Raw genomic sequence first — 72,089 nt, forward strand, 5'->3', positions numbered from 1 at the left:
TTAATATATATATATATATCGAAACCGTTTTTGAAAACAAAAATTGTAAAAACAAGTTTAAAAAAATGTATGAATGCATATGTTCATGAAAACTAAAAAAACATATATGTATTAAATAGGCATGTAGATTAAAATAGGCGTATGTATGAATGAAATAATAATAATAACATTAATAATAACAATAAGTAAGATAAAAAATAAAAAAAAATGATATAGCATAGTCATGATAAAAACACAAAAAAAAATGGATCAAATTGAGTTAAAAACGAGCAAATGGGGCGAATTTAGAATAAAATTTAAAAAGAAGGGGCCCACTTGAACGCGCGCGTAACAGCGGAGGACCAAAAGGGAAATTATCCTATCCTTCCAAAACGTTGCGCAGCGAGGGACCCATTTGAAACAGAAATCAAATATGCGGCCCAATTTTGAAAAAAAACAAGACTGGTTTAATTGAAGCGCGTTGCAAAAGGGAGGGGTCAAATGCGCAATTTCCCCTTTAGTCCAAACGCGCGGATCCTCCCCTCCGGGTCGGGTCACCGCGCGGGTCGCACCTGGCTAAAACGGTGCCGCTTTGATCTGCTATTTAAAGTAGTTTTTTTTCTAAAACCTCATTTTTGCAGTAGGAAAAAGAAAAAAATAAATAAAATAAAAAACAAGAAAACACCCTCTGTTAGGGTTTCGTCACAGCTCATTGCGCCGCCGTTCGTCTGCCGTGTTTCGCCGCAACCAGTGGCCGGAGGCTCGCCAAACTGGGTTTTTAACCCTTTTTGGAGCGGATTCAAAGGCAAGGTAAGCCTTTCCTTTCTATTTTTTCTGTCTATTTTAACACTAAATCGAAAAAAAGAAAATAACTAAAAAAAGACTAACAATCACCTTAAAAAACAAATAAGCAATTTGCTCTTCTATTGATCTTTTCTCTGTATTTTCAGTTTTTCTTTTGATTTCTCTCTTGTCTCTTTCCTCCTTTCCCCCTTTACAAAGTAAAAATATGGCTTTATATAGCCCAAAACTAACTTCTTTTCCACTATATTTTTGTTGGTGGACTCTCTGAGTCCGTGTTTGCAGGCGTTCGTGGAGAGCACGTGGAGGATCGGCCCCGAGACGTGCGGCGGTTGGAGGCCTTGCTGGAGGCGGGGGCTGCGGCGCTACCTGCTGCTAGGGTTTCTTTTTGTTTAGGCTTTTGTTTTATTGTGTTGGGCTATATGGGCCTGTATTTTAACCAATTTGGGCTGTGTGTTTTGTTTTGGGCCAGTTGAGCCTATTACAGTATATATAAATTAAAGACAAAATAAACTTGATTTTATCTCGTTTTAGTGTATTAATCTATTAAATGTAAAAACGAAGTTATTACTTCATTTCAACTACTAACTCTTGTTGGAACATTTTCAAATATTTATAGTATCCCAATAACTATAAATGAATGAGTGTAATTAATCAAAAGATAAATCTTTTGGTCATTGGTCAAAAGTTATATCATTTTATTTAAAAAAAAAGAATTATAACTATTCAAAGAATATTATTTGAATAGTTACAAAATTAAATGAATAATTATTATTATTTATTTATTCATAAAGACACCTATTGAAAGATGTCTCTATGAAGAGACATGAAATTTCCTATAAATAAAAATGAGATTTTATTTGGAAATCATCAACAAATTCTAATAATCTTTCTTTCCTTCCTTCATTTTCTAATATTATTAGATTATTCTATAAAGTATTACTGCAGAAATCCTTTGTAGAAATTGAGTTTTTTGTTATGCATTGCTCAGTGCATAGTGGACTATTCTTGTCAGTGCAAAACGCAAATAGTCATTGGCTTCATTGTATCCTCGAGGTTAATTTGCTTGGAACTCGTTTGCACACCGAAGGTAGGTGGGGGCAAATATAACCTTAAAGATAGTGGCTTGATACACGCCTTGGAGCCTGTCCTATTTCTTCTTTTTCTGTTCGAGTTTCGATCGTGTGTTCGAGATTTTCCTTACCGGAGTTTTGAACTAACAACTCTCTTGTTATTTCAACTGATTCTTCGAAAATAATTTTTTCTTTAATTTTATTTTCAATATGCATATTTAATCACCTGTATTACTTACGTATTATATTTATTTTCTAATTTTTTTTTCTCTCTTTCCTTTATGATATATTGATTGAAATTTGATCTGTAATATAGTATTATTCATTTTAAAATAATTTTTATATATGCAAGATTTTATATGCACATTGTTATATTTAAAAATACATGTAAGATAAATTGAAAATAATTTTTTAATTAAAATTATAAATTAAAATAATAATTCTAAAAATTATCAATTAAAATGTTATTAAGCATCTAAACCAAAGATTTATTATCAATATTTTTTTTCTTCATGTCCGTTTTACGATCCATGTTCGGGGTTCATGGGCTGCTCCTCTCAACAATATCATCTCCAAGGTTCGAACCTTTGTCTCCATTGAGAATACAATGTGGCTTGCTATTACACCCAACATTTGTTGGTAATAAATTTTATTGTAAAACATCAAATACATAAATATTATTTTTATTTAATAAGGGCAAATTTTTAAATTATCATTACATTCTCAATAAGGTATTTAGTGAACCAAACATGATAATACAACTTACCAATGATTTTAAGCAATAATTTCTAATGTATACCAAACGTTGCAAAGTAATTTTCTTGGCAATCACATTTCAAGAAATCACATTCCGTCGAAATCATAAAATGGGAAAGCATCAAACGCTACCTAATTTTAAACTCGTAGAAGACACAGAAATATAATTAAATATACGAATTTGAGTTAATTGCACTAGACATCCCTAAATTATTACATTCATTTTAAATCAATCCTCAAACTTTAAAACGCTCTAATTACATCCCAAACTATTGATGTTATATCAACCAGATCCTTCCATTATTGAAACCATTAATTTAACCATTAAATGTCACGTAAAATCTTATGTGACATAGTTTAAAATAAAATTTTTAAAGAAAAGTAAAATGTTGTTGCATAACTTTTAAATTTTAAAATTAAAAATAAAGTAAAACCGGGAAAAGAGAGAGTGAATAATAATTTCTGTAAAAACTTTGAGAACCTCAAAACTAGAATTTTTATATCTATTTTTACAATATTTATTTTTTTTAAATTTTCATTTTAAATTATGTTACGTAAGATCTAATGTCTTATTTAATGGTTGAATTAATGATTTTAGTAACAGAAAGACCTTATTGATAAAATGTCAATAAATTGGCGATATAATTAGAATGTTTTAAAGTTTGAGAAATAATTTATAATGAATATTATACTTTGTAGATATTTAATATATATGTTTAATATAATTAACTCTAAAATATTCAATAGATATGTATTAACTTTATACAAAAAAAAAATTGTATATAGAATACACATAACTTTGATATATAAAAAAAATAATTATAACGTAATTATATTTTATTTTTCCTAATATGTTGCTTATTTAAAAGATAAATATTCATATAAAGTTTTTATTAAAAAACTAGTTTTAAAAAATATTTTATAAACTTTCAAATTTAAATTCAATAATATACTATGTATTGAATGTAGTGCTGACAAATAGCTTGAGGCATGTTGCACATTATCCTTAAAAATATTTTGTCGTATAGTGTATCATTAAGATTTGACAAGCACTTTCATTATAAACGAGGATAGGAATTAATAATAGATCACAATAAAAAATTTAAACTTTAGAGATAAAATTCAATCAAATAAATGTAAAGTGGTATACTTTAAAATAGAGTTGAAGCATAGTGGTAAATTTACTTTTAATTATAAGCACAATAATCAATATGAATTAAAGTAAAATATAGTGACAATTTTGCACATAAAAATGTACTTTATAAAATTATATTTTTAAATTTTAGAGGTAATTTTTTTTAAATTAAGAATAAATCTCAAAATTATACATAAATTTTGATTTAATGTGTAATTGTATACATAAACTTTAATTTGGTGCAATTATACACATGAAACTCTAATTATGGTTCAAATATATACTTGAAACTTTGATTTTGATTTAATCATAGACATTTAAAGAAATAAATACATCAATTTATTTTTATATTGGATAAATATAATTATTTATGTATGTAATATATAAACGTAAAATGATGTTATATCAATAATTATGCTAATAATTTACAATAATTGGATCAAATCAAAATTTTATGTATAAAATTATACAAAATCAAAGTTCATGTATTCAATTGCACATTAAACCATAGTTTGTATATAATATTGAGATTTATCCCTAAAAATTACAATATATTTTATTAATACATACAATTAATTCGTGTACCGCATGGGTAAGAAAATTAATATATTATATTATACGATATTATGCTCCCAATTAATGTGGATCGCCTATTTTTTTTTTGCCACATAGATTATTCATATTTTAAGTTTGTTAATAATTTTTATTTATTTTTAATTAAAAAACGAATTCCGTATAAGTGATAAAGCCACAAAATAAAATGTGATAAGATTAAGGCTGTGTTTGATAGGGGGAAAACCAATTCCGGAATTGGTTTTACACGTTTTCCAGTGTTTGGTAGCAGGAAAATATTTTCCTTTTGTAAAACCAATTCCGCAACACGGGAAAACCTATTACAAATTTGGAGAAAATGTCTTACGCTTTTGAACTCGGTAAGACATTTTCCGGAAAATGATGCCTTCTTCTACCCTTTCCCCTTTCCCTTCCCCTTCCCTTTTCCCTTCCCCTTGGATTGCAAATCAGTTTGGTCAAGGACCTCTTCCGGTTCCTCCTTAATCCAGGTAAGGCTCCTTCTTCTTCTTCCGTTTTTCATTCCTTTTTCTTCTTCTGTTCTTCATCTTCTCTTCTCAGCATATTCTGTTTTGTTTCCTCTCTTCCTCTCTCGTTCTTTGATTTCTAACATTTTTATTTTAATAAATTATATTGATTGTCATCAAATTGAGAGAAAGTATAGTAGCCGATGAAGATTACAGATTATCTATTGGGCTATTCGCCTCCTATTTGGGCGACTTTTCTTGCTGGATGATGTTTTGGTTATATTTTGGTTATATACAGATGGTTGAAGCCCAAGTGGAGCCGCTCTATCCTCCAGATTATGAAGGTAAGTTAGCACAGCTTTGCAACTTCTTTCTTGCTTCAGGTTGTGTTAAAGATTAACAATATTTCTTTACTAGCTGATATTGGAAATTTCCTCTTCATATTCCAAGACTTTACTCTGTTCCAGTCCACTTTTCTTTCATTGTTTCTTAACTAATCTCAACCAAACAGTAAATTGCAGGTTTGGTTCATTTGAGTATGTACTTGAGTGTTTAGAATTATCCTGTGATTTGCTTGTAAATTTGTACCAACCCAATACTAGTTCCTCCAATTGCTTCTCAATATTTGTTCTTTTCTTTCTGGGTTTGCAGTAAGAGCTCTTTGTGAGATAGCAACAGAACTTGGGAAGAAGGATTGGAATTACAATGAAAACCCTTACAACAATAAGTCAAGTTGGTTTACTCCACCGCCGCCGCCAAATGTGCCTGAGGCCATTAACAACAGTACTGTCACCTGCAATTGCTCCTTCCCCAATGGTGAATGTCATATTGATGGCATGTAAGTCCTCACTAGTCATAATAAAATTGATGCTTATTTTAATTTCCTTAACCATAGACAGTCCTCTTTCTTTTTATTTTCAGTATGTTAACTTTGATTTCTGTATCAGTGATTTGCTTTGCTTGAATTGTCCATTTTGATTTTAGCACTATGAAATTATTACCATAGGCAAATAGAGTAAGGGTGTGCCTCATTCAAGATGAATGGCTGTATGAGTATGGCTTCGAATTCGGATACAAATTTATCCCAATTAATCATCTCAGTCATTAGAATAGAGCACATATTTCGAAGTGGCTAAGGTTATCCATTAGATTGTATGGAAGTTTTGAGAAGTCATTGGACGAGCTGAGATCCTTTTTTAGAGAAGCCAATGTCCGTTTTGAGTTCCTTTATTAATATTTCCTTTCTTTTTAGACTGTTTGGTTTTCTTGTGCATGGACTGTGGTCTAATGGTGTTACATAAGGTCTTTTCTCTGGCTTCACTTGTTTGCAGGACTTGGTTTTCAAGAAATCATGCTCATTCCTTGATGTTACTTAAAAAAAACATATTATTTATCACTAAGCAAAACAATACATGTTGACTTGTCACATTGTGCTGAAAACAAAGTTTCAACTGAGCAAATCACACAAAATCGCCTTGTAGCATACAAATATGAAAATCTACCTCACACTCCTTTTGTGAACGATTTTTGTCTTTTTTCATATAATAATAAAGCAAATGAGAGGTTTATATTTCATCGATTTCTATCTTTTTCTTCTATAATTTCCTGGCCTTATGATGCGGGGAACCTTATTGAACCCCATATTCTATTAGGAAAATATAGTCATTTTTCTCATGTTGTACTAGCTGAACTGTATTGTTCTTTTATATATGTGCTGCTATAATTTTACCGGGTTGTTAGACATTATCTTAACTCACACGACTTGTACCTCTTTGATTATGTTCATCATTGCTAGACATTTTTTTGTTGTAGTGACTCCAACCTCTTCAGTTCAGTGCTTAGAAATGTGTGTTTTCCATTTCTTTTAGGCAAATGCATGACCAAGTTGTATTCAAGAGTGAAAAATGAAGAAACATGTTGCTATTGTATCATCTGATGTTGTCACTGTAAACATCTTATCTTGCTGGTTACTTTCAAAGTAATTAGTTATTTTGAGAATGAAAAATATTATGTGGTTCTGGCTATAAATTCTTATGCTGTGATTGTGTTCATTTATGCTATGTTTGGAAACATTAATTTGAAAATTTGGATTTGGAATTCATTTGTAACCTCAGAGTACTCTTCTGTTTTAATTGCTGTAATGTGGGTTTTAAGATCCATTGCAATTACATGTCAAGCTTTTCACTTTGCCAGAACCCCAAAGGCATTATTGTTTGAGATTTTTGACGGAATTATTTGATATGTACTTGAAATATTTTGCTAACAGCCTAAAAGTTAAAATGAATTATTTGCTAACATTTTGCAAAAGGCTCACAAGGACCTTGACAAAATGGGTCTACTGCAGTTTCACAAGACATTAACAGTCTGAAACATATTGCATTGATGGAGGCCAAGATGAAAAAACTCTCTGATTTACTGAGTAAGGTTAGTTGGTTGCTTACTTTGCCCTTAACTGTCTTTGATAAAAATGTGAAACATGAGCGAAAGTCTTTGCAAAAGTATGTCGCTGCTGTTTGTAGTCCAGATATGGTAACTATAGTGGATGGTTTTAACTACTATTTCTGTGATCTTTTACAGACAATTGAACAAACAAAAGAAAATGTGGTAAAGAAGCTAGCATTGACGTATGAGGAAATGGAACAAGAATGTAAGGAGGTAAGTTAATCTCTTGGCATACTAATTCAAGTGTATCTAATACTAGAACAAAAAAAAATGTTGGTTCCAATTTACATATCATGAAGATGGTAGTTATATAATTTTACATTCATGTGTTTTGGTGTGATTGCAGATCATGGATGGTTTTGCTGAGGGGAAAGACCTGGTTGTGTCTGTTATGTCTGCAATGGGGGAAGAGCAGATATGTGCTCTCAAAGACATTGGTCCTAAGTAGTTTCAAATTCATTTATTGCAAATCTTAGATGGAACCATAAAAGACTTTGGTAGTACTAAATGCGGTTTTGATGTTTTGTTTTGGGTTTGGATAGAAAAAGAGAACAACAATATAACTAGTTTCTTGTTGTGCTATGGATTACTGTTTTGCTTTTCTTTTTCAATAATTTTTATTATCTCGTCTTTATTTTTTGTGTTGGTAACATTTAAATTCTAGCTTTTAATTGCATATTACACTTGCATTAGTTACCCAATATATATTAATGTAGCAATTTAAGTTTGACATATCATTTAGTACGAGTTAATACAATATACTAGTTTTTAAAAAAATGAAATTTTCTAATAATTACAGTATTTTTTATTGTAATTTAAATCCCATGTTAAATATATGTATCACAAGAATCAGATTGGATAAAAGTAGAATCAAATTAATATAAAATTTAAATACAAATAAATGTTTTAATAATGAAGAAGTAAAATCAAATCGGTATAATCTACAAATAGATGAACATTTGGAATTTAATTAGATAAAAAACTTTTATTAATAAAAAATTTATTTATAAATAAATCATTGCAATATGTGTAAAAATAATTTAAAATATAAAAATTTATTAATATGTATATAAATTTATTAATATATGTAAAAACAACTTTTCCGGAAAATATTTTCAGGAAATCTGTCAAACAGCAGAAAATATTTACACAGATTCAATCAAACACTAGAAAATATTTTCCAGTAAATCATTTTACAGAAAAGTAAAACATTTTCCAGAAATCATTTTACGGAAAACATTTTACTGCCAATCAAACAGACCCTAACTATTAAAAAATTCCTCCTTCTCCTTAAAAAACATTTATATTTACGAAATAAGTTCAAAATAAAAAAGGCATAATATCAAAATAGCCCCTAACGTTTGACTGTTTGGTCACTTTAGCCATTTATGTTTTTTTTGGAGCATTTTAACACCTAACATTTTTTTTTCTTATCAAATCGGTCTATTTTTTAGGGACATGCTGACGTGGTCGTTAGTTGACTAACGATCAACACTAGCCACTGACGTGGCGGTCCAAATGTAATTAAATGCTGTCGTGGTCTGTCTTTATGCCATGCCAGCAAATTATTTTAAAATTATCATTTAATTACATTTGAACTATCACGTCAGCGGTTAGTGTTAGTCGTTGGTCAACTAATAACCATGTCAACATATTCGTTAAACTAAGACCAATTTGACAAAAAAAATGATAGGTGTTAAAGTGCTAAAAAAATAAAGGGCCAAAGTGACCAACCAGTCAAATGTTAGGGGCTATTTTTGGCATTATGTCATAAAAAATTAATGTTTAAAGTGTTTAAAAATAAATTAAAATTTGTTATAAAAAACCTATAAATATTTAAAATTGAATTTAAAAGTTCTTATACTATTATATTTGAAATTTAGTCCTACTTTTATTTCAAGAAATTTAGTCTCTCTACTTTTTAGATTTATACAAGTCCAATTATTAACATCATTAAAGTTTTTTTTTAAATTGAAATTTATTAAAAGTATTATTATTTATATTATATGACAACCAAGTGAGTATTTTTTAATTTTAAAATAGCACGTTTAGCGAAATTGGGAAAATAAATTTAAGGCAGCATTAACAATTAAACTTGAATATTGAAATCTGAAAAGCGTAGGGATTAAATTCTAAATTAAAAAAAAAACAATAACTTGGAGCATATTTTATCCTAATTAATAATATATAAGTGTTGATCACTTCAATGTTAATTTTCCTTTAAAAAAATATTAATTTAACGTATTACGTAAAATGAAACAAATAAAAATGTAAAATAATTTTAAAAACTTAAAAACATATTGAAACAATTTTTTAAGAATATGATAAAATGTTTTAAATTTAAGAATTTAAAAATTCTCTTAATATAATAGGCTTTAAATCTAATAAAAGATTGTTTAAAAATTAAAAATAATTTAAAAGCTTTTACTTTGATAATAGTATATATATATTTAAAGCGATGTTAAAATATGCTCCAAGTTTTTGTACTCTTCGTATATTTAGAATTTAGTTATTCTACTTTTATATTATTATTTTTTATGGTAATTGGATTTTATTATAATAAGGATTATTTATAAGATTGAATTTCTTAAAAAGATAAAATATAATGATTTTTAAAAAATTTTAAACATTTATTACAAATAGATTTCATAAATAGAAAATTAATGGATTCCATAAACATTTTTCATTTATGTTTAATCTAGGAAATTGTATACACCATACACATTTAATAATTTAATACATTAATTTTATCAAATAAAATATTAAATTACAAAATATGTAAAAGAAATTATAAAATTACTTAAATTTATTTAGATATATTAAATAAAATAAATTTGTGCATTATCGAGTAAAAAAACCTAGTAAATAAATAAAGAGAAGAGAAGCATGGAAGTGGAAGGTTGGGGTTATTGGGCTTGTGATCGAGATTCGAACCCAATTATTATCTGTTTTGACTTTAAAGACCCAAGCACAAGTACAGTAACTAACAACTAGGCCTTGAGTATCCAATAAATTAAAATATTAAAAATAAGTATAATTCCAAATATACCCATGACATTTTAATTTAAGGAAGGATAAAATAGTTATTACACACCTAAATTAATCTATTGTCTGCTTTAAAATCTTCAAAAACTTTTATGACAGGAACGTGGGAGTACGCCTCGTGCAGCTGAAAATTTTTTAGATTTCCCAAAACTCCTTAAATTAAAACCTTAATTGAAACCAGTGCCCTAATTTATTCATCAAAAGCCCCGTTTCTCAAGACTAAGTATTTTTTTTTAGTAAAAACAAAAAAAAGAACCAAGTAATTTTGTATTAAAATTTGCTAGGCTGCTTCAATAACATTCTTTAAAATTAGCGTACCCTATATCTTCATAATAAAAGTTACTAAATTAATAGTAAATTTACACTTTGGCTACTCGATTTCAAAATATTATCAAGTTGATCACTAAACTATTCGAACGTTATCTTTTAAGCCATTGGTCTGTTAACTTGGTAACAGATGTCTAATGTAGTCGTTAAGTCACTAATCATCACAGGGTTTAGGGGTGAGCATTCGATCAAGCCGAATCAAAAAATTTCGAGTTAGTCGAGTTGACGAATCCTATTTTAGCAACCGAACTCAATTTGAATTTTTTTTCAAATCGAGTTAGAAAATTTCGAGTCGAGTTAACGAATCCTATTATTTATCTCAATGTTATGTTTACATTAACCGGTTATTTAACTAGTAAACGAAGTACAAGATTATTTAACTACATAAACAGTATAATGGTTTAGCCTTTTAACTTAATGGGTAAACATTTATCAAAACGACATAGTTTTACTTTTTAACTTGATGGCTTTGATTTTTAACTTTAGAAAAGGTAAGCATCTATCAAAACGACATAGTTTTGTATTTTTTTTATTTGGATTTTCGGGTAACTCGAATTGTGTAATTCATATTCGAGTTAAACAAAAAAAATTAATTTTTTATTTGAGTTGATTCGAATAACTTGAACTATTTAATTCAAGTTTTAAATTTTTTATCTAGTTTTTCAAATCAAATTGGATTTTGCTCACCCCTAATAGAGTTAGCTATTGAACTATTGGTAAGTTTACAAATTTGCATTTTGATCACTCAATTTTTGGACCATTACTCCCTAACTTGAAATCCAACAGTATCACCAACTCAAGCCTCAAACCCTAGCAAAGTCATTGTCAAGCTTATAGCTCATTCACCTTTTCCCCTTTGACCAAAACCATAACCTAAGAAAATCCAAAATCAATATATTCACACACCCTTGCATTGAACCATCAACCAAATATCACCGCAACCATAATCAAAGCAAACAAAAATATTTTTTAAAAAAAGCAAATAAAAATAAGGAAGAAAGTCTCTTATTTCAGCGAGCTCCAAACAAGACCTAAAGAAGCAAAGGGACAAAATAAAACCAGAGAAAAAAGAATCAAAATGTAAAAAAAAAAAAAGTCAAATGTACTAAATTTGATCAGGAGTTAGTTTGAGAGTTCCAATCGAGAATGGTCAACCTAAACAGTCAAGGAAACACTCTCACTGAGAAAAGGGACATATCAGAGTTAGGTGAAGATTCGGCAACAATGGTTGAAGATTGAAGAGCTCATTCATTAAGGCTTTGAGTTTCAATTAGGGGAGTTTTAGGATGTTTCAAGCCATTTCAAGGAAAACTAAACTGCAAAATTGAAATGAAAAGAAAAAAATTTTGGTTCAATGTGTTTCTTCGCCAAAGGTGGAGGCCAAACAATCGTAAGATTATTGGATACAACTATGAAGGAGGTACAAAAATCTCATTCCATAACTCTTAAATAATTCAGTGACCAACTTGTAACTTTTTTAAATTGAGTAACCAATGTGCATACCTACCAATAGTTGAGTGCCCTTAGATGTAGTTTACCTTATGATGAATAGTGACTTAACGAACATATCAGACAAATGGTATCAAGTTAATTGGCCAATGACTTAAACGATAATGTTTGAATAGTTCAATAAATTAAACAATTATGTCTAGACAATTTAGTGACCAATTTGTAACTTTTTAAAATCAAGTGAGGAAAGTGTAAACTTACTTATCCTATATAATACCATTTATTCATTTAATAGATTATAAATGATGAATAAAATTGTTATATTATAAGTAATATATTAATTAAATTTAAAGATTGTTTTATATCATTCGTTAACAATATTCTGTTTTATGAAATTTCACTAGTAAGCAGTGAACCCTTAGACTATTCCTTAAATTAATGCCGAGTTTGTTTGCGTGTATATATATCAGAATTATTGCTGAGTTAAATGACCAAGACTTTGGTTTTTTTTTAATGTAAGTAACCCATTTATCGACTTTGATTTAATGTGTAAAGTTATATATGAGTTTAGAGTTGAAGTCAGAAATTTTTTTGGGCGAAAATAAATTATATATTTTTACCATAAAATCTTTCTATTTTAATAGTCTATATCTTTGTAATTGTTAAAGGATTAAATCAAATTTTTATCATTATTAATTTAAAATTTTATAAATTATAAAATAGCTTAAATGAAAAATTTTCTATTTTAGGAGGGTCGGGGCCAGCCTCCCTAGCTAACTCCACCCTTACATGAGTTTTGATTTTATCTAATTTTATACACGATATTTTGATTTGATTAAATTTTCATAAATAATTAATGTCACTATAGATTTAAACGTTACATATTACGTACATAGATAATTAAATTTATCAAATATAAAAATAAATTAATATATTATTTAAATCTGTACAATTATATCAAAATAAAAGTTTTATATATACATTTGAACTAAAGTCATGGTTTAATATGTATAGTTACACAAAATCCAAGTTTATATATCAAATTATACATTTGATCAAACAAATTTAATGTATAATTTTAATATTTTATCTCTAAAAAAGGATAGGACTTTTTTCTCATATAATGTTTGACCTAAGTGACCATTGCCCTCGTCATCATAAATTTATCTTTTTTAACTCTGTCAAATTTTATAAAATTATAAAATTATATAATAATAAAATTATATTTTAAACCTTTAAAATTTATTAGTCATTTTTTGCCCCTTAAATAATAATCGTTAATGTGGCAGAACATTAATGTAATCACTGGATATCTTAAAAGAAATTAACAACTTAATGAATCTTAAAACGTATCACTAGAGCATATGTTTAAAAAATCATGTTATATATAATATAATGAGATAAAAGTAATTAAAAATAATATAAAAAGTAAAAAAGTAAATGAAATTTTTTAACAATCTCATCATAGGTTCTAATCATATTTGTTCTTTTTGACTCAATATTTAGAGCTATCCATAGTCTCTTCCCTATTCAGCGCACTTAAATCTACGTCCTTTTACATTTACAATAGTATTTATATCAGTCGAACTAAAACTCAATCAATAATTAAATAATAGAAATTTCTATATCATTAAATAAATAAAATGGTACCGTAAAAGTAACACAATGATGAAAATTTGATATTTTCCTCTATCATGTGGTGTGAGCCTTTCACAAATTATAATTTTGGTTTTGCCCCACTCCCAAAACGAACCCACCACCCTTTCCTCGGAAACTCAAATCAATCTTATGTTTATAATCTTACTTAAAGCAAATGATAAATTAATATCTATAATAATCTAATATCCAAATTCATTATTTATAAAAACTAATATAATTTTAAATAATAAATATCCTTTCAATCTTTTCTAAATTAGATATAGATAACAATTAAAACATCAAAACCAAATATTTTTTTAATCTACAATAAATTAAAATTGTTTAAATTGATTGGACCAATTGATCTAATCGATTAAATTAAAAATCGATTGGCACATTATTTTAGAGTGAGGAAAAGAGCTATTTAGCTTGTAAACTAATACAAGACGGTTGTATCGAGATAAAAATAGATTGAATCAAGTTTAATAATTTTTTTAAAATAATTTGCTTAACTAAAATTAGACTGAAATCAAATTGAATAATTATTCGATGATTAATCTAATTCGGGTAAATATCCAAAAATATGTGAGTTTGGAATTTAATTAGGGTTAGGAGATAGGCGGAATCCAGAATGTGGAGTAGAGTTGCCTGTATTAGCACGCCACCCACCCACTCCGACCTTATTAAATAAAATAAAAACATAACTCAGGTTTCAAGGATACGTTAGTTATAATTTAGTGTCTAAGAAAGGCAGGAAGCAAGTAAAAAGAAAGACCTTGTAATTGCTTTGTTTGTTTGTTTGTAAAAAATTAAAAACCCTATTTTGGGTTTCACAATCTCCCGAGCTGCCTCTCTCCTATTGTCATCAAATGTGTCTTGCGTTTCCTTTCCCTATGTCTTCTTTTTCACCTACTTTTATATTTTAATAGTAAACTAGACCCAACGCTACATTTCAGTCACAAATTATTTAGAGATTTTCATTTAAATCATTAAACAATCGGTATTGTAGATCAATACCCATCAATGAGTAGAAAAATATATCTTATATCCAAGTTGATCTGATGGCTAGTGTTAGAGATTGAAAAAGAAAGTTGTTTGGGTTTTGGTTATCATATTCGTGAGTTCAAAATTGTTTCGTAAAAAGAAATTGATTTGCAGAAGAGAAGGAAAATTAGAGCTTTCGATTACAACAACGATTTTAATAGCCCAATAACTTAATTAAAGCTTTTAAATAGTTTCGTGATCGTCTTGTAATTTTTTGAAGTTGAGCGATCAAAATATAAACTTACTAATAGTTAAATCTCGTTCGGCTTTAGAATTAAGGAATGCCGCATTTTGGATATTTATAGTTTTTATAAAACTTAGATTCATTTATTATTTATATTAAATCTAAATATTACTACTCAAATATGAATTAAGGTTATGTTTGATAAATTGAAAAAATAAATGTTGAATTTAAATTATAAATTTTTTTATGCATAGCTTAAAATTAAATACTCATTATAATTAGACTGTTTGATAAAAAATAATATAAACTTAAATGAAATAGAATAAAATAAAATAAAAACAATTAAATTTATTCTTTATTTTTTTAAACAAACATATGAATCTAAGCTGGAGTAAGAAAATTCCAAAAAAAGGTTGAGGTTACGGCGTTACCCTAATTAATATCATTTTTAGCGAAGTAAATTTGAAACGTTGCTCCAGTTTGGTATAGAGCATGGATAAAAAATCCCATTCAAGGTTGGATTAAGAATTTAAACTTTATTTGTTTGATGTGTTTATACAATCAAAGATTCGTTTAACCAGTAATGAAAATTCAATTTTATCTTATTTTTATTTTATACCTTTTTTAATAATGTATGAAAAGTAAAACTTTAATATTTTAATTTCATAATAAAGATGGTATGCTAATTTGAATACATATTTTATTAATTAAATAAGGTTTAAACCTAATATTATTAAAACAATTAATACATATTTTAAATATTTGCTCTTTTTGATATATTGTATAAAACTACTCATAGTTCCTTCCCAATCCTTCAGTGCACTCAAGCTTACATTCTCCTACACTAACAACAATATTAATCGAGCTAAAACTCAATAAATAATATTATTAATACAAAACTTATTCATAATATCTAATATCTTGCCCTGATATGTAAAAGATTTTTAATTGAATCAATGATTAAACAACCCTTGAATTGGGGATGATGTACCTGACTTTATGCTTCATGTTTTTAGGGCTGATAAAGCAAATTTCCTATGTAATTAGCTGTTTGAATTAATAATTTAAATATGCAAAATGTAAGATTAATTATTCATCAGTGTCGGTCTAATGATAAAGAATATTACATTTTTAAAGAAAGAAGGTAAGGTTTTGTTTGATAAATCATTGAAAAAATTATATTCATATTTTCAATGATTTAAAATTTTATGCATATTTGATAATTTAAAATTAAAACAATCTGAAAGAATTTTTTTTATTTAAAAAAGTGTGAAAAATAATAAGTAGATAAGAGCTACTTATCACTGAATGAAGTGTATTTTCAATTATTTCAAATTTACTTTATTTGTTTTAATGTTATATTATTCTATAAAGCCTTTACGTTTAAAATTTTAATTTTAGTTTAAATAAAATGAAATATTTAAAAATTAAATATAAAATGTAAAATATAATTTTTTTATAATTTTAAATCTATATTTATCAAATAATTTAATTACATTATTTTTAAGTAATGCATCAAACAAATATTATAACTTAATTTTATACTTAAATTTTCAACACAATACTTAAAATTTGAATTTATCAAACCGGTCTTAAATTAAAATATTAAAAATCACATTATTAAAATCAACAGTAAGAGAATTATAAAATATACATAGAAAATAAAAAAAAATTGCAAGATTAAGTATGTCACCATTAGCCAACAACATTAGCGTTTAAGGCTCAACCGTTGGATTCGGCCACTCATCAGCTGGGCCCACAGTATAGGGTCCCATCTAAATGGGGATATGACACGTGTACGGACGGGGATGAAGGAAACAAAAGATGCTTCAAACATTTACTGCAAAGTGGTCAACAGTAGCACTGCGGTCTGCCCCCCATTCGGCACATAATAGCTTCATATAATTATTATCGAATTTGATTACTTAATTTAAAATAATTCTAAGCTTCATTAAAATAAGCATTTGCAGCTGAAAAATGGAGTCTTTCAATGTTCTAAGTTGTAAGCATTACCCTCAAAGCATTTGAACCCCCCTCTCCCCCCCCCCCAAAAAAAAAGCAATACATTCAAAGCTTTAACTGTGAAAAACTCACCACCACCATAACTGCCACCGCTCACAGTGCATGGCCTCAGCCTTAAAAAAAGCTTTTCACCATCTCTGTCATAAATTTTATTTCTTCACCATTTATCTTTTTCCTTGATGTTCACATGCATGGTTTCATCAAACTAAAAGAAATATTCAACAGTTTGGTGTAAAGTGTAAGCAAGCCTCACACAAACCTCCATTGAAAGTTGAAACCTTCTCTCTCACATGCATGTTGTCTCCTGGAAGTGTGGCTTTTCACAGTTTCCATTGAAAGTCTCAACAAACCCTTTCTTTCTTTCTTTCTTTCAAGTTTCAACCTGTTTGATCTTAGTCTTCCCCACCTTGGGTTCAGGCCATTTTCAGACCTTCAAATGGCAATGCCTACCCTGTTTGCAGGGACCCATTTCTTGTTCTTCTATCTGTTTGTTTTTAGAACACTCTTGGTCACCTCATTGTCACCTGATGGAGAGGCTCTTCTTTCTCTTTTATCAGCCGCTGACCCATCTGCAAAAGCTTCTTCACCAGTGCTCTCTTCATGGAACCCAAAGAGCTCAACCCCATGTTTATGGCAAGGGATAACGTGTTCTCCACAAAATAGAGTTATCTCCCTCTCACTGCCCAACATATTCCTCAATATCTCTTCTTTGCCCTCACAGCTTTCCTCTCTTTCTTCCCTGCAACTTCTTAATCTCTCATCCACCAATATTTCAGGCTCAATCCCTCCTTCTTTTGGCAAACTAGTTCACCTTCGCCTTTTAGACCTTTCCTCTAACTCTCTCACAGGTTCCATTCCTCAGGAGCTCGGTCAGCTTTCCTTACTGCAGTTCCTTTTCTTGAATTCAAATGGATTAAGTGGAGGGATTCCTCCACAGCTAGGTAACCTCACTTCATTACAAGTTCTTTGTCTACAAGATAATCTCCTCAATGGCTCAATACCATCTCAAATGGGTTCATTGGTTTCTCTCCAACAGTTTAGAATTGGCGGCAATCCTGATCTAACAGGAGAAATCCCTACACAGTTAGGCTTACTTACCAATCTGACCACATTTGGGGCAGCCGCCACTGGACTTTCTGGTTCCATTCCATCAACATTTGGCAACTTGATCAACCTTCAAACACTGTCTCTTTATGATACTGAGGTATCTGGTTCGATACCACCTGAACTGGGATTATGTTCAGAGTTGAGGAATCTGTATTTACATATGAACAAGCTGACTGGTTCTATTCCACCTCAGTTGGGCAAGCTTCAAAAGGTTACTAGCTTGCTTTTATGGGGTAACGCATTGACAGGTTCAATCCCAGCTGAGATATCCAACTGTTCATCACTTGTTGTGCTTGATGCTTCAGCTAATGATCTTTCTGGCAAAATACCTAGTGATATTGGAAAGCTTGGTGTTCTTGAGCAGCTTCACTTGTCTGATAATTCCTTAATTGGGTTGATTCCTTGGGAGATAAGCAACTGTTCGAGTTTGACTACACTTCAACTCGACAAGAATAAATTATCTGGTGCAATTCCATGGCAGATTGGTAACTTGAAACAATTGCAGAGTTTCTTCTTGTGGGGCAATTCAGTTTCAGGAACAATCCCATCTTCTTTTGGGAACTGCACTGAACTTTACTCCATTGATCTTTCCAGGAACAAGCTTACTGGTTCAATACCTGAAGAGATTTTCAGTTTGAAGAAGCTCAGCAAGCTTTTGCTTCTTGGAAACTCTTTATCAGGGAAGTTGCCGAGAAGTGTTTCAAATTGTCAGTCACTGGTGAGGTTAAGGCTTGGAGAAAACCGGATTTCAGGGCAGATTCCGAAGGAGATCGGCCAACTGCAGAACTTAGTGTTCCTCGACTTATATATGAATCATTTCACAGGTAGTCTTCCTTCTGAGATTGCCAACATCACAGTTCTTGAGCTATTGGATGTTCACAACAACCACATTAATGGAGAAATCCCATCTCAGCTTGGGGAGCTTGTGAATTTAGAGCAGCTTGATCTTAGTCGAAACAGCTTCACTGGAGAAATTCCGTTGAGTTTCGGTAATTTTAGTTACTTGAACAAGCTGATTCTCAACAGCAATTTATTAACAGGGTCTATCCCGAAATCGTTTCAGAATCTGCAGAAACTTACTCTGCTTGATTTAAGCTACAATAGACTCTCTGGTGAAATTCCATCTGAGATTGGTTATATAACAAGTTTAACAATCAGTTTGGATTTGAGTTCCAATATGTTTACCGGTGAAATACCGGAATCAATGTCTGGTTTGAGACAGTTACAGTCACTTGATCTGTCTCATAACATGTTACATGGAAGAATCAAGGTATTAGGTTCCCTTACTAGTCTCACTTTTTTGAATATCTCATTCAATAATTTCTCAGGTCCTATACCTGTAACACCTTTCTTTAGGACTCTTTCCTACAATTCTTATCTGCAAAACCTGAATCTATGTGAATCCGTCGATGGGTCCACTTGTTCATCGAGCCTAATGCAAAAAACCCGATTAAGATCAGCCAAAACAGTTGCTTTAGTCTCAGTGATCCTTGCATCAGTTACCATTGCAGTCCTTGCTTCATGGTATTTAGTTACAAGGAATCATAGGTACATGATGGAGAAATCGGCAGGAGCTTCATCATCTTCACCAGGAGCTGAAGACTTCTCATATCCATGGACTTTCATTCCATTCCAAAGGCTCAATTTCACCATTGATAACATCTTGGACTGTCTAAAAGATGAGAATGTGATCGGAAAAGGCTGTTCCGGGATCGTCTACAAAGCAGAAATGCCAAATGGGGAATTGATTGCAGTGAAAAAGCTTTGGAGAACAAAGGACGACGAAGAGCCAACCGTGGACTCATTTGCAGCAGAAATTCAGATTCTAGGACACATTCGCCATAGGAACATTGTGAAGCTCTTAGGTTATTGTTCCAACAAAAGTGTTAAGCTCCTCTTATACAACTACATCCCGAATGGTAATTTACAACAGCTTTTGCGAGGCAATCGAAACTTGAGTTGGGAAGTAAGGTACAAGATAGCTGTAGGATCAGCTCAAGGCTTAGCTTATCTTCACCATGATTGTAAACCGGCAATTCTTCACAGAGATGTGAAATGCAATAACATACTTCTAGATTCCAAGTTCGAGGCTTATTTAGCGGATTTCGGGTTGGCGAAACTGATGAACTCTCCAAATTATCACCATGCAATGTCCAGAGTCGCCGGCTCTTATGGTTATATTGCACCAGGTAAGTTCCCTACTTCCGCCCTATTTAACTTCATAGGATTAGTACATAGTTGATTCAGGATTCATGGCTCTTCATTAGGACCGTAACATCAACTTACGAAGTATTGTTTTGGATGCAGAATATGGATACACAATGAACATAACAGAGAAAAGTGATGTGTACAGTTATGGGGTGGTTCTTCTGGAGATACTAAGTGGACGAAGTGCAGTGGAATCACAAGTAGGAGATGGAGTGCACATAGTGGAGTGGGTGAAAAAGAAAATGGGCAGCTTCGAACCGGCGGCATCGATTCTGGATGCTAAGCTTCGAGGAATGCCGGACCAACTGGTTCAGGAAATGCTGCAAACACTTGGGATTGCAATGTTTTGTGTGAATTCTTCACCAGCAGAACGTCCAACAATGAAGGAAGTAGTGGCGTTGTTAATGGAGGTTAAAACCCAACCTGAAGAATGGGGAAAGACATCTCAACCTCTAATAAAGCAGTCATCAAATCAAAGTTAAAAATTGTCTTTTTCTTGTGTATTGTCATTTTTAAATTCCAAGAACATCTAAAAACAATGAGAAAAAGAGAGTGTGTGGAGATATTGTTGGATTTGAATGATGGTGTTGAGGAGTCTGATGTACAGTTTTAGGAACATCAATTCTCTTGATTTTGCTATCTTAATTCTCCTTTTTTCCCTTTCCATCTAATGGATCATGCTTCACTAAACTTTAAATTGAAATTGAATTTTGAAGTAAAAGGTTCAACTATTGTAGGTCGTTAAAATGCATGAGATATTGAACCATTGAGTGAATACGATTTTGTTGATACATGAATAGATAAGTAGTTGAGACGAGTGATTCTTCTTGTTTAGGACAAGGCAGAAAGTCATTAGATAGTGTGGTTAGAGTAATAAGGAGAAGTTGAGGGAGAGAGAGACCTAGGATTGGATAGGAGAGAGAAAGGCTTCTTGATTGCTTAGGTCTCTTCTTAGATTTCAGGCCCTATATACTTGCGCCTTCTATTTTGATATTATGTGTTAAATTGTCATTGACGGGTTGGCGGGTCAGAGGAAGTAGCCTGATGTTATAATGTATCTTGAATAATATCAAATGTGACACGATAGTTGAAACTTGATAAAATAATTAACAGATATACCTAATCAAATAAATTATAAGTTAAAGAGCTCTTAGAAAAAGATTATTGTGAAGGGTTTATTCATATTATTCGAAAGTCTTAACTGCTCATAACATCATGGTGGGGTATAACAGATTGTTACTAATAAAAATGAAAACGCTAGAAAAGTGTCTGCTCAAATCATTATGGTGGGGTGTAAAAGATTGTTACTAAAAAAAGAAAACGTCAGAAAAAAGAAGTAGTTGCGAATTGAGAGGATCACACGGTTAAAATCTTTAATACTAAAGAATATAGGATAGAAGAGGGGATAGGGAGTCAAAGAGATATCCTTCCATCCCCATAACATGCATGCATGTAATGGAAGTAGGCCCAAGGATATAACAAAAGAGCAGACATGCAAAAACAGGCCATGCTTCCCTCCCTTCTTACCCACATGCCTGCCTTAACGCACTCTGTCTCATTTTATTACATTTGGCGTCGACTATTTTAAAAGAGCCATATTTAAAAAAATCGATACCTATTTTCTTTATTTATAATTAGTCCGGTTTATGATCGGGTTATTCATCCACATTCGAAAATTCGCATGAAACTTGGAAGGGTTTGGATAAAATAATTAAACCCGTTTAAAATATAGGCCGAGCGTGGGATTACATTCAATGCCCGACCCGTTTTTAAGTTTATAATGTTTTATATTATGTAATTTAGAACAAATTAAAAAATAAACTTATACAAAATATATAATACTACTTTAATGTAAACTTTAAAATAATGTTAAGTTGATTATATAAAAAATTTCAATAAATAAAAAAATAAGATTATTACATATTAAAATAATATAATATAAATATTTTTAAAAAAATTAAAATAATATGGACGGGTCTAAAATGAGTTGGTGTTAGCCTTTTGCAAATATGGATGGGTTTGAGTAAAATTTTAGATCCATATTTTAGGTCGAGTCAGATTTGAACAAATATAAAATATGTTAATATCATACTTACACTTGACACAACTTGACCCATGAGCAACTCTATTTATAACCAAGATTTTGCTTAAAAGATTTGAAATTCTTTATCAAATGATTTATTTTCTTTTTTCTTTTTGCTTTTGTCTTAGGATGTATTTGTGTCCCCTCTTTTTTTTTTCTTTTTCAGTTTGGTCCATCAATCTTTTTGAATATTTGGTTTTTTCGGTTTTTGTTTGTTATTGTTGATTTGGAGAAAAAAAATCATCGAAAATTCAGGTATGTTGAAATGTGTGTTGATCATGCTTTGATTACGTTGATATTTTATATGTACTTTTTGACGAGCTTTCACATGTATATTGCCATGTTGGAATCACTTGGACACACTCCCTTGTGTGTTGGTCATAAGTAGTAGGGGGCATTCGTGTTAGCAACATGCCATGTTCTTCATAAAAAGCCAAACAATCTTGTCGAGCTCTTGGGCTAGCCAAGTTCCACGACAACGCTCATTTTCAAAATCAAATTGGGTGACGAATACATTGAATTAGAATTAAGGTAAAAAAATTAATTAACTCGTAAATCGATTGAATCGAGTTAAAATCTAATTGAGCTGATGATTGAATCAAATTTTATATTTTTTTAAATATTTTTAGTTCTTATGAATTTTAATAATTTATGGATTTCAACAAGATAAATAAAAAACTAAGGGTATGATCGGTTTGACCATTAACCTGATTCCAAAAACTTTGCATATAACCGAACCCTACTACTTACTATATGTGCAGTAACTCACCATCTCACAATTAATCTACAACTTTAAAGTCAAATATCCTCTCCATTTTACTTACTATACTTAATTAACATTCATAAAAAGCATCTAAATCATGAGTTTAATACATCCTATTTAGTAGGCAAATATTTCTTACTCATTTTTAGACAATCACTTATTTACAAACTTCACGTGGGACTAATGATTTTCATTTCCCCTATCGTGAAAACCCTTTTCGTAGTATTTTAGTGATAAGTTCTACAGGGATCGGACGATCCTATTTGGTCAAATACCTAATGACAAACTTCTATGATCTTTTCATTACAATATTTTTGAACAAGACCCTTAGGTGTAAATTTGGTTCAATTCAATTAGGTTTTTTAGTTTTTTATTAAAACTATTTAAATTAATTTGGTTAGATTCAATTTGATCTTCAATCTTTTTTCTTTAAAAATATCTTCGATCTTTGTGTTTTTTTAAATATCATTGATCTTTTCATATATATTAGTGTTGGATTTTGGGATTTATTTTAATAAAACGAGTTTTGTTTTATAACTTTTCAACTCAAAGTTAGTATTTACAAAAATATAAACAATCACTCACTTGGGTAATGTACTAAATGATAAACAAAATAATATTATCCCACATCTCATCATCATTATTCATTTATTCAGATCAGTATATAGTTGACAGCAGAAACAGCCCTATATGCTGCCCTATGTATGTATAGTATTGTAATGAAGAGGTTTTAGCACTGAGGATATGCAACTCCACAAGCGTTCCCAACAGTTCTAATGATGGGGTTATCAGCAAATTGTCTTAAAGATGGGTCGTTAAGGTACCCACAAAAGCATGGCGTCTGCTCCCTCAGCCTGCTGCAACAGGTTTCAGATGGAGGCGTGGACGACATGACCGCCGCCAAGCATGGGCTGAGCTCTATGGGGTTACATGTCACTGCCGCCTCTGCCCACAGTGTTTCACCCGAAAACGCTGCGGCCGCCACCACCATGAGTGACAGTACCGCACTTAAGGCAACATATGAAAATCTTTTCATCTTTGTTATCATAGTACTGGAGGGTGGTAATATTTATAGGACTTGGATTGGTAATTTGCTGTGAGACATTAGAGCATGCATTATTTATATACGAGTGTGGAATTATGGTGGGGGCGTTTCCCCACACTATTTGAGACCCCAACTAAAATCTTATTTGGTAAATTTTGGGTTAAGTTGTTGGCACCTCTCTTTGTGTGAACAAATTAACCAAAGCCAATAAATCTATATTATTATGTTATTGATTGATTTTACTCTCATTTCTCAATAGCATCAAATGTAAGTAATATAGAAGCATTCATTCCATTGGGACCCAAGTCTTATGAATTCCGAGTTTGTCTAAAATTAGGATCAGGTTGGTGAGTCAAAAATCAAATCAAATTCTAATTTAATTGAATTCAAACTTAAATAATTTAGAAACGAATCCAAAGTATTTAATGCCTTAATTGATTTTAAAATTGAAATGATTTACCTCGGAGTGACCTAAATTTTAAAAATTTTAAACTCAAAATGATCTAAACTAAATTAAGGTAAAGGTAAAGATTCGTATCGATTCAAATTATCAGTTGACGTTTAATTTCAAATTCAGACATGAAATATTCTTGAGAAATAAAATTTCATTAACAATCTAGTTTGGATGCAGAGACGAATTTACGGGGCTGCCAGGGCCCAACCCCTTAAAATAAAAAAATTATTATTTAGGCCCTTTAAAAATTTTTAAAATTTTAATTTAGTATAGATAAAATTACATTTTGACTCTCTAAAATTATAAAATTTTACTTTAATCCTTCAAAAATTATAAACATTTAGAATATTAAAAGTCAAAATTTTTTTAGATTTGGTTCCAAAAATTTTCCAAGACGGAACCAACCTATTCAAATGGTCTATTTCATTGTTAAAAAATAATTAAAAACTTTTTATTTAAATTTAATTATAACAATAAATAAATATTAATATAAAACTATTTTTATATATTTTATTTTTTTAATAGTAAAACAGACCAAACCCGCCCCACAGCTGCCGTGCAGACTAAAGTCACTTTTCCGGAAAAAAACAATCAGCAAATCTTTTGCCACTTTTGCAATCTTTAACCATTTTAAATTTATTCATTTTTTTCTTAAAATTATTTTTAAGTTATTTCTTTTACATTTTTATTTGGTTAAATTATTTTTGACTAATTTACTCAAAAAGCCATTAAACTAAGTACATTCTATTCAAATAAGCTGTTATACTTTTTTTTAACCAAATAAATCTTATTCTTTTGTTTTTATTCATGAAATCCTTTCATTAACTAAACGTAAAAAAATTACTTCCGTATGACCCAAATACTCAAATTGCAAATAACATTCTTGGAATATTAAATTTCCTATATTTAGATTTAGTTTTTTTAAAAAATTAATTGGTTAAAATAAGTTTAATCATGCTGAAAATTTTAAACTAAATCATTTATAACCAATACAATTGATATGCCTAAATTTTTTAAATATTTTTTATATTCGTTTTACTATTCATATTCATATTTTCAATAAGTTTTTTGTTTACAAGTTTTTAAGCTATTTATTTAAGAAAAAGTATTTAATACACTGCCAATAAAATTTTAGGTTAACAAGTGTCTTATAAAAATATTAAAAAATATTTTTTAAAAAAAGAAACACATGTCAAAATTTTAAGAATGCTTGTGAAATAATAATAAAAAATATACTGCCCGTGTACTAAATAATCGCCATTTATTTAATAAAATAAATAGATTTATAAACTACATAATTAGTTAATCAATTAAATTATTTACTATTCATATTTTAAAAGTTTGTGATTACCTTTCCAATAATATATTAATCTTTACTTTTAATTATTTTCAAATAAGTTTTTTGTTTACAAGTTTTTAAGCTATTTATTTAAGAAAAAGTATTTAATACACTGCTAATAAAATTTTAGGTTAACAAGTGTCTTATAAAAATATTAAAAAATATTTTAAAAAAAAAGAAACACATGTCAAAATTTTAAGAATGCTTGTGAAATAATAATAAAAAATATACTGCCCGTGTACTAAATAATCGCCATTTATTTAATAAAATAAACAGATTTATAAACTACATAATTAGTTAATCAATTAAATTATTTAAATAAATATATAAAACAAATCTTAAATATTATAAAAAAATATAAAAATAAGTTATCCAATGCACTAGAACTATTGTATTTTCCACTGCTACAGTATAGAATATCACAACAACTAACTAATAGCCTCATCATCCCTGTTACTTTTAATCTTACCCAAATGGACCCTCCAAGATCAAGAGTTAACTTAAAACAGGAAATTTAAACATTGCTGCAACACGTGCTACATTCATTATTTTAAACGTTCGTGGAAATCAAAATAGCATGGCCTTCCTAAGCACTTGTTTGTCCAACAAACAACATCCATGTCTTCAACTTAGAGTAAATAAGGCCACTGGATCTCCTAGCCTAAGCACAATGGATTTGGTCGGACCAATCCTACTATGCTACTCGATATTAAAAACCATCAAATATGTAACGCTATCACATATGTCATAATTTAATCAATCCTTCTAGGTAATCTCACTCAATCCTGTCATATGCCTTATTCATGTCTAACTCCAATGCCATCTGAACCATTTTATCAGTACACTACCGTAAGAAGAATGACCGGGAACTCTGCAAAGTTCATCTCTACCAACCGAAAACAAAACAAAGCAATGACAAATGATGCTTTGATCATGGGAATTTAGAATGCGATGTATACCAAAAAATGGGCAAGAATGATAAAACTAGAGAACATAGAGTTTGGCTTGTAATCAACATGCACAACCACTTCTTTGCTCGGTCTCTGTCACGGCTTCTGGGATGCCCTGGAAATATCTAAATTCATACACAAATAGGAAAATAGGTCAAAAAAAAAAAGTTATTTTCTGCATAGCCTGGTCAAATATCTTTAAAAACTTGAAAACATCTATGCTAAGATGAAGTACACAGACACCAAATATATTAAGGTGAAGTGGAAGAAGAAAACAGTTTTCCTGTAGTTGCAATAAAACAAAAATTACTCACGACATGATATCAATATTTTAAAAATAAAATCTATATCCTACAGAAATAAATAATAAATTGGTTGTGACGATTACACAAGAATATGCCAATGAGCTATAACATATGCCCAAATTAAGCATAGTAGAACAGCACCATGAGAAGAAAGCTTCTGAACATCCACACACAATCAAATAATTAAGAAAACTATAACAGAAGAAGTAGGTTGTAGGTAAGAACTCTGATCATTATTATACGATCTATATGGCTGTAAAATTAAGTCATATTTAATTGAATGAGTACTGTGGAAAATAATGAAATCAGCTATATGGTTAAAGACACATTTCTTTGAATCAATATCAAAATTTTTAACCTTGACCAAAGAAAATACACCTCATCATGATTCTCATGAAACTATTACCTTCAAATTTTGTTTATTGTTATTTCCCCAATCACTTACCCCATTATTCTGTCCATAAGCACCTTACCATTTGATTACATACTCTAGTACATCTTTCCTAATGAAGCAAAATATATATATTGATCTTCTTAGAGATAGGATTATAGTAACATATTTCCACTGTATTATTGAACCATGTCCAGATGAGCAACTCATTAAAGTTAGGAAATATGGGTCTACCTGAGGCATGTCATTAAGAACTACATAGTATTGTCACTTCCACACAATGAATTTGATATGGCAAGGCAAATCAATCAGCATCCAAACAGATTTCTAGGTGATAACGTAATTTGTACACCCTTAATGTAGTCTGATTCACAATAGAATGTTAGAGATATCCTCTGTTTCCCTACTATTAACTATCTAATGTCACAAAAGTATATAAAGATCAGCTATGCCGTAAAATTGCTAGAGATATGAAGGTCTGAATCTGCAGTGCTGAAGAAAACCATACTCCTTTCTGGGCCAACAACACCATGCTGGAAAAATACTAATTTATATGCCAATGTTCACTGAAAAAAAAAAAGAATATGCTTCAAGGTAAACTTACATGTCCTGCTCGCGCTCTTTTGCTAGAGCAGATTTGGCAATAGAAAGTAATGCAGCATCAACATTGATATCTTCTTTTGCTGATGTTTCAAAGTAAGGTATGTTTCCTTTTGAAGCACACCAATCTTTTGCTTTCTTCTCGGAGACCTACATGGGCTCAAGATGCCACCCATTAGGCTAAGGTGTGAGGATAAAAGAAAATTTGGTCATATAAAAACCATATACCCTTACCACTCGACTATTACCACCATCAATATCTATTTTGTTTCCAAGCAACATAAAGGGAAACATCCTGGGATCTGTTGGATTGGCCTGGCATGAAATGAAAATGGAAACATTTAAAACAGATGGTAATCACTTCCAAAGAAATTCATATAAAGTTTAGAGGGATGAAAATCATAAACACAAAAGACTAATCAACCTCAGAAATTAAATTGGCTGTTAGGAAAGATCACGTGCATTGCAAGGAAAGTAGGTCAAGTTGAGCACTTAACTGTAGCATCAGCAGTAAATGTTTTATCCAATTTCTAGGCCTAACATGATGCAACAAGGCATCAAGAAGAGAAATTTCACATTCCCATAAGAATCAGCATTTATTGGAGATTCTATTACAAAATTATCTACATACTTCTTCTGATCTGTTTATAGTAAACCTATACTTCTACAAAACTGTTCTGACTAGTTGACAGCACAAAGAAATGTTTGAAAAACAGGAATTGATAACCAATAGAACAGCCGAATTGCAACAAACAATATCAATTAGACAACCAATATCAATTGAACATTTCAGTTTATAACACTCACTCCACTGAAAAGAGGCAATTTTACACCTAAAGATTGGGTAAGCAATTAAAAATTCTGTGTTTCTTTCCTGTTCAAAAATTGTAAAAGTTAATAATCCTGAAATGAACCAAAATGAAGGCGAACTGAAAAGGCAAAGATAAAACCAGTTATGACAACATGAGTGAGGTCAAAATTATAGAAAAAAGGAAGTGAACAAAAAGAATCTGTGAGTCCACAACCACAATCTGAAAAACTAGGTTGAATAGCGTATTTGAATTTGTGCAACCAATAATAATTCCAGTGTTAAGAATTTGGAAGCATACACTCCTAACAGGAAAAATCTCATGTTTCTTTTAAATTTACTTCATGTCATGTGCGCTTCAAATAAGTACCACCCTTTACTCTAAGAAAACTAATTTTCAAAACAAATTTCCTTCTTTGTAACAGATTGGCAAGAATGTCAATGGCAAAGTCTATTAGAGCGGTTTCAACCTTTGAGTGTATCCACAAGCGATTGCTTCAACAGGAGCTTAACAATGTAAAGAAAATTTAAGGTGAAAATAAGAATAAACATCTCAGGTTCTACATTTTTCTGGACTCTCAAGATATTTATGGCTAAACTGAAGCAACTATCTCAAACTTCAGCAATCCACTAGTCTAGAGTAAATCACTTAAGTAGGCTATATAGATAATGATATTGGAGAAATTAAGGCCATAAAGAAAATGAACAAATTCAAACTCAAAATCAACCACAAAACCATTAGAGTTTCAAATAAACAAAAATCTAGTAGAAAAGGATGGTTGTCGGCATCGATGTGAATGAAGAACATGCATGCCAAAGAGACAAAGAGAAGGAGACAGGCCTTACAAGAGATTCAAAATTATAAATAAATAGTTACTTGATAGCTTATAAATAACTTGCAGTGATGCAGGATGAATTCCATATTTAGTGAGGTTGGCAAAGTTAACTTGTAATTGTATGCATTACTTGCCAACATTCCTTGACCAAAAAAATATCTATGCTAGATTTATCATGGCAGGGGTAATAAAAGCTGTACAAGCCAATAAATCTAAAACACTGCACATTCTTATTGACATTATCATAATCGCGATTATGTTATAGAGGCATAAAACACCTTAAATCAAAAGCGTCATTCATCAAGACATGCCAAAACATAATTCACTAAAGAACTAAAACGATCAAGGAAAGTAAAATGAACAAAAAGAGAATGGGGCAAAGAAAAACCTGCTTAAGAAACTCATCATGCCAATTATCAAGGCTATCAAATGATTTCATCACATTAACATCATAAACTAGCACACAACAATCTGCACCCCTATAGAAGGCAACGCCGAGACTCTGAAACCGCTCCTGCCCTGCAGTATCCCATATCTATCCAATGCAATGCCACAAAAGAAAGGAAAAAAAATAAAATACATAAACATACTATCCATGGAAACTTCAAAATTAAGTTAAGAAGGGTATAGAAATACTCAAAGATTAAAACCCTACTTGCAGAGTGAGAAGGCGATCTTCAATCTGGAGTTCCTTAGTGACAAAATCAGCACCTATTGTTGCTTTATATTGCTGACTGAACTTATGAACATATCTAAATTCAAGAAGTTAATTCTGACAACGACGTAATTTATAAAATCAACATTTAAATAAATAAACAAAAAAATTAACGACCTTAATACAAAGTTTAAGATCTAAAATTACCCCTAAAAAAGAACAGAAAATTTACAAAAAAAAAGGACTATACGAAGATTAAAATTCAATTACCGTTGAAAGGATACTGATTCATCAACGACGTCTTACCCACCCTGAAATTGATAATAACCCATTAATCATACAAATTTAAAAAAATCCAAAAGTTCATCGTTTTAGTTGTAAAAAGAAAAAGCCATAGAAATTGAAATTGAGAACGACATACGCGCTATCGCCGAGAACAATGACCTTGAGCAAGGTTCGTCTTCGCATTGCCATGGCGGTAAAATTAACGGCAACAATTTGGTTTTGATTTACCTTTTTTTTTATAAAAAAAAACTTAAGTATTACGCCGTTGAATTCTTTTGGGGGGCTTTAAATTTAATAGTACCGCTCTTTGGATTTACCCGATATATTTGTAAAATCTATTGAAAAGAAATTTCCTTTTTTTCCCTCTTCTTTATTTTGTTCCCTTTTCTGCACTAGAAATTTTTTTTCCCTTTTGGCTGAAAAGAAGCGCCAAATTTCAGGTAATTTACCAATAAAAAGTCTTTTTTTTTAAAAATTATCGAAATGAGCCCATTTTTTAATTATTTACTAGAATGTTCCTTTTTTCGGGAAATCGCGTCCACGTCAGCGCTATGTCAGGGTACGCGTCAGGAAATTGCGTCCACATCAGCACAAGATGCTGACGTGGAAGGAAATCGCACTCTCAAGGACGCGATTTCCTTCCACTTCAGCATCTCGCGCTGACGTGGACGCGATTTCGGCCCGTACGTGAACAGTACCCAATGGTCAAAAAAATAAAATACTGAGCCTATTTCGATAAATTTTAAAAATATAGGGCTTTTTTGGTATTTTGAAAAAATAAATTTTGAATCTTTTTGTACTTGTATTTATTTTTTTAATCAATTAACTCTTCAATATTACATCAATAGCAACAAATATAAAAAAGAGCAAGCATCTTAACCAACTAAGCCAAACTAATTAATTGACATATTATAGAAATACTGTTGTTATCTTAATTATATTACTTACGTTCTAACGATTTTTCGGACCTATTCCATACACGTGTCAAATCAGAAAAAATAATACAACAATTCTGTAAAAAAAATCTGGTGTTTACTTCAAATAAATAAGGAAAATAATGATTTGAATGTTTCAAAATTCAAATTTAAACTGAAAAAATCGAAATTTAGGGGCAAAAAATGATCTTTTTTGATGAAAACTGCAGCAAAACCGCCTTCGGCTGTTTGTCAGCGCGTACATCTCGAAAAGTTATTCGAAATAAAAAAAATCGTCTCAATCGGACAACCGAGCGAAAAGTTATGGCCTTTCAAAGTTTTCCAAACTAAAAAACATAAATTGTTCATCCACGTCAGCAAATCGCGTCCTCGTAGGCGCGATTTGTGTCCACGTAAGCAAAACGCGCTGACGTGGACGCGATGTTCTGACACGTCCCCTGACATCGCGCTGACGTGGACGCGATTTCGGGAAAAATGCCCCATTCCGGTAAATAATAAAATATCGGGCCCATTTCGGTAAATTTTAAAAAAATAGGGTTTTTTTAGTAATTTACCCCAAATTTCCATTTCTTTTTCCACATTACTAGGTGAAATTATGGTTTTTTTTCTGCATATTGTATTTAATTTAGTTTTTATATTTAATTTCAAATAATTTTTTCTTTCGTGAATTTGACAAAAAAATGATTATTTTTAATATTAAACAAAATTAAAAATAATTTAGCCCTTAAACTTATATTATTTGTCAAATCATCAAAATAGATAAAAAATTTAATTTCTGTTAACTTTACTATGTACCATCCACATGACAATCCGCTTGTATGCCACGCTAGCAATTAATTAATGTTTTAAAAATTAAAAAAATTATTTTTTATATTTTATACATTTTAAATAATTTTAAAATTTTAAAATAATTTTTATATATTTAAAAATAATAATTTTAAAAAAAAATTAATTATTGCTGTGACATGTACTTGACAATCCATGTGTATGTCATGTTAGTAAAGTTAATAATTGTTAATTTTAATTTTTATTTTTAAGTGATTTGACAAACAGTACACTTTTGAGCACTAAAAGAAATGAAAAATTAAATGGAATGCCAATATGATTTTTTTTCCTTAAACTTTTTTAAGAAAAGTAATTAAGCTCTTGCTTTTTGTTTCACTCAATTGGGTATTTGAACTTTCAAAATGCATCAAAAAAGCCCTCAAATCTTTTCAAAAAAAGCAATTAAGCGCTTACTATTTTGCACTCAATTGGGTACTTGAACTTTCAAAATGCATCAAAAAGACCCTCAAACTTAAAAAAAAACAATTAAGCCCCTACTTTTATTAAAAATTAGAAAAAAATATTATAAAAAATTAAAATCAATAAAACCTATAAATATTATTCAATTTTAATATTAAAAATTCAAATATTAAAAATTAGAAAAAAATTCGTAAAAATTATAAAATACATAGAAATATAAAAAATATAAAATTTTATAAAGTCGTAAGAAAAGTATACAAAATGTAAAAAAATATAAATTTCATAAAAAATATATAAAAATTATCGTATCAAAAGAAACAATTTATAATTTTTCTTTAACTTTTATTGATTTTTATTATTTTTTATCATTTTTCGTCACGTGTCACGTTATGTTGCGACACGTGAAAAAATAAGGGTTATTAATTTTTTATGATTTTTTATAAAATTTTACAATTTTTTATTTTTTTACGATTTTTATAAAAAATTCTAATTTTTAATAAATTTTAAATTTTTTATATTTTTATTAAAATTTATTGTTTTTTATTTTTTATAATATTTTTTCTAACTTTTAATAAAAGTAGGGGCTTAATTGCTATTTTTAAAAATTTAGAGATTTTTTTATGCATTTTAAAAGTTCAAATGCTAAATAGGGTGTAAAAAAAATTATAAGGGACTTAATTTTTTTTTTTGAAGTTTGAGGGTGTTTTACATAAAAAAATTTTTAAAAAATTAGAACACTAAATAAGTCATTTTATCTTAAAAAATATATATACACATAATAAAAATGAAGTCTAAGACATCATTATATTCATTATCTCATATTTACCATTTCAACTAAAATCTGTCAATTTTTTATTATAAATTTGTTATATAACTTTTTTTCACCCATAATAGACGTAATATAATCTAATTATTTACACTAAATTTTAATTTAAATCACTGAAATTATTAAAATAGTTTGTTTATCGGCTAATGTGGAATTCTTTTTATAAAAAAAAATCAAATCATTAACTAAATTTCATTTAAATAATTTAACAACGATAACTATTTTAATAACCATGATTTCAATTTTCAGAACACATCATAACTATTATAATTCTACTTCATAGATTTGTAAACTTTAAACAGAATTATGCCTATAGAATGTTAGGCCCAACCTTCTCAGAGACAACAATATATTTTTGAGCTTTTTAAGAGTGTTATTGAGACAAAAATTTATTTTCCAAAAGTACTTTTTTAATCAAAAGTAGAAACAAATAAATTAAAATTTTGCTCAAAAATATTTTTTTTGGTCTAAAAGTACTTATGAAAAACAATGCTAAACTGACCCTTAATAAGGTATGGTAAATTCATGAGAAGGTTTTAAAAATAAAATTAATTGTTAAATCAATTAGATGTCAATTTAATAAGTCTATACAATTTAATTTAAAAAATCATTGAAAATTATAAAAATAAAATATATTTACAAAATAATTCAATTATTTTTAATTTTATTTAACTGATTTAATACTAATTTTCGAATCAATACCCAACTAATTTTCAAAACGATTGATCTAGTCCAATCCAAACTACCAAATGCCCAGAAGTGAATTTTAGGATGGGTAGGTAGGGACTTTGGCCCACTCAAAATGAAAATTTTCAATTCAGTCTTATTATAAATAAAAAATCTATAAATTAATGTAGTGAAATTATATTTTAGTCCCTTAAAATAAAAATTTTCAATTCAGTCTTCTTATAAATAGAAAAATTATAAATTAATATGTAGTAAAATTACATTTTAACTCTCCTAAAAATAAAAAATATCTATTTAATTCCTTAAAAGATTGATGAAATTATAAATTAATACATAATAAATTTAAATTTTTTTATGAGAAATATAATTAAAATGTTGTGACTGCTTAAAGAAATTCGAAATTCAGCCAGGAGCATGCAACAAAACAAATCCTACCGCCTTGCAGATGCTGTGTCTCCAGCCTAATAAAACATATTTGTGATCGGTGGGATGGCATAGACAATGAACCTGTATCAAATACTAATGCTTCCACTGCATTATATGCACTACCCTTAATACAGTTACATTATAAACAATCTACTCTACAATCAAAACATACCACCAACTAGTTGCTTATTAAGCTTGGTTAAACAAGGAAAAATAATATTTCAGAAGAAAAGAAAAAGCATTTGAGGGTTCGGCTCATGGAAATATATCTTTCATAAATTAAAAATAATAAAAACAATTATTATATTTTTATTTCACAAATAATTTTAAATTTTTTTATATTTTATTATACAACCAAATAATTTTCTATAAATGGGAAATAAAAAAAATACACCTAGTATCAAATACTAATATCTATTCATATGACTCTAGTTTAATTTTATATTTTCCTTTTTAAAAGATAATTTACAACATTCTAGTATTTAAATATCACTATTTATTGGCCAAAAAACTCGAATACGAAGTCGGATAACAATATCTGTGTTACAGTACACTTGCTATCCTTCTGATCATCTCTCTCTTCCTGACAGCAAAACAATGGCTGATATTCCGATCAGATTCGGAATCATTGGGTGTGCCGAGATAGCCCGCAAAGTTTCTCGAGCTATCCAGCTTGCTCCTAACGCCACAGTCTCCGCCGTTGCCAGCCGCTCCTTTGACAAAGCCGCCAATTTCGCCAAGGCCAATGGCTTCCCACCTGACACCAAGATCTATGGCTCCTACGAGTCCCTTCTTGACGACCCCGACATCGACGCCGTTTATTTGCCTTTACCCACTAGCCTCCACCTCAAATGGGCTGTTTTGACGGCTCAGAAAAAGAAGCATCTGCTCACGGAGAAGCCCGTCGCCTTGAGCGTGGCCGAGTTTGATCAGATTCTAAAGGCTTGTGAAGAAAACGGGGTTCAGATTATGGACGGTACCATGTGGGTGCATAATCCCAGAACCCATAAAATGAAGCAGTTTTTAAACGACAAGGAGAAGTTTGGTCAGCTTAGAACGGTAAATACATTACTGGGTTTCTGCTCATTTTAAGGTTTTTTTCCTTTTATTTATGTAGTTCACCACTTTCCTGCTAGGCCATAGGAGATAGTTTAAAGCTCAATTTAAGGTGTCATATGCCTTATCATTTTAATATGTTAGGCAATGGAATGGCGCCATCTTCTTAATATCTATGAATATCCGTTTCTGTAGGTGTAGTTCTTGCCTTTCTAAATATTAGCAGCTTGTTTTACTCTAGAATTGTATATCTTTGTTTGGATGGTCCTGTTAGATATTGCTTTTTTACTCAATTTAAAATGGGTTTTGTAGAGATGTGAAGAAGAGTTTAGTAAGATATGGGGTTAATGAGACAAAGGGAGCATAGAAATTGGGTTTTGTTTTAGGGCTCGGGTTTAATATTTGTCTATCGGTGCTTTGTGCTATTTGTCATCTTTATGATTATAGTATATGTTTCTCTTTCATCCATGTATGCAGGCAATTAATTAAGCCCACTAAATATAGTCTCTTGTGTGAATGAGTTGATGTCATAGATCCTGTATTATTGTTCGTCCAGAACCTAGTGCTTTTCTTGAACTCCTCTTCAACTGAGCTTGTTATTGTTAAAACATGAGACACTTGTACTTAATGAATCAGAGCCTAGTTCCTTGTTGGACTGTAATTTGTTTATTTCTGTTGTGGGTTGTTTGGATTGTTTCGGGATGGAAAATCTAAAAACTTGTTGGTTGTAGATGGAGAAGAAAACAAACACTACCGATGATCTAGATATGTGAATGTTCATTGTACCCAATGATATGAACTTTCTTTTACCAACAAAGTGATATGAAGTTTTGAGTTTTTATTGCCACTGGAAATAAGCTTGCTTGTCTTTGTACTAAGGGTTTTGTAAAGGATAAAGTAACTGAATGGAGATAATATCTCATTCTGAAGCAGAGCTTACAATGATGGCTCAAGGGCACAATCTTTAAGATACAGTTGCTGAGCATTTTCATAAGTTCCTATAAATTCACAGAAGCCTTATAGTTATATATGCACATATGTTTGTGTATGAAAAAGAAAAGTATTGTTTGTATGCTTGCATGCAAAACACTCGGCCTACCAATGTCTGAACCTACTCCTTCAACACTCTTATCCTACGTTTGGTAGGAGTATTATTTTTTACATATGTTTTAGCATATGAGTTAGCAATAAACTAATTCAATTGGTACTAGTTATCCAGTTCCATGAATTCTTTTTAGTAAAGAGAAAGGAAAATATTTCGCTTATTTTGAAGAAGTCCTATTTTTTACAAGAGTTTTTACTCATCTTTCTGATTTCAAGTTTAAATTTGTATTAACTATTCTTTATTTTATGTCTAACTATTGCAATACATATGTAATAAATAAGATTTTTACTAATGTTATTACACTAGTAACCAAACAGAGCATTAATGTTTATCGCCATTTGTGAGATTAGTTGCTGCTGTTTCACATGAACCATTACTTATACAATGATAAAATTTATCTGGAGTGAATTCAAAACTTTTGTGGTTCCCTTCAGCTAGATTTTTGAAAGAACCTAGTTCATGGTAAAGCCTGTTTCAGATAGACTTGCAGTGATATATTTTATTTCAATCGTTGCTATTAATGTCCAAAGATTGATACACTTCCACAAAGTATGCCTGAATAAGGTATAAATATGTGGTAAAATGGCATATCTGACGCTTTTTGAGGAGAGATACAGGGCACAATGTTGGGTGTATGCGCCTCTCATCTCTTCATTAATTTAAGCTTCTTCAGAATGTTATCTAATTGCCTTTTGATGCGGTCTATGATTTTATGATAAGATGCTACATTGATTTGGTGTCCTTGCATTCTAAATCTATGTATTTTTTACCTTTTGACTTTCTCAGGTAAACAGTTGCTTCACATTTTTTGCCGATCCGGATTTTCTCAAGAATGATATTCGTGTGAAGCCAGATCTTGATGCTCTTGGAGCTCTAGGTGATGCCGGGTGGTATGGCATCAGGTCAATCTTGTGGGCAGCTGACTATGAGCTACCGAAAACTGTTACAGCCTTCCGCAATCCAGTTCTAAATGAAGCAGGTGTACTACTAGAGTGTGGAGCTTCACTACTCTGGGCAGATGGCAAAATTGCAACCTTCCATTGTTCTTTCTTATCAAATTTGACAATGAATCTCACTGCTATAGGAACGTTGGGAACACTACATCTTACAGATTTCATCATTCCTTACCAAGAACACCAGGCCTCATATACTACGTCCGCAAAACCTGGATTTAACGAACTTGTAACCGGATGGGTGCAACTTCCGAGTGAGCACACTGTCACTGTAGATCTACCTCAGGAAGCCTGCATGGTGAGAGAGTTTGCCAGCTTGGTTGCAAATATTAAAAAGAATGGAGCACAACCGGATAAAAAGTGGCCGACAATCAGCCGGAAGACACAATTGGTTCTGGATGCTGTGAAGGCGTCGATGGAGAAAGGTTTTCAATCTGTTGAAATTGTGGGTTAATATGTTTTTATCATTTGATTGAGCTTTATCTATGCTTGTTTGAATTATCTGTTTCCCCACGAGACTGCATGTTGTGCATTTGCTTTGTAGCATGAAATTTGAACTTAATTTTAGTGATTTTTGTAGCATGAAATTTGAACTTAATTTTAGTGATTTACTCCAAACCATCTATTTTAGTTATTTAAAATTTTGCCCTCAACAATTTTTATATTTTTTTATCAATTTGATCGTTATTCTTTTTAGTAAAATTTGACCTTTAAATTTAAAAAAAAATTAAATTGTTTTTTAACGAAAATAACTATTAAATAATTAATTTTAATCTTGTCATATCATATTTTTAAAACTAAAAATTAATGAATAATTAAAAAATAAAATTTAAAAATTAATGAATAACGAATAATTAAAAACTAAAAAAATAAAGAGAAAAAAATTGGTTGCGCCTCTTTTTGCAATTTTAGTGTTTTTACCTTATTATATTATATATACCAGTTTTCTTATCTTGTGCGATGCATCAATTGATTATGGGTATAATTTTTTGAGATATAATTTATTTATAATATTGTAAATATAATTTTTGCTTTAATTATGATGAAATTTGAAAGATAAAACCATGTATAATTAATTATTTAGAATCAGAGAGAATATATATGATATATGATATATGGTATAATTTTTTACCTATTAATAATTAAATATCATTAAATCATTTTCTAAATTTGTAATAATTTTTATGGATATTGTAAAAAAAATTAATAAGTCATATTATTAAGAAAGATGTAAAATAGATAGTTGAAGATAATATAAAAAGGATAGAATTATTTTATCCTATAAATAGATACTTTTTTTAATAATATGTTCTGATCATTGTCCTTCTTTAACTCATAAATAAGAGGATAATACACTTTAACGCACTCGATTTCACATTTTACTGCATTGACAATAATATCTATACTAATCAAACTTAAGACTCAATCCGTATAATAAATACTTAAATAAGTGATATAATATTATTCAATAATTCTCCGCTGCTGCTCAAAGTGTATTTCTTTTGTAAAAAGGTTAACTACTAAAGTGAATCATCAATTTTGTAATATAGCAAGTTGCAAATAACGATATGTTAGAAAAAAACATAAAAAAAGTATGTAATTAATAAATATAAATTTTTTTCAAGTTTATAACATTATTATAAATTTTAAAATATATTACTATTAAAAACATTTAAACTTCATATAAAATTTTAAATATATTTTTATCGATTGTTTTAGGGATTTTCAAATTTCATATAATTTTTTATTTTTAATAATGTTTTAAAATTTTTAATAGTGTTTATAAAAATAAAATACATATAAATATTTAAAAAAATAAACGACTAATTAAACAATATTTTGTTTTTAAAGGTTTTTTAGTAGTATTTGTTTTTTTTCTAAATTTTGTATAAATTTTAAATTTTTTTAATAAATTTTGTAAACATTTTCATATTATATTTTTTAGAATTGTTAAATTTTATAAAATCTAATATTTTATTTTTTTAAACACTATTTATTTTTTAATTAACTAATTAACAATATTAGTTTTTAAAATTTTCTTTATACGTACTATATTCTTTTTCCTTAATAACTTTTTAGCGGTATTTGAAAAAAAATTAAAATTTTGTATAATTTAAATATATATCCATAATTTTTTAAAGGATAAATTATTTTGAATTATTTTATTTAAAATTTTAGTGATATATCTATAATTTTATTTTATTAAAAATAAATTTAAGGAATAATTAAAGAAAATGAGGAAGCCTAATTTAGTATACGTAGTTTATTATATTAAATAGATATTTATGATATGATTTTACTTTAAATAATATATATAATAGGAGAAACTGATGGGTCTTGTAGAGGAAAACTGCTTTAACATTTCTGACTATGCACTCGCAGATAAGCTTTAAGCCATCGACACATGATAAAGACCGCCACCGATCCATGTATTTGCATTATTTTTAATTTTTAAATCATACTATATATTATATTATATTTTAATATATTTAGAGTTGTACATGGGTTAAATCGGATTCAAGCCGGGCTCCAACAAAATTTTAGGTCCGATTGATAGGTTTAAAAAATAGGCTTAAATTTTTGTCCAAATCCGATCCAGATTGTAGATGTTAAACTCAACCCTAGAACACTTTTAGGCATATATTCATGTTGAGCTGGATCAGAAACTTTTATAGTCTAAACCGAACTTAATTTTTGCTCAAACTCATCGAGAGAGTCTAAGGGGTAGTACGTAATTTTATTCAATTTGATAAACTTGGAAATAAAGAAACTAAATTTTAGGGCTGCCAAAGACTTGGGCGTCGTTTCCGTTAAAAATTGCAGAAAAGAAATTGTCATAATGAAGAAGATTCGTACATTTCCCGTTTTACTTTCGTACATTTTGTGAAAACCAAGAGTCTTTTTTGCACCTAACGTGTCTTACTTTAGAATCCATCTAATTTTCAATTACTTTTACTTTTACTTTATTATTAATTTTTGTAGGATCTACTCGTATATTATTTAAGTTTGACTAAATCTATGTATAAAAAATTTAGTGGAGGTGATGTTGACCCTCTCTTTATCACATCAGCATTAAAGTATTTTTAATTACTATTTATCATATAATTATGGCTCAACGTTCTTTTATAGAATTATGCTTTATTTCTTTTATTCACATAGAATTAATCTTTATATATATTGGATCAGATGGATCTTAAATACAGATTAAGGTTTTCCAAATTTTAAATTAAGATTTAAATTCGTTAATTTCTAGTTTTATTTTTGAATTTTCTCAAATTCTCACGAGTTTGAAATGCAGAATTGACACATCGAGGATTCGAGATAAAAGGAAAGGTTCAACATTCTTTCAGGAAGGTTTTGTGATATTAATATTTTAATAATATTCTAACAGTTTGAATTAATAGTATTGCATTCCTCGTAGAATTAAAAGTACTTCATTTTAATGATTTTTCTATATGATTTATTAAATGTTTTACCGTTTAGATCTCATCCTCAATCAAATCATTAACTCAATAAGAAGATTATGGAGTAATTAAAATAAGTTAAACTATTCAAGGGTATTCACTAAACCAAAGTTTCATATTAATATATTTTATATATTTTTATTTTAATATGCATAATTTATTATCTCCATTAACATACATTTGTGTTCTAAATTTGTAGTTTTCACATGCATACACGTGTGATAGGATTTCTAATATAGTAATAATGTTGTTACTTAAGTTGGTGTCACAAGTCAACTTGACACTAAGGGCCCTTTTGGATGGGCGTTTACCTCCAGTGTGGTGCGTTTAGCTTTCTTTCTATCTCATGCTATAATATCGCTACGGTATTTAACCTCACCGCCATCATTGTTTTTTCACTAACTGCAGCTAAACACACCGCCCATCCAAAGGGACCCTAACTCCCAATTGATGACAATGCCATGATAAATAATTGTAGTGCATTTAGTATTGTTAATATGATATATTTATGTGTTTCAATTTCGTTTTATTCAGAATTTAATCTAATTGTTTATTTTAATATTGTACATATTTTATATATTATTATGATTAATTAGTTGAAATCCATACGTTTCATTGTTTATTGTATGCTATTTTTAAACTATGTTTTAAATTCATGGTTTCCACACGTATAGGAGTGTGATAGGATTTCTCGTATAGTTAATGATATTTTTTTTGCATTGAGTAAAAAAGTAACATTTTTTAAAATGAAAAAGTAAATCATCCTTTCCATGAAAGAGATCATAACATTTGAAAAAAAAAATCCATTGTTGGCGGTAAAAGACAAACTCTACCAAGATAAAGGTTTTAGCCTCATTCACAATAGAACATTTTTGTATGTTGACAACTAGTTTTGTCTCAACTTGACTTGCTTATGGGTTGAGCTATCAGCCCAAGTCGTAAGGCTCGCTCAAACTTGGAGAAGGTTTGGGCAAAAATATTAGGCCCAAAAAATGAGCTTGAGTAAAAAAATTAAGCCCATTTAAAATATAGGTCAAGCTCGGGCCATGTAATGTTTTATATCATATTATTTTTATATATCATATAATTTATATCACATAAAAATTCAATTTATAATATAAATATTAAAAAATATTAAGATGACTATATATAAATAAAAAATATTAAAATATTTAATATTATATTAAAACTAACATAAATATATTCTTTTTAAAAAAAGTGATATATGTGGGCTTAAAATGAGTTTGAGTTAACTATTTACAAATATGGGTAGACTTGCAAAAGCAAGACAACATAAATAAGCAAGACAAAAAACTTGTACAAGAAAAGATAAAAGCTTCAAAAATAGAAAACTATTAAACATAAAAAAAACACATTTAAGAACCATACAAATCTAAATCGACTCGTGAAATCAATTATTATTTCAAAATAACGTCAAAGCAAAAATAGATAAAAAAAATTTTGATTGAAGAGTCACAATTTTAGTATCTACGACCAACTCACATTCCAAGAGAAATTGTTGGTGGCCGAAGAAGCTTTAGCGACGATAGGTAGTATCATTTACCCATCACAACTCATAAAGGTAATTGTTAGAGTTTGTGTGACCCGGATCTCATCACTTGTTGAAGAAATAAATACACTGACAAAATAAGGAGATCTGTGGGGGCGAGAGGCCGAGGGCCGTAGTCCATATAGAACTATACTTCTACTATTTGACTTTGATTAGAATATGATTTTTTAACCTTTAAATAGATGTAGACGAAACTACTATTGTATCATTCGTTTTTTAATATTAGTGAATTTCTTTTCATTTGTCCGTAATTTTTTTCCCGAAAAGGTTTCAACGTAAAATCTGTGTGTTCTTATTTTTCCTTTTCTTATGCTTTACGATCGTTCTACCGTCATTATCGACGTTTATTATAACAGTAACAAAGATACTCGTATCAAATTTCCAGAGGGAAAAGAAAGAATGTACAAAGAGTGAATGAAGAAAAAAAATTTGAAAAGATTAGAAGTTGGAGAAAAAGATGAGCAGCAAGAAAGCCGGCATCTTCATTGAACAAAACAAAGGAAGAGAAACAAAAAACTCTAGAAGAAGAAAAGGGAAAAATCAAGTGGATATTTTTAATGTATTAAAAATGGAAAGAGAACATAAATTAGTATACTTGGATTGCTAAAATAATGTTACTGAAAACTATTAAAATACACAAAATTAAAATAAAGTTATATTTCTTTCCTATATTAATATTATATATGTTAAAATTTGACTATGAATTTGGTTGTAGATCAGAGGTCTAGAAAGTTGGCTGGGCTGAAGATTTTGAATTTGTGATAGGTACAGTGTTTCAAGGACTTCCTTTTTTCTACCAAATTGACTTTGAGCATCCATGATGGCTTCTTCTTTTATAAATTGAAGAGAAAACCAAACCAAAAGATTACAGAGAGAGGGGGGACACACAGCTGAAACAGATGAACATCAAGATGGGTTCCCAAAAACACCACGTTCTTTTGTTATCAGTGCTTTTGATTCTCAATTCCCTTCTCTTTTCCGGTGCCGATGAAGATCACTATTACGAATTTATTGTAACTTTTGTAACCTTTTTTGTCCCCTTTTCGTCCATGTTTAATCAGATTTTTGGGTATTTATTTTGGATTATTGTTTTTAATTTGCAGTTGCAAGAAACAGAGATTACGAAGCTATGCAGCACAAAAACCATATTGACAGTGAACGGCAGTTTTCCAGGGCCTGAGATTCGGGTTCGAAGAGGCGATACTGTTTATGTCAATGTCCACAATCAAGGAAGATCTGCTGTTTCCTTTGATTGGTATACATACTATTAAATTCATTTCATATATTTATATTATCATACTATACATATATTTACTTTTCAAATAATATGTAAATGACATAAACAGATTTGATGATGAGATGACTTAATTTTGTGGGATTATTCTTTGTTTTATGGGAAATTTAATAGGCAAGGGTTTGAGGATCCGGTTGATGGTTCAAACGAGTTGATCCAGCCTGGTAAAAACTTCACTTACGAGATCGAATTAGACGATGAAATCGGAACTTTATGGTGGCATGCTAGGAGTGCTTGGGCTAAAGCTACCGTCCATGGCGCCTTTGTCATTTTACCGGCGGCCGATGAAGAGTATCCTTTCCCTACACCTACGTCAGATCAAATCATTATATTCGGTAACATGGTTTTTAATTCTTCCATTTATGGTTGCAACTTTTTGTTTATTATATATATTCAAGGCTTTTGAATCGGCAATTGCATGGCAAATTATTCTTTCAGGAGAATGGTTTAAACAAGAGTTAACGGAAGCTAATGAAACCATTGCTGCTGGCCAAGCAGACGGTTACACAATCAATGGCCATCTTGGAGAAACATATGGATGCAGTAACGGTACATACTCGATACTCACGCCCGAATCCGAATAATATAATTTCATTGTTAAGCCATCTTTGTAATAACAATATTCATAATTTTGTGTTTGAGAACAGATACAACATATCTGCTAGAAGTGGCTTACGAGGGTCTTTACCTTCTTCGTTTAATAAATGCCGTTGCCAACGAAACAATGGTGTTCGCCATCGCGCAGCACAGTTTCACGACCGTCGGACAAAACGCGACATATTCCCAACGCTCTTTCTCAACTTCTCTTACGTTAGCACCGGGCCAGACGCTCGACGTTTTGCTCGGCGCAAACCAAAACGTCGGCCAGTATTACATCACTGCTCAACCTTCCTCTGGCAGGCATAATACCACCGGAGTTATACAGTATCTCACCAGCACTGGTGTTTAATTTAGTTACTTGGTTTTTGGGATTCCATTGTTATAGTTTGTTTATGAAATAAGACATTCAGTAGGGCTGACCACTATATATATATATAATAATTTCGATGCCCTTTCAACAATCCTGCTGGCGGAAAAAAATTGTGTTTTTCCATTAAAAGGTTGTTCGTTGGTTGTAACATATGTATTTGTTCTTTGAATGATTAATGTCTTATATTGCATTCTTTATTTTTTTTTCTATCTCATGCTTATATTTTAAAAAATAATTAATATGATGCTTCTTTTATTAAATTAAGTGGTATATATAAGACGATAACACAATATCCATTAACGATAGTGATTAAAAAAGTTGAACTGATATGATCGATTTTATAATCGACATGGTGATAAGTAATTTTGTATTTCAATCAAATTATTAATGTAAAATGTAAACTTTTAGAATGTAATTTTTTTTATCAACATGAGATAATCCATTTAAAGAAAAGGATAACGAATAATCTAACCAAAGTAATAGGAATTAGACCTAAGATGATTCCAAATAGAAAAACTTCAATCATTTCAATTTATTTGAAAGGAGAAAAAGAAAGATAATATCTATCCCTAAATATTAATTTCTATTGCCCATGAATATTAATACTTAATAATTGATAATTAACATGATAAGGAGCTATATAATATATGGTATAGGACAGAAAGTTTTGTTTTTATGAATTGTTTGTTCATCGAATTAATTTTCAAATAAATCGTATTTTACTCAGATCAATAAATAAAGCTGAGGTTATAGTTAAAGCCGCTACAATAATATAAATACAATTTTTAAAAAATTAAATTAAAATTTTATCATTTTAAAGGAGACAAAAATGTACTTTTCAAAGGAGAAAATGAAAATTTTTACATTTTAGGGGCTGAGCCCCTACCATCCCCTAGATTCGGCCTGAGTACCAGTTTCTCATTTATACTCTTAGCTCTAGCAAAACAAGCAATCCAAGGATGCCCGAGAAAATCCTTCACACACAAGGCTTGCAAGCTTGCGTCAAGGAAGAAGCGAGTACAAACCGACTCGAGAGAACTCCCTCAAGAGAGGAGCCACGGGAGACCCTAGGCTAGATATATTACTCTGAACAAACTCACTGGAAAAACAGAGGGTGGTCGGCAAGAGGAGGAGGTAGGAGTGGAGGTAAAGAAGGAGAAGGAAAAATAAAAAAGTGAAGGGGGAGAAAGCGAGAGAGCTGTTTCCAGCGAGGTCAGCAACGGCAACCCATTCAAAGACCACACCGAAAGCAACCACGAGAGGCAACAAGGAAGGGGAAAGGAGAAAAATGAGGAGGGGGAAAGAGGAAGGGATGAGAAAAGAAAGTGAAGGAGGTAAGAGGAAAAGAGGTGATCGACACCGACCCTAAGGTTGACAGCCGGCATAATGGAGCAGAGAAAAGGAGCAGGAAGAATCAGAAGGCCAGCGATCGACCTTAAGACCGCTGCCCAACATCACAAGCTCTCCTCGCGATTACAAAATGGGAGGATAGTACAGGAATTTGTAGAGAGATATACAGTAATGCAACCAACATGTTTAGTCCCTACAAAATTGAAGTGTTTAAAATGTCAATTTAGGTACCTTTTGCTTCATCTATCATTGACAGGGGTGACTTCCAGGTAAGGTAGGGCCTTTCCCATTAGGTTCAAATGATTAAATCGTTCTTTTAATCTTTAAAAAAAGTTACAATTCAATTTAAGTCTTCTTTTAACACGAATTTTATTCCTTTGCCCCCTTAGGTTAAAAAAGTTGTGTTCTTGCATGTTGTTTCATTCTTTAGCTCCTGTTGGTTCTTCGAAAATTCTTTGAAAGTGTTGTTTATTTTTAACATGGTTACTTCATCGTCTACTCCATGTATAAATGATTGTTTTAATTTTTCTAATTTTGGTGCAAATAATAGTTCTGGTTGTAGTGGAAGAAGCGGCCAATGAGATATTGCATTGTGTTAGCCCATGAAGAGCGACTTCACATGGGTTTTCTTGTGGAACATCAAAGCTTGGAGTTGTAGCAATACTAGGAGCCTAACAACCTAGTTTCTAAGATGTTATATCTTGATTAAACTCTAATGAGTTTATATTTGAACCCAATGTGTTTGGAAATTCGTTTGTTTTACACTGTAGTTCCTTCTTTTGAAAATGATCCATGCCTTATCGGCGGTTGTGCACTTGGAAATTTTCTTGAATTTTGAGATTATACATTATTGAAGATCGCATTTAGAGCATTGTAATTATAACTTGTAGCTTTGTTCTATTTAGAAGTCCACATGATCTTTGGTTTAAGAGCGCTAACACCATTTACTACAACTATGGGTGGATCCTAACCAATAAGAACAACTTTTCATGCTTTCACATCTACGAGAATAATTTGATCTATCGGGTGTAGGTGGTTAGGAGATCGAAGTTCCTTCTACAATTTAGCAAATCAACAATAGGATGTTTACCAAATTTGTATGGTGTCACTCTGGTATCTGTTCTAAGTATTATGTTGTTGGTGAAGTTGTTAGTTGAGATCACTAGAAACAACTTAAAATTGGAAAATTAAAAGAAAGAGCACAATCAATTAGTTATGCAATTCAAATTCAATTCTCTAGGTTGTGGGGCTTTATACAAAGAGAATAATCCACTATAATATCAGTAGTACAAGAGATGATTTAAGTTTAATTTCACTCAAACTCGTTGCAACCTCACTCCCATGCTGCAACAGCCTGTTTTTAGTGAAATCGGAATAGTGGTTTCGGGACCACAAATCTGAGGTCAAAAAAATTATTTTAATATTATTTTAATATCTAAAGCATGATAGAATTATAGTATAAAAATTTCGTTAAGAAATTTTAACGTTTACATGTTCAATTTGCTGAAAAGGACTAAATCGCGTAAAGTGTAAAAGTTGTGTTCTATGAGCTAAAGGTGTTAAATAACTATAGAACTTTAAATTGGAGGTTCTTATATGGTAATTAGACCATTAAAGATGATAGTGGATGAGCATGGCTTGACAATTTTGTTATTTTTAAAGTTAGGTAAGGTTAAAATGGTAATTAGGTAATAAATGAATAAAATTAAATAAAACACAAATGGTCATCTCTTTTATACTTGCATGCACGGAAATTTACAAAAAAGAATGGCCATTTGAGAGCTTGAAATTGTTGCAAAGAAAATCCATTGCATGTAAGTGATCTTTTGTCCCGTTTTTGTTGATTTTTATGTTTTTGGGATCGTTGTAGCTTAATCTAGCTAAATAGGGGACTGATTTGCATGAGAGAATTTTATTTAAACAACTTTTGTTAAGTGATTTTTAATGAAATTGTCAAATAGGGATTAAATTGAGAAATATGAAAATTATGTGTTAAATGTGAGAAATTGTGAAATGTATGGGCTGCTATAGGCTTATAAGATATTCGGCTATGCTTGGATGTGGTGAAATTGCATGAATTTCATTTTTACGAGCCTAGGGACTAAATTGTAAAGAAGTTAAAAGTATAGGGGTAAAATAGTAATTTTTCTAAAACTTGAATTTTGGATTGAATTAAATAGAATAAACATTAAATTACTTAATTTTGATTATATAGATCAAGAAAAGCAATGTACAAAATTAGATTAGGGGAAATATAAAGTATTAGATTGAACGATCATTTTTTCGTTGTATGAGTTCGTGTAATTAAATTGCGTATTTATATGCTTTAATTGAAATATATATGTGAATGGTTTAATTATTATGTATAATTATTGAGCGCATAACCGACGAAGTACGAAAAAAATATCGAGCCCCGTTTGAACCTTAGGAATTCGTAGAATACAATATCGATTCCAGCTCTTATGAGCTTACCGATACTCAGCTCGTATGAGCTTACCGTTATTCAGCTCAGAGGAGCTTACCGTTTATCGCTCGTATGAGCATATGTGCGTGTGAATGGTTTAATTATTATGTGTACTACAAGTGTATCTAACGATATTCTAAGTGGTTCAATAGGCATAGTGTTATTACGAGATTATACAAGTTCGATATGAACTAGTACAGGTATTTACATGGAAATGGTTTATATATGATATACGGATACACGGTATAGATGTTACATGTACATGGAATTTAATAATTGTTGAATTCATACATGATTCTCGATTTTTATATGAATACATGGCTAACTTGGTTATTGATTATGTGATAGACTTTGGCCAAATTGAATTGTGTTATGTTTTGAGTTACTTACCTAAATTGTGGTTAAATGATAAGTTTAATTCTGTGTTATATGAACTTACTAAGCTTAATTGCTTACTCTGTTTATTTTTTCATGTTTTATAGTGATTCGGAAGCTCATTCGGATTGGAAGTCGTCAGGGATCTCATCACACTATCAAACGTTATTTTGGTACTTTTGACATTATATTTTGGGTTAAATGGCATGTATAGGTCATTTTGGCTAATGGTAGCCTGTATGTTTTGTTGTGTATTTAACCATTCAATTTGGCTTGAATTTGGTATATTTTGTTATGTAAATATGTAAATGGCTTTATTTTATATGATGTATGGTTGTCATGTAAATGCCTTGTTTGTGAATTGGTGTTTTGGGTACCAAATGGTTGAGATTGATAAGTGGCATGCATGATAAGTTTTAGGCACAATGATGCATATATGTGTTTGACCATTTAGGTAGATTTTGGAGGCATAATTGGCAAGTTTTAAAGTGGCTAATTGAGATGTCTATTAGTATCATACTTGTATGTGTTGATATTAAATGTTTTAAGCTTGATGTTGGTTGGTTTTGAATGTCTAATTATGCCATGGTTGTATGTAAATTGTTGAGCTTAGGTTGATACCAAATTGGGTGAGAAACATGGCTTGGAAAATGACCTATTTTTGTCCACACGGGCAGAGACACGGGCGTTTGTCTCAGCCGTGTGTGACACATGGCCAGGTGACATGGCTGTGTGTCCCCTGTAACTTCTACAGAAAGCAAGTTAGTAGCTCCACACGGCCTAGCACATGAGCGTGTGGCTTGACCATGTGGCACAAGTCAGTATACCCTCTAGTTTTCACACGGCCCAGCTCACGGCCTGGCATACGGGTGTGTGGTTTGGCTGTGTGACCCAAGTCAGTGAGTTACACGGGTATGGACACGGGCTGGGACACGGCCGTGTGTCCCCATTTTGAATGCCTACACGGGCTGGGACACGTCCGTGTGTCCCCATTTTAAATGCCTATTTTGAAAAATTTTAATGTTTTCCTAAAAATTTCTTGAGTACTCGGTTTAGTCCTGAACCACTTTTAATGTCTATTTTGGGTCTCGAGCGCTCGTATTAGGAACTATATGAATGAATTTGAATGAGAAATGAACATGAAATGTATGATTGTTTGATCTATAAGTCCAGTAATACTCCGTAACCCTGTTCTGGCATCAGATACGGGTTAGGGGTGTTATACATGCAATTATAATGATAGCACAATTTGAATACATCACAAACTCACTCACTAATGTTCCTCACAATGAACAGGTTGAGCTTTTTCAAATATGCACCAGAGGCGTATTTAGGGGAGATAGCATGGCCTCGACCCCCCTAAATTAGAAAAATTTCATTTAGGCCCTTTATAATTTATAAAATTTTAAATTAGTAATGATAAAATTGCACATTGGCCTCCCAAAAATGATAAAAAAAATTATTTTAGTATTCTAAAAATTATAAAAATATAAGCTATCAAAATGATAAAATTGTATTTTTACTATAATAAAAATATACAAGGTAATTCTGCCCAAAAATTTTTCCTAACTTCACCCCTGACCTGCACCGAAATCCATAAATGTGTTCGCGTCTCAATCTTCATGAATTAAGCTAGTATGATAAGAACAAAATCTAAAGAGTTCTGGTTCATATCAATCACCTTCAATGTCTGCTTGAGATAAACAAAAACACACCTTTGATCGCGTATCTCTTAAATATAAAAAGAATAAATAATTAAAATATAACAAAAGTACACAAATAGATAATATATTTGACATTCATGATTTACATGAATAGGCTATAAAATATAACCGTTGAATTGTTAAAATATTAATCATATAAATAATTATGAAAATGTATAAAATTATTTTAAATATTAATCATATCGACCTTTCCTCGTATAAAAATGATATAAGTACATAAATATTTTTGAAATTTAAATAATACAATCTAGTAATGTACAAGAATTTAAATATATAAAATACTTTTAAAATGTTTATGGCGCTATATATACATATAGAAACAAATAAAATAAAATAAAATAAAATTGCAAAATGAAAACCGAAACAAATAAAAAGAAAATGTATTTGATGTTTAACCCAGCCAGTGAATCTAAAAAGAAGAAAGCAAAGAAGCTGCTTTCAAATTTTTGAGGAGGAAATTCGCAATGCCTTCCTTGATGGGAATGTAAACACAAATTGTGGTAACTGCATTAATCATGATTACAAATTATGTCGACATATGGAAATTTTGGTACGCCGCAATTTTTTCCCACATATGGAAATTATGTCGACATGTTTTGGATATACGAGGTTTAAAATTAAATATCTTTTATCTTTTATATATATTTGATTCTTTTGGAAAATAAAAATTTGAAGTGTTGTTACTGTTGAGAGATTTGTTTCCCGATTCTGCAATGATTTCAAATGCTTAAGAGGTTGCCTAAAAATGCAACGGATTTTATAGAGCGAAAACGTCTCGTCGGATGTTTAAGGAGATGATTTGTATATGCTTCACGACTATCTGTCAAGGAAATCTTAATATTTGTATTTGTAGGTTTTAAATCGTATCTTATTGTATATACCAACAAAAGACACTTAAGACACTTTTTTTTTTTGGGGAAGACCAATTTTATCAAGGAAATGTTTTAAAGTGCTGTTTGCCAGGAGCTAGAGAGCTCCTCAATAGGTAGGTATTGTCTCCCAACTCTATAGAGAATTTGAAAGCCTGAAAAGATATCATGTTCAATAGAGTGAAAGTGCATTACCGAGTCCGTGAAAATTCTAATTCTTTAAAAAAATATATTAATTTTAATAAATTATAAGTATATTAATTTTAATAAATAAAATACTCGAAAATTATAATAAAAAATAGGCGTTAATCCTTGAGCAATGCCTTGAAAGGTTCCTCTTTATTTTCCTTTTTAAAAATTTTTATTGTGTGAATTTTGCGTATTTGCTTTTTACTCGTGGTTTTACAAATTGTGTTCAATGAACATAAATGTGAAGATATTGTAAGAAAAGTTGGCACAGAAGGTGGCATAGGCAACGGCTGGAGGGAACCATTAGAGAGAAAAGGTGGAAAGTTAAAACAAAAAATAACAGTGGAAAGATGGTGGGGGATGAGATGATTTTAGATTGCAAGGTAAAGAAGAGAGTGTAATACCTCAAACTCGACCTAGACATTATAGTCGAATCTGGAGTGTTACAATAATACGTTGAAATCTTTACTTTCTAAAATGTGACTTGACACGAGACCGAAAATCAAAGTTATATAAAACTCGTAATTCTGAATAAAACTTTGCAATGGAAGTTCTAGAGTTGATAATTTGGAAATCGTGGTCTTGATAAGTGAAAGCGTATAGTTCGCCATTTGGGCATATTTTAAAACATTCGTTACAAATTTTCATAAAACTCATTTTAAAATTGCAATGGAAAATCCTTAACTTGTTTTAGTTTTGAAAACCGAATTCTAATTTGTTAGCCTACCACATGGTCGTGTGTCACTGGAAAATTCTGAAAAACAACCCTGTTTCGCAGATTTTCCAAATTTTTGATGAGTTTTTCGGGTTAGTTCACACACCTGAGTGTTGAGTTGATAATCTAGACAACTAACGTACTCCGAAACCTACGATAAACGTTTAAATGGACTAATTACAATATAATTAAATCCCAAAATCTCATTCAAAAACACCCATTTTTTCTTAAAGAAATTGTCCCAAAAATCAGCGTTTGAATACTTACTCCACAAAAACAATGAAGACAACAACAACCACATTGCTAATTAACCACCCACCAGATTCCCTCATAGTTCAAAATAAAAACAATTTCTATTTTGCACACATAGGGACTAGAACACAAGATTAAAAGATAAGCTAAAGCCTTACCACTAAACTACCAGACTCATTCTTGTTAATAATCAAGTAAAAATAATTTATAAACCAAATGTTCAAATATAGGTTTAGACAAAAATAACAAAATTTTAAAGAAGGGATTTGAACACAAGACCTCACACACACAAACACTACACTTAACTACTAAACCAAATCAATTCACTTATTAATTTTCATAATCTTAACTCAAAAGTTGGATGCAACCACTCATGGTTTCACTAACTCAGTTTTTTCTAATCCGATTTTTGGAATGTGACAGAGAGTGCTTGTAATGACCAAAAAATTCACGGGCATCGGAAAAGTACATTATCGAGCCTCCGTCTTAGTAAATTGAGTTCGAAAATAATTATTAGAAATATTTACTAGACTAGTTGTGTGCTTAATTGGGTTTTAGATAGATGAATTTAGCTTAATTAAGAGTAATTAGTAAAAAGGATTAAATTACAATAGGAGTGAAAGTTTAATTATAGATTAAAATAAAATAAGATGGATTAAATAGGAAAATAAGCCAATAGCTTAAGTTTAGGCGGCAATAGATGGAAAAATCTTAGATTTTTTCTTGATTTATATTATAAAAATATTATTAAATTAAAATATTATAAATTATATTAATTAAAATTAAGATAATATATTATAGAAAACAAATAAGATAAAGACAATTGTGTGGTGATAAAATAATACATGTGTAAAATATATAAAAACACACTTGTAATAAAATAAAATATTTTATTATAGTTTAAGTAAAAGATATTTGTGAATAAAATATTATTATATTATTATTATAATATATTATTATTAACTAATGCATAAAAGAAATAAAGTAAGTAAGTAAAACAAAAAGAAAAAGAAACAAAAGAAAAACAGCAAAAAAAAACAGAGAAAGAGACGAAAACAGGGGAAGAAAATGGGAAAGAAAAGAAAGAGGGAAAATTGAGATTTTGAAGCTTGAAGTTTAATAGGTAAGTTAAATTAAGTCCTTTTCTCATAAATTTGATGTTTTTTGGAACCCTAGAGTGAAATACTTTTGGATTTAAGTTGAAAATTTGAAAGTTAATAGATTTTTTAGTAGGGTTTATGTTGAATAAATGATGGAATTGAGGTTTTATTTGATAGAATTTCTAGTTAGAGTTGATAAAAGGATTAAATTGTGAAGTAAGCTATAAGTTTTATGTTTGTAGGGATTAAATTGAGGAAAATTCAAAATTAATGAAATAAGCTGAAAATTTGGTAGTTAATTTGAGTTTAGAAGAAATTTGAATAGAAATAGAGTGTGAATTAAATTAGAAAAGTAAATAAATTTAGTTAGGATTAAATTGGAATTAAAGTATGAATTAGATAGAAATTTTATTATTATTATAAATTAATGTTGTAATTGATGGTGTAAATTATTATTATTTTCGTAGCTAACAAGGAACTCGAGGCATCAGCATACAAAGGAAAGGAGAAGGTTATTGAGGAATAATCGAGCAAAATTCAAGTTTGTATTACTATAATTCAAATTATTTATTATTTGATGTTAAATTTAAATTATGTTTATGGTAATCATATGATAAGGTAAGTGACTTTATTGAATTGAATTTGAAAAAAAAATTAAATTAAATGAGAAAAGTATGTGTTGGTATTGCACTGTGTTTAATTAGTGAATGGAAAAAGTATCATTGATATTGAAAATGAATTTTTGAAATAAAAGTGAAAACTAGATTGTGAAATTTATATACCCTATTAACTAGTCGGGCTGAGTCGGATATAATTGGCATGCCATAGGATTTAGAAGAGTACGGGATTTATCGGCTTTGCCGATCAGACACTTTATGTGTCGTATCTCAGGCATTTTATGTGTCGTATCAGGCACCTCGTGTGTCGTTTCAGGCACTTATGTGTCGTATACTGATCAGGTACTATGTACTGTTTTAGGCACAATGTGCCGTATTGGTGTGTTTGGGTTGGAATCTGTGTATCCGTCAAAGTCCAGATTGTTAATAGGGTGAATAATTGAAATAAGAAAATTTAAAATTGTGGATTGAAATTTGAGATTGAAAATGAAAGGCATGAATTTAATGTTTCTGTAGTGATTGAAATTATTACATGTGATATATGATTGAAATTGAAGAATAGCTAAAAATTGTATTGTTATTGTTAGTTAATGAAAGTTTATAAATTAATTGATATTTAAGAAATTAGATAGTTACATACTTGGTAATTATAATTATTTGTTGTTATTATAATTTGAATTATGGTAATACCATTGAGTATACAATACTCAACGTACGGTTGTTTCAGTGCGCAGGTTGAAAAGGGATCAGAGTCTTGGTTTAGCATCCAGGACAATCCCGACTCCGACATAAAGATTTTGGTGATGTTTTCTTCCTTTAAGAGAAAGTGGCATGTACATAAGAATTATAATAGTTATTTTGGTATGTTATTTAGTTTTGTTGTAAAGTAAGATATTATGTATTTTGATGATTATATTAGCAAATTGGTAGAAGTCCTTTATGGCATTGATATCGAATTGAAATGACTTGATGAGTTTTATGTGTTAATTAGAAATGATAATAGGATTTTTATTAAATAAGTTGTTATGTCAATATGTCAAGTAAGATTTAAGTATATAAATGCCTTGGTTGAAATACTGGAATTGGGTTGGTTATGTTTGAAATTTTGCAGGGGGTTGTATGTAAAAATAAGCAGAAATGCTGCCGAAATTTTTATAAAAAAAAACGAATGAAGTCAATTAGTAAAATTTATATGGATTATTTGTAAATTGTTTGATATGTCATGTAAAGCCTCGTAACCCTGTTCTGGCGACGGTGTGGGGTTAGGGGGTGTTACATTTAGTGGTATCAGAGCTATCAAGTTTAGCCGATTCTCGGACTAAATCGGGCTCGAAATTGAGTCTAGATGTACATGCCACTGTCGAGTCAAGCTGAGTCGGGATCTTTGGATGCTGATATAATTATTTGTTTTGTTTTATAGTTAAAATGTCGAATGAACACGTGGAAGATGTAGATCAAGAAATGTATATCAGAGATAGAGAATTGGATGAAACAGAATCAGCTACACCGAGTGTAAATCCATTAGGTAACCAACCTCCTAATATAGAACGGGAAAATGTTAGAGACACAAATGAATCCCATTTATTGAGAATTATAGCCGATGCTTTGCAACGAGTAGCGGGAACTGTACCTGCTACGACATATACTCATACTACTAGACGGGCCCCAATCAAAGAATTACGAAAATACGGTGCTACTAAATTTTTGGGTTTGAAAGGAATTGATCCATCCACTGCAGAGAATTGGATGGAATCAACTAAACGAGTTCTGTAGCAATTAGAATGTACCTCCCGAGAGAGCTTGATCTGTACTATTTCTCTACTACAAGGAGAAGTATATTTGTAACGGGAATCTGTAATACGACATCTGCCTACAGAACATGTGACATGGGACTTATTCCAAAAAGAATTCCAGAAGAAATATGTTGGGGAACTGTATATCGAAGATAAGAGGCAGGAATTTTTGATGTTGAAACAAGGTAACCTGTCAGTTATAGATTATGAACTTGAATTTTCCAGACTCAGCCGATATGCTTCCGAGTTCATACCGACAGAGGCTGATAGTTGTAAAAGGTTTCTTCGGGGTTTGAGAGATGAGATCAGGGTACAGCTGGTGTCACACCAAATTACAGAATTTATAGATTTAGTAGAGAGAGCAAAGATGGTTGAGCAGGTGTTGGGTTTGGATAAAAAGCCTAAGACAGCTAGATCAACTGGAAAACGGGCTGGCATTACTATTTCAAATTCTTTACCGAAAAGATCTCGAGAATCTAGAGGTGGTTGGAGGTCAAGTTTCAGATCTGATCGAGGGGACAGAAGCCAGGAAAAATAGACGACGGTATCCACTGGTAGTGTAAGAGCTCCACCCCGGGACGTGAAAATTTCAGAATGTGGATATTGCGGGAAGAAACATTTAGGTGAGTGTTGGAAAGTGATTGGAAGCTGCTTCCGTTATGGGTCAACAGAACATTTTGTTAAAGACTGTCCGAAAAATAAAAATGATACTTCCGACGCATCACAGAGATCAATATCTACTACTTGAGGTAAAGGTTCGGGCAGAGGTGGTTCTGTATCCAGAAGTGGAGGTGTTCGGAGAAGTAGTGACATAGTTACACAGCAGTCAGAGGTAAGAGCACCGGCCAGAGCCTATGTAGTTCGGACAAGAGAAGAAGGTAATGCCCACAATGTTGTGACAGATATATTTTTATTGCATTCTGAGCTTGTTTATGCTTTAATTGATCCAAGGTCGTCACATTCATATATTAATTCAAAACTGGTTGAGTTGGGAAAGTTAAAATCTGAAATGTCTAGAGTTTTAATAGAAGTGTCTAGCCCTTTGGGACAATTTGTGTCTGTAGATAAAGTATGCCGGAGATGCCCGTTGATGATACATGATAAAATATTTTCCGTTGACTTATTGATTATGTCTTTCGGTGATTTTGATATAATATTGGGTATGGATTGGTTATCTGAATACGGGGTGATTTTGGATTGCTACAAAAAGAGGTTCAGTATTCAGATAGAGGATGGAGACAGAATTGAGGTGAATGGCATCCGTACCAGTGGCACGACACGTATCATTTCTGCGATGAAAGCTAATAAATTACTTCAGCAGGGTTGTTCAGCGTATTTGGAATATGTTATTAATTTTGATTCAGTTGGAAGTCATGTAGTCAAATCAGAACTGTATGTGAGTTTCTAGATGTATTCCCATAAGAACTGCCGGGCTTACCACCTGATAGAGAGGTCGAATTTGCTATAGAAGTGTATCCGAGTACAACACCAATCTTTATACCTCCGTACCGAATGTCGCCTACTGAATTAAAAGAGTTAAAGGTACAGTTACAGGACTTACTAGATCGTGGATTCATTAGACCGAGTATTTCACCTTGGGGAGCTCCAGTGTTATTTGTTAAGAAGAAAGATGAATCTATGAGATTATGTATTGATTACCGGCAGTTGAACAAAGTGACGATCAAGAACCGGTATCTGTTGCCTCGTATAGATGATTTGTTTGATCAGTTGAGGGGAGCATCAGTATTTTCAAAGATTGATTTGAGGTCCGGGTATTATCAACTAAAGGTAAAGGAAAATGATGTGCCAAAGACTGCTTTCCGTACTCGATATGGTCATTATGAGTTTTTGGTGATGCAGTTTGGGTTGACTAATGCTCCAGCTGCTTTTATGGATTTGATGAACCGTATTTTCCAGCCGTATTTAGATCAGTTCGTGGTGGTTTTCATTGATGATATATTGGTTTATTCGAAGACTGAGGGAGAACATGATCAACATCTCAAAACTGTGTTACAGATTTTGCAAGAAAAACAGTTGTATGGGAAGCTCAGCAAATGTGAATTCTGGTTATCAGAGGTGGTATTTTTGGGACATGTAGTATCGACAGATGGAATCAGAGTTGATCCGAAGAAGATTGAAGCAATTGTTCAATGGAAGGCACCAAAGAATGTATCTGAGGTACGCAGTTTTCTTGGTTTAGCTGGGTATTACAGAAGATTTGTAAATGGATTTTTGAAGATAGCATTACCAATGACCAAGTTACTACAGAAGAATGTTCCTTTTATCTAGGATGATCTGTGTCAGAGAAGTTTTGAGACATTGAAACAAATGTTGACAGAGGCACCAGTTCTAACATTACAGAGGCACCAGACGATGGATAGAACTTTTGAAAGATTATGATTGTGTTATAGATTATCATCCAGGAAAGGCAAATGTGGTAGCAGATGCATTGAGCAGAAAAGCAGCAGTTGAATTACGGGCAATGTTTGCTCAGCTTAGTATTAATGATAATGGAAGTTTGTTAGCTGAGTTAAGAGTCAAGCCGGTAATGTTTGATCAAATCAGAGCAGCACAGCTAGAAGATGAAAAGTTGATGAAGAAAAGAGAAATGGTACAACATGGTACGATGGAAAATTTTAGTATTGATGAGTATGATTGTTTGAGATTTCAGAACCGTATTTGTATCCCAGCTACTTCTGAGATTAAAAAGCTGATTCTCCGAGAAGCACAGGATAGTACTTTTGCTTTACACCCTGGTGGAACGAAGATGTATCGTGATCTACGAGAACTGTATTGGTGGCCAGGGATGAAGAAAGATATAGTCGAGTATGTTGGTAAATGCCTGACTTGTCAGCGGGTAAAAGCAGAACATCATGTTCCGACTGGTTTGTTACAGCCCATTACTATTCCCGAGTGGAAATGAGATTGCATTACCATGGATTTTCTTATGGGATTGCCATTATCGTTAAGTAAAAAGAATGCCATATGGGTAATTGTCGATCGACTCACAAAGTCAGCTCATTTTATAGCAGTTAGAACAGACTGGTCACTACAGAAGCTTGCCGAGGTTTATATTCGAGAGATTGTTAGATTACATGGTATTCCTGTATCAATAATTTCAGATCGGGATCCTTGGTTTACATCAAGATTTTGGAAGAAGTTACATGAGTCATTGGGTACACGGCTTAATTTTAGCACTGCATTTCATCCGCAAACTGACGGACAGTCCGAGCGAGTAATTCAGATATTGGAAGATATGTTGAGAGCTTGTATCATCGACTTTGCGTCAGGTTGGGAACGATATTTGCTATTAGCAAAATTTTTTTATAATAATAGTTTCCAATCTAGTATTCAGATGGCTCCGTATGAAGTATTATATGGTCGAAGGTGTCGATCACCAGTATGTTGGACAGAATTAAAAGAAAGAAAAGTGATTGAGTCGGAATTGATTCAAGAGACAGAGGAAACAGTTAAAAAGATTAAAGATAGACTGAAAGCCGCATTCGACAGACAGAAATCTTACGCAGATTTGAAACGACGAGATATTGAATATTCCGTTGGTGATAAAGTATTCCTCAAAGTATCGCCGTGGAAGAAAATTTTGAGATTTGGTTGGAAGGGAAAGTTGAGTGCACGTTTTATTGGGCCGTATGAAATAGTTGAAAAAATCAGCCCGGTTGCGTATCGATTAGCCTTACCTCCAGAATTATAGAAAATCCATGATGTTTTCCATGTCTCGATGCTTCGGAGATATAGATCGGATCCTTCTCATATCATTCCCACTGAAGACATTGAAATTCGATCTGATTTAACTTATGAAGAAGAGTCCGTTCAGATACTAGCTCGAGAAGTGAAAGAATTAAGAAATAAACGGGTTCCTTTAGTCAAAGTTTTATGGAGAAGTCATAGTGTGGAAGAAGCGACTTGGGAACCGGAAGAGACGATGAGAGCACAATATCCTCATCTCTTCTCAGGTAAATTTCGAGGACGAAATTTATTAAGAGGGGAGAAATATAATGACCCAAAAATTCACGGGCATCAGAAAAGTACATTATCGGGCCTCCGTATTAGTAAATTGAGTTCGAAAATAATTATTAGAAATATTTACTAGACTAGTTGTGTGCTTAATTGAGTTTTAGATAGATGAATTTAGCTTAATTAAGAGTAATTAGTAAAAAAGATTAAATTACAATAGGAGTGAAAGTTTAATTATAGATTAAAATAAAATAAGAGGGACTAAATAGGTAAAAAAGCCAATGGCTTAAGTTTAGGCGGCAATAGATGGAAAAATCTTAGATTTTTTCTTGATTTATATTATAAAAATATTATTAAATTAAAATATTATAAATTATTTTAATTAAAATTAAGATAATATATTATAGGAAACAAATGAGATAAAGACAATTGTGTGGTGATAAAATAATACATGTGTAAAATATATAAAAACACACTTGTAATAAAATAAAATATTTTATTATAGTTTAAGTAAGATATTTGTGAATAAAATATTATTATATGATTATTATAATATATGATTATTATTATTAAAAAGAAAAAGAAACAAAAGAAGAACAGAAAAGAATAAGAGAAAGAGACAAAAACAGGGGAAGAAAAAGGGAAAGAAAAGAAAGAGGGAAAATTGACATTTTGAAGCTTGAAGTTTAATAGGTAAGCTAAATCAAGTCCTTTTCTCATAAATTTGATGTTTTTTGGAACCCTAGAGTGAAATACTTTTGGATTTAAGTTGAAAACTTAAAAGTTAACAGATTTTTTAGTAGGGTTTATGTTGAATAAATGATGGAATTGAGGTTTTATGTGATAGAATTTCTAGTTAGAGTTGATAAAAGGATTAAATTGTGAAGTAAGCTATAAGTTTTATGTTTGTAGGGATTAAATTGAGGAAAAATTGAAATTAATGAAATATGCTGAAATTTTGGTAGTTAAATTTGAGTTTAGAAGAAATTTGAATAGAAATAGAGTGTGAATTAAATTAGAAAAGTAAATAAATTTAGTTAGGATTAAATTGGAATTAAAGTATGAATTAGATAGAAATTTTATTATTATTATAAATCAATGCTGTAATTGATGGTGTAAATTATTATTATTTTCGTAGCTAACAAGGAACTCGAGGCATCAGTACACAAAGGAAAGAAGAAGGTTATTGAGGAATAATCGAGCAAAATTCGGGTTTGTATTACTATAATTCAAATTATTTATTATTTGATGTTAAATTTAAATTACGTGTATGGTAAACATATGATAAGGTAAGTGACTTTATTGAATTGAATTTGAAAAAATATAATTAAATTGAATGAGAAAAGTATGTGTTGGTATTGAACTGTGTTTAATTAGTGAATGGAAAAAGTATAATTGATATTGAAAATGAATTTTTGAAATAAAAGTGAAAATTAGATTGTGAAATTTATATACCCTATTAACTAGTCGGGTTGAGTCGGATATAATTGGCATGTCATAGGATTTAGAAGAGTACGAGATTTATCGGATTTGCCGATCAGGCACTTTATGTGTCGTATCTCAGACACTTATGTGTCGTATACTGATCAGGTACTATGTACCATTTTAGGCACAATGTGCCATATTGGTGTGTTTGGGTTGGAATCCGTGTATCCGTCAAAGTCCAGATTGTTAATAGGGTGAATAATTGAAATAAGAAAATTTAAAATTGTGGATTGAAATTTGAGATTGAAAATGAAAGGCATGAATTTAATGTTTATGTAGTGATTGAAATTATTACATGTGATATATGATTGAAATTGAAGAATAGTAAAAATTGTATTGTTATTGTTAGTTAATGAAAGTTTATAAATTAATTGATATTTAAGAAATCGGATAGTTACATGCTTGGTAATTATAATTATTTGTTGTTATTATAATTTGAATTATGGTAATACCACTGAGTATACAATACTCAGCGTACGATTGTTTCCGTGCGCAGGTTGAAAAGGGATCAGAGTCTCGTTTAGCATCCAGGACAATCCCGACTCCGACATAAAGATTTTGGTGATGTTTTCTTCCTTTAAGAGAAAGTGGCATGTACATAAGAATTATAATAGTTATTTTGGTATGTTATATAGTTTTGTTGTAAAGTAAGATATTATGTATTTTGATGATTATATTAGCAAATTGGTAGAAGTCCTTTATGGCATTGGTATCGAATTGAAATGACTTGATTAGTTTTATGTGTTAATTAGAAATGTTAATAGGATTTTTATTAAATAAGTTGTTATGTCAATATGTCAAGTAAGATTTAAGTATATAAATGCCTTGGTTGAAATACTGGAAGTGGGTTGGTTATGTTTGAAATTTTGCAGGGGGTTGTATGTAAAAATAAGCAGAAATGCTGTCGAAATTTTTATAAAAAAAAAACGAATGAAGTCAATTAGTAAAATTTATATGAATTATTTGTAAATTGTTTGATATGTCATGTAATGCCTCGTAACCCTGTTCCGGCGACGGTTTGGGGTTAGTGGGTGTTACAGTGCTATTATATTAATTAGATTGGAAAAATCTAATACTTGTATGTTATTTTAATAAATGCTTGGTGTGCATTTGTTTTAAGTGATTTGCAGTAGAATTTGATTTCCTCGTTAGTAGCATTATCTAATTAATTAATTGCCTTTGAAATTCTAAAAATTCATAAATTCCCCCTATAATTATTTTGATTTGAATAAATAATCCAAATTGACAATGAAAACTTAAACGAAAATTTAATCCATCTTTACAATGACAAAATAAAGTCGAATTTATATAAGCTCAAAATGACATAAAATATTTGAGAGAACGAGGAAGAAAAATTGGCGTTGATCGAGAAAAATGAGAAAGAAAAGTGTGGATTTTGGGGAAGGGAGGTGTAAAAATATATTAATTTTTAAACATATTTTTATATATTTTTTAAGTATTCTATTATATATATTCGTTATAAATTTTAATAATTGTGTTGCAAAAGTTTTCAATGATTTTCTTTTTTATATATTCTTTATAAATTTTAATATAAGCTCAAAATGACATAAAATATTTGAGAGAACGAGGAAGAAAAATTGGCGTTGATCGAGAATAATGAGAATGAAAAGTGTGGATTTTGGGGAAGGGAGGTGTGAAAATATATTAATTTTTAAACTTATTTTTATATTTTTTAAGTATTCTATTATATATATTCTTTATAAATTTTAATAATTGTGTTGTAAAAGTTTTCAATGATTTTCTTTTTCTTGTTTGGAAGAACACTACAAATTATTTTACTTACTAAATCTTTTAAAAATTTAGGTTTCTTTGCCATTTGAAATAGATTTCTTAAATTTTCTCACTTAAAACTTTTTTTATATATAAAATAATAATTCTCAATGTTTTTATAACTTAATTTTCGAATTTATTCTCAATGATGTTTTGGTTAGTAGAGAGTAAGATGTTTTGGCAACTTTAAGATGATGTTTTTTTTTTGGTGAATTACAAAAGGGGGTAAAGCCCTAACAGCAACGTGATTAGCACGACTTAAACTCAGGCTACACATGAGGCAGTGAACACCCTTACCATCAGGCTAACACACAAGGTTTAACCATAAGATCGTGTTTAATTTTTAGTATGTGTGGATTTGATATTTGTAATTAAATCTACCTTGTGTTAATCTTTTAAATGGTTAATTCTATCTTAAATATTTTGTTTTTTGAATTTTTAAGAATATAAAATTAAAAACTAAAAAAAAGCTTACCTGTGTGGCTCACATGGCCAGGAGACACGCCCATGTTTTAGGCCGTGTGGGCATTCGATGTGAGGCACACGGTCGTGTCCTTACCCCCGTAACTCTCTGACTTGGGTCACACGACCAACTCCACGCCCTTGTGTTAGGCCATGTGAAGGGTGCAGGGGTCACACGGCCAAGTCACACTCCCTTGTGCTAGGCCGTGTGAAAATACCTGGGCATTCTGTTTTGAAATTTCAAGGTGCGAGGGACACATGGGCAGATTACATGCTCATGTGCATGGCCGTGAGTCACACACGGCTAAGACAACACCCGTGTCTCTGCCCATGTGGACGAAAATAGACCATTTTAAGGCCACTTTTCTCACCCTTTTTAACATCAACCTACATACAACATTTAAATACACTAATATATCCCAACCAAGCAATCAAAACCAACCAATACATGTTCTAAACATAATATAACATTACATATACATCAATTACTTATACTTACCCATTTAACTCATTTCATTGATTTATCAGATTCTACTACTAATTACGCACATACAAACATTTAAGATTCACAACCACAAGTCAAATTATTTCATTGCCAAACCAACCCTATACATGTCATATAAACCAAAATTTATATTTCAAAAACTACTGTATTAAACTGGATAGTGTGGCTTGATATGTTGATTCGATCTTCCGATCACACGTTAATCTACAAGAACATAAACAACACGAGTAAGCTTAATGAAGCTTAGTAAGTTCAATAGATTAAACATTGATCTTACTGAACTCAATATAATCAACTAAATTGTAAATAAATCATACATTCTCCCTGTCAAATACAACATAAGTCAATGAACACACTTCCTTTAGATCAATATAATTAATAATCAATATATCTTTCAATTCATTCACATAGGTCTTTTACCAATTCTTACAGAATCGAGGAACGACTTATGGATATGAGTACTCGTTTTCTTTGTGCCATAGTCCAACTATGGTCTTACACATGCATTGCCATGGCCCAGCCATGATCTTACATTCGTAGTGCCATAACCCAGTTATGGTCTTATCATCAGAATGCCATAGCCCAGCTATGGTCTTACTTATAAATACTGCCATGGTCCAACCATGGTCTTACGTTCAAAGTGTCATAACCCAGTTATGGTATTTTCATTAAAATGCCATAGCCCAACTATGGTATTACATATAAACATTGCCATGGTCCAACCATGGTCTTATCCGTCAATTCATCCTTTGCTATAAAACGATTGTACACTATCCTGCGTTTTACTTGTTTTAAGCATTCATTTCAATTTCATAATTTGACAATAAATTTTAGTTTCAATAATAAGAATATGAATAAATACATTATATCATTCATAAATTAATAAATAATCATGAAATTTTAACCAGACGAACTTACCTGGGTTAAATTGTGGAATTTGTAATGGTTCAGAGATTTTTCAGCTATTTTTCCTTTTTCGTGTTGGTCTAAGGGCTCTTGATATGTAGCAAAATATGAAAACCAGCTTCTTAAGGGTTCTTCAATGGTGTTTTTGGATGAGAATTATGAAGAAATTTTCTAGAATTCTCTTATTATTTCAATTTGTAAGCTAAATTTTTTTTTTCTAATTTTGCCCTTATTTCACTTGATTTTTTGATTTTTCTCTGCCTATGCCGCCCAAGCCATCATCTTTGGGCTAATTTGCCTTTTATGTCCTCCCTCATTTAACACTTGAGCTATTTAATCATTTTAGCAAGTTTTGTACATTTTTTAATTTAGTATTTTTTAATTAATTAACTATCAAAATGTTAAAATTTTCTAACAAAACATTAATACTAACTTAATGACACCCTGTAAATATTTATAAAAATATTTACGGCTCGATTTATAAAATTGAGGTCTCGATACCTCATTTTTTAAACCATTCTACCTAATAAATCCTTCTAAAACACAAATCACCAATTCAAAAATCTTTCTAAAATCACACTTGACTCGTAAATAATAAATAACAAAATTTTCAAACTCACTCGTTGAATTTAGTGGTCTCGAACCACTATTTCTGACACCACTGAAAATTGGGCTGTTACATCTACCACCTATTTTGCCTGCATTATTTTCCTGAAACTAAACAACATTGGCCTATAAAGGAATGCTCGCCACAAACTCCAATTGTCATGTCTCACAATCTAACAACATCTCAATAAGCACATCCAGAGAAACATTCATATCTGAAGCCACCATGCGAACTTACTCATACTCCACTGGTAATCTTGCCAAAATAAAGTTGACTTATCCGAGATCAGGTACCAATCTACCAACTGCAGTGAGAACATCACATATGTTCCTTATCTTAGTCAAATATTCTTTAATGGACAACTGTCCCTTTTTTCTGAGAATAAAGACTATGTCTCAGACTAGAAATCTTCATGCTTGACTTAGCAACAAACCGTCTTTCAATTGCGAGCCAGACACCTAGACTCGTGCGAGCATTAGTAAGATAAACAAGGATCTCATCACACACAGTAGACAAAAGCCGAGATGCCAAGAGTTTGTCTTGTTGATTATGCTTCAAGAACGCAGTATTTTCCACCAATTGACCATTGTTGTCATCAAGAAACTAAGATGGAACACTGATAGTGCCTAAAACAAAATCTTGCAAATTACAGCCTTTAAGAATAAAAATAATTTGATGTTTTTACAAAAGAAATTTTGTTTCATTGAGCTTAATAGTATTATGCTTAGGAAATTGAGGAACACGTTTACTCACTATGCAAGAATTGCACCCAGGATCCAAATGACAAGAAGATACCTGTGTAGCACCATTACCATCATTAGCAGATTGTTATTGATTATCGCCATCTCCTGAGATTATTTTTAGAGCCATGACTCACCAACGAAACTTCAACGACTTTCCGCACACTACCCTCAACAAGAAACCGTAGCTTTTGATACCATGTTGAAACATTAATAGATAGAGAAAGAACACATGAACCTCAAAGAATCAAAGAAGAGAGAATATCAAAGAGAAGAAAGAAAGAATGATTTCTTCACTAAGTTCAACATGAATACAAAGAACCTACAACCATAGTATTTATACTAAGTTTTGAACAAAGAAGATGAATAACAACCTGAACCAACTAACTCAATAACTTATTAACAACCTAATTGTTGCAGCAGTTCCTTAACATTCATCGAGCCTCCTGGCTGTTGCTATTGAAGCTTGCGAACAGCTCAACTGTGAACACCTAGACTGCTGCAAATCAATCCTTAACACATTAAAATATTTAAAAGTTTCACTTAACCATAAATTAAAATTAAGTAATAAAATTCAATAAAATTTAATGTTTAGGAAAACCGAATCCTATAAAACTAAAATGAAAAAGTTACTTTATACCAAAAAAATATGGAAATGTTTTGTTTATCGAATAAAAAAATAACAAATATTAAACAAAATAAAATATAATTATGAATTTGGGTATCCGACAGTAAATTATTCACCTTATCATGCTTTAAAATTTAAAAAATAAACAAAATAAAACAAAAGAGACTGTCTATTATTTATTCATTTCTTTCTTCTCTTTTGATTCATTAGCTGAGTTAATATTCAGATATTTGGTTTTAGGTCTTAAACTCGATGACTTTGACTCGATGTCGAGTTTAAAATTCTTTTAACCAACTTCTAAAAATAGACAAAAAAAAAACAATAAATTAAATTCCAAAATAAAAAATAAACAATATTTGGGTAGAAAGGTTTTTTTAATCGCATATTTAACTTTAAAACACTAGCGTTTTCCGGTATTTTTGCGGAAAAAGAATATTTTTAAGTTAAAAGTGGTTTTTTCACCTGCATATAAAATTCTTGACCCCGAAATTTAAAAAATAAAAAAAAAGTGCTGCTGTTTTAACTCAGCCAATGAATCTAAAGAGAAGAAAGTAAAGATGTATGTTTCAATTTTCAGAGGAAGTTGGCAAAGGCTTTCTTAGTAGAAATGGATATTTATACCACACAGATTGTACCATATACCTTTCTTAATTCAATTTTTATAACACGATATATTAATATTAAATTACAAATTATGTCGACATTTTTTGGTAAAAGTACATAAGGAAATTATGTCGACATGTTCAATATATGCATTTCTTTCTTTTTGACACTACAACTATTTCTTTTTTAGATTTTATACGAATGGTTTGAATTTTTATAATTTCATAGTTAGCTTCAATCTTTTATTATGATTAAAATGTTGATATATATGCGTCTAAATATACAACCTTTTACTTTTTTTTCTTTGAGATCATATAATAATGATTAATTTTTAATTTTGGTCTGTATATTACGCTTAATTTGAAATTTAATCTTTAAACTTAATTTTTTTAAATTTATTTTCGTACCTCAACTTTTATAATATTATTGTTAACCAAAATATTTTATTTTGAATATATTGACGTACACATATCCAAATACATAACCTTTTACATTTTTTGAGATTATTTAACAATCAGTCCTCAGTCTCATATCACATAATAACATTTTATACAATCTATTTCAGTTCATACAGACCCTATAGAAGATCGGCATTCGTTTCAAACGACGCAAGCAGCCTGAGGGCGAAGTCCAGTTCTTAATCTACATACCCATGTGGTTCCACACGACCCGGACAGCTGGCCCGTGTGGCGTTACACGACCTAGCATATGCCAGTATGCCTACTCGTGTGTCGCACATGGCCTGACACATGTCCGTGTCATCTGTCTGTGTGGTCCTACTACGTAAACAGTAAATCACACGGCCTGAACACTCGCCTGTGTCTCTCGCCCGTGTGTCTCTAAGTCATAAATCAATAAGTTACACAGTCTGGACACACGCCCGTGTCTCTGGCCCATGTGAACCCTATATTAAACATTTCCACATACGGCCTGAACACACGCCCGTGCCCTTGGCCCGTGTGTCTCTAATTCATGAAAGGTGGATTACATAATCTGCCACACGGCCGTGTGGCGTCTACAACCATATTTTTTGGCATCTAAAATTCGTAGGAGGTCTGGTTTTCGATACGCACCTGAAGTAGTTTCGAAGTAGGATCAAGGTAGAGTACTCTTGAGACCTAAAACGAACATTCAATAACTAATCAAACAACTAAAACGACAAAAATCACACAATTTAATACTCAACCACTTATATCAAAACTTTGATGCGAACTTCCAACAAAACCAACGCTTACCGACAACTCGACGGAACTATCTCGAAACAGTGTGAGGAGGATTACTTCTTTCGATATTCTCGCCTAAAGAAAAAAGATCAACGATTACTTAGCAGAGAATTCAAGTGAAACAAACATAGAAACCCCATTTCTACACATAAACAAAAAATCAACAGAAACTTCACGGAACCACAAGAATTCACGACAGAACTTACATTGAGACCTTCCAACGACACAATGAACAACTTAACCCTCAATTAGCTCTGATAGCCACTCACTAACGAAATCAAAAAAGAAAAAGAAAGGAAAAGCAAGAAAGAAAAAGAAAGAGAAAAGAAATGGAAAAGGAAAGGAATACGTTAACTTTTATTTTAACCACCTATCAGACTTCTAACATTTAGTAAAATATTTGTAACGCATATGTTAAGACTTGAACACACTAAAGAAATTAAAAAAGCTTAAACATTGAACCGACAAGCTCATTCTTGGCATAAATTCGTACAAAATTAAACTTAAGTCAGCAACTCAGAATTAGAGGTTAATCTAAAATAAAGTAGCACAAAAACTTCCTAAAAACACTACTCAAACCCCTAATCTTAAACACATACACAGAACACATAACCATAGATATAGAGACTTAATTATGATAGAATTCAACGGTCAAACATTTAAATTTTTGGAGCTTTACACATCAATTTTTAATTTTTGTTATATATTTAACTTTAATGACTAACTATCACTTTTCGTATTACTCTTTTTTATTATTTTGAGCAATGAAGCTTATTCAACATTTCAGCATGCTTAATTCAGTAGTTGTCATTAATTAGGAAATCATTTAAAAATTATCTTTTAAGAACTTAATCTATGAACTATATATAAATGGAAGTTCTAAAAACATTCTCTATTGATACCTGCCATTCCTCATATTTCAATTTTGATTCTTATATTAATTTCTAACATAAATTGGTTCCTATACTTTTATAATATTATTAGTTAATCTAAATAATCAACATCATTAATTATTTAAATTAAAATAATGATGTAAATTCTTATAAAAAATACTATTTTAACAAAAAAAGGGTTATATTTTGACATTATGAGTTGGAACAAGTGTTTTAAAAAAATCTACGATAGCTACTAAAATCATTAAGGATGTTAATTATTTAGACTAATTGATGATATTATAATAATAGTGGGAGAAATTTAGATAAAGGGTTAAATCATTATTTTGGGCCTAAACTTGACAACTATTCTTGTAACAGCTCGATTTTTCAGTGGTGTTTGAAACAGTGGTTCGATGCCACCAAATCTGACGAGTAAGCTCGTAAGTATTATTATATATATTTACGAGTTAAATATGGATTTTAAAATGGTTTTTGAATTGATAATTTGTGTTTTATAATAATTTATTAGGTCAAGTGGTTTTAGAAAATGAGGTATCGAAACCTCGTTTCTATAAATCGAGCTGTAAATATTTTTATAAATATTTACAGAGTGACATTAAGGTGCTATTAAATTTTTGTTGAAAATTTTTTAACATTTTGATATTTAATTAATTAAAAAGGACTAAATTGAAAAATATGCAAAACTTGCTAATTATAATAATTAAGTGATTGAATGACATGAGTAATAAATAAAAAAGGACCTAAATATAAATTATGCCTAAATGAAAAGTTGAGCCGGCATATGAAAGAAAAAAAATTAAATAAAGCTATTAATGACAAAATTGTAATTAATTGAAATTAAAGTAAAATAAATGTGAAATTAGAAAATTTCTAGGCATTTCTTCTCCCATTTTTAGTTCAAACAGACCCCAGGAGAGCTCCTTGAGCTGGTTTTGCATATTTGTTTCATGTGAGTTCAATTCTTACTCATTTCTTGTAATTTTTATGTTTTGTAGATTGTTACAATTAGGTCTAACTAAACTTTACCTTAGTTTTTTTATTTTATTAAAAATTTTGGAAGTTGATATTAATTAATATTAGATGTTTTTGATGAATAACATGGATTTAGAGCTTTGATTATGTTGTATGATGATTTTATAAAGTGATTTTGTTAAATATTGATTTTAGGATTAAATTGTTAAAATAATAAAAATACAAGGGTTTCTTGTGAAATTATTGAAAAAATGGGTGTATTGAATGCCATGAATAATCATCTAGCATGGGTTTGCATTAAAAATGGTTAATTTGCATGTTTTGGGCTCAAGGACTAAATTGACTAAAAGTAAAACATTGGGGGCAATTTTATAAAAATGTAAATAATGACCAAATTGCATGAAATGAATTTTTTTATTGTTTAAATTAATATATTAAATGAAATTATTAATTTATATCAAGGTCAAGTAGAAAATCGGGGAAAATAGAAAATTTCCAAAATGCCTCTGAACCTTGGTATTTTGGCAATTTAACTAGGTAAGTTCGTACAGTTAAA

The 72,089-nt window shown here is 30.6% G+C and overlaps 6 protein-coding genes and 2 long non-coding RNA genes across 10 annotated transcripts; 5 read left to right on the forward strand and 3 right to left on the reverse strand.

Moving 5' to 3' along the window:
• The first annotated feature begins 5,471 nt into the window (after positions 1-5,471).
• On the forward strand, positions 5,472-7,857 carry LOC107904918 (uncharacterized). Its single transcript, XM_016831438.2, has 4 exons — positions 5,472-5,619; positions 7,126-7,205; positions 7,359-7,436; positions 7,570-7,857. The coding sequence occupies exons 1-4, from the start codon at positions 5,487-5,489 to the stop codon at positions 7,669-7,671; spliced, it is 393 nt and encodes a 130-aa protein (XP_016686927.2). The 5' UTR covers positions 5,472-5,486; the 3' UTR covers positions 7,672-7,857.
• A 9,104-nt stretch (positions 7,858-16,961) lies between these two features.
• LOC107904917 (LRR receptor-like serine/threonine-protein kinase RGI5) lies at positions 16,962-20,886 on the forward strand. Its single transcript, XM_016831437.2, has 2 exons — positions 16,962-20,228; positions 20,347-20,886. Exons 1-2 carry the CDS (start codon positions 17,369-17,371, stop codon positions 20,727-20,729), a joined length of 3,243 nt encoding a protein of 1,080 aa, XP_016686926.2. The 5' UTR covers positions 16,962-17,368; the 3' UTR covers positions 20,730-20,886.
• A 2,826-nt stretch (positions 20,887-23,712) lies between these two features.
• On the reverse strand, positions 23,713-24,194 carry LOC107903119 (non-specific lipid-transfer protein 2). Its single transcript, XM_016829167.2, has one exon. The coding sequence runs from the start codon at positions 24,139-24,141 to the stop codon at positions 23,824-23,826; it is 318 nt and encodes a 105-aa protein (XP_016684656.1). The 5' UTR covers positions 24,142-24,194; the 3' UTR covers positions 23,713-23,823.
• Positions 24,195-26,426: 2,232 nt separating this feature from the next.
• On the reverse strand, positions 26,427-31,193 carry LOC107904916 (ras-related protein Rab7). Of its 2 annotated transcripts, none has more exons than XM_016831436.2 (7): positions 30,898-31,193; positions 30,761-30,787; positions 30,477-30,573; positions 30,210-30,356; positions 28,412-28,492; positions 28,182-28,327; positions 26,427-27,006 (listed from the first exon to the last, which is right to left on the reverse strand). In XM_016831436.2, the coding sequence occupies exons 1-7, from the start codon at positions 30,948-30,950 to the stop codon at positions 26,943-26,945; spliced, it is 615 nt and encodes a 204-aa protein (XP_016686925.1). In that variant the 5' UTR covers positions 30,951-31,193; the 3' UTR covers positions 26,427-26,942. The 2 variants fall into 2 exon arrangements, with proteins under 2 accessions (XP_016686925.1, XP_040950456.1); XM_041094522.1 differs by lacking the exon at positions 26,427-27,006 and adding an exon at positions 27,015-28,110.
• A 4,115-nt stretch (positions 31,194-35,308) lies between these two features.
• Positions 35,309-38,612, forward strand: LOC107904915 (uncharacterized oxidoreductase At4g09670). Its single transcript, XM_016831435.2, has 2 exons — positions 35,309-35,939; positions 37,828-38,612. Exons 1-2 carry the CDS (start codon positions 35,478-35,480, stop codon positions 38,446-38,448), a joined length of 1,083 nt encoding a protein of 360 aa, XP_016686924.2. The 5' UTR covers positions 35,309-35,477; the 3' UTR covers positions 38,449-38,612.
• Positions 38,613-43,739: 5,127 nt separating this feature from the next.
• Positions 43,740-45,489, forward strand: LOC107904914 (laccase-14). Its single transcript, XM_016831432.2, has 5 exons — positions 43,740-44,041; positions 44,132-44,283; positions 44,437-44,657; positions 44,761-44,871; positions 44,970-45,489. Exons 1-5 carry the CDS (start codon positions 43,928-43,930, stop codon positions 45,269-45,271), a joined length of 900 nt encoding a protein of 299 aa, XP_016686921.2. The 5' UTR covers positions 43,740-43,927; the 3' UTR covers positions 45,272-45,489.
• Positions 45,490-46,152: 663 nt separating this feature from the next.
• LOC121217910 (uncharacterized) lies at positions 46,153-47,508 on the forward strand. The gene is made up of 2 exons (XR_005914113.1): positions 46,153-46,916; positions 47,193-47,508. It is a non-coding gene; the product is annotated as an uncharacterized lncRNA (long non-coding RNA).
• Positions 47,509-66,471: 18,963 nt separating this feature from the next.
• On the reverse strand, positions 66,472-68,453 carry LOC107904913 (uncharacterized). 2 transcript variants are annotated; one of them, XR_001686402.2, is made up of 2 exons: positions 67,956-68,453; positions 66,472-67,707 (listed from the first exon to the last, which is right to left on the reverse strand). It is a non-coding gene; the product is annotated as an uncharacterized lncRNA (long non-coding RNA). The 2 variants fall into 2 exon arrangements; XR_001686401.2 differs by having other exon boundaries at positions 66,472-67,710.
• Positions 68,454-72,089: the final 3,636 nt, after the last annotated feature.

This window comes from Gossypium hirsutum, chromosome D05 (assembly GCF_007990345.1).
Source record: "Gossypium hirsutum isolate 1008001.06 chromosome D05, Gossypium_hirsutum_v2.1, whole genome shotgun sequence".
Lineage (NCBI taxonomy): Eukaryota > Viridiplantae > Streptophyta > Magnoliopsida > Malvales > Malvaceae > Gossypium > Gossypium hirsutum.

Excerpts from the sequence above, each read along its gene's own strand:
- LOC107904917 (XM_016831437.2), top strand. The coding sequence starts at position 17,369 with ATGGCAATGCCTACCCTGTTTGCAGGGACCCATTTCTTGTTCTTCTAT. Across the intron at positions 20,229-20,346 it reads TTATGGTTATATTGCACCAG|AATATGGATACACAATGAAC; the intron begins GTAAGTTCCCTA and ends TTTTGGATGCAG.
- LOC107904915 (XM_016831435.2), top strand. The coding sequence starts at position 35,478 with ATGGCTGATATTCCGATCAGATTCGGAATCATTGGGTGTGCCGAGATA. Across the intron at positions 35,940-37,827 it reads AGTTTGGTCAGCTTAGAACG|GTAAACAGTTGCTTCACATT; the intron begins GTAAATACATTA and ends TGACTTTCTCAG.
- LOC107904916 (XM_041094522.1), bottom strand. The coding sequence starts at position 30,950 with ATGGCAATGCGAAGACGAACCTTGCTCAAGGTCATTGTTCTCGGCGAT. Across the intron at positions 30,788-30,897 it reads ATTGTTCTCGGCGATAGCGC|GGTGGGTAAGACGTCGTTGA; the intron begins GTATGTCGTTCT and ends TATCAATTTCAG. Across the intron at positions 30,574-30,760 it reads AAGACGTCGTTGATGAATCA|ATATGTTCATAAGTTCAGTC; the intron begins GTATCCTTTCAA and ends TCTTGAATTTAG.
- LOC107904914 (XM_016831432.2), top strand. The coding sequence starts at position 43,928 with ATGAACATCAAGATGGGTTCCCAAAAACACCACGTTCTTTTGTTATCA. Across the intron at positions 44,284-44,436 it reads TCTGCTGTTTCCTTTGATTG|GCAAGGGTTTGAGGATCCGG; the intron begins GTATACATACTA and ends GAAATTTAATAG. Across the intron at positions 44,658-44,760 it reads AGATCAAATCATTATATTCG|GAGAATGGTTTAAACAAGAG; the intron begins GTAACATGGTTT and ends TTATTCTTTCAG.
- LOC107904918 (XM_016831438.2), top strand. The coding sequence starts at position 5,487 with ATGAAAACCCTTACAACAATAAGTCAAGTTGGTTTACTCCACCGCCGC. Across the intron at positions 5,620-7,125 it reads GAATGTCATATTGATGGCAT|TTTCACAAGACATTAACAGT; the intron begins GTAAGTCCTCAC and ends GGTCTACTGCAG. Across the intron at positions 7,206-7,358 it reads TCTCTGATTTACTGAGTAAG|ACAATTGAACAAACAAAAGA; the intron begins GTTAGTTGGTTG and ends GATCTTTTACAG.
- LOC107903119 (XM_016829167.2), bottom strand. The coding sequence starts at position 24,141 with ATGATAACAAAGATGAAAAGATTTTCATATGTTGCCTTAAGTGCGGTA.